Source organism: Lathyrus oleraceus, chromosome 4 (genome assembly GCF_024323335.1).
Source record: "Lathyrus oleraceus cultivar Zhongwan6 chromosome 4, CAAS_Psat_ZW6_1.0, whole genome shotgun sequence".
NCBI lineage: Eukaryota > Viridiplantae > Streptophyta > Magnoliopsida > Fabales > Fabaceae > Lathyrus > Lathyrus oleraceus.
The window spans coordinates 475,319,142-475,380,089 of record NC_066582.1 but is presented as its reverse complement, the minus strand read 5'-3'; the positions used below and the strand labels follow the sequence as shown (position 1 = coordinate 475,380,089).

Sequence of the window (60,948 nt, the reverse complement as noted above, 5' to 3'; positions counted from 1 at the left end):
CCTTAGTGATCTTTATGCTTCCACAGTACCATTTTTAATTGTTAGACATTGTATGAATCTATTTGATTTCTTCATTATTTGTTAGAGAGTGAGATTAGTCCCGCGGTTGCAAACGCGCAAAATCTTCATTCCTTATTCGAAGAGGAGAGATAGGATGATTCATTCAGAATAGTATTGTTGTAGATAGATAAATATTTTGCATTGCTATTTAAGTTTTAGTTCTTATGTATTATTTTATTCGAACCGTTGGGAACTTGTATTTGCTGATTTCGCTTGTGTTTGAGCCGTTTATCCAACTTCGGAGAAACCAGTTTCTTAAAGCAAATCCTCTTGTCCTTCAAGAGGCATACTTTGCTTGAGGACAAGCAAGAATCTAGTTGGGGAGAGTTGTTAGATGCCCAAAAGTGCTTATTTGAGCTATCATATGTGGGCATCTTTCACTCTTTTTCCTGGCTAAAATTGTCAAAACCACATTTGTTTTACATGGAATGCATTACATTGATAAACAAGCTTGGTGCCTTTGATTTGTGTGTTATTGTGCAGGAAAGACATGAACTAATTGAAAATAAAGACACAAGAAAATTGGCAAAGGAACCAAAGAATACAAGCATTTCATCAGCCTGCTCGCTAGGCGAGGCTGTGGCGAAGCATTGGTTCGCTAGGCGAGTTCCTGGCGAAAAGCTCCAGTAAATTGTCAAATTAATTCGCCAGGCGAGCTGAAGGCGAAGGTGGTAGCGAGTTCATTCTGTTTTGGTGAAAAACGCAGCCAGCACTCACTCGCTAGGCGAAGCTCTAGCGAGTCCCCAGCGAGCATTACAGTAGCTAAACCTCTCAACCTCGCTGGGGCGAAGGTTGAAGCGTGTCCTTCGCTAGGCGAACATGACAGTTCAGCAGGCCCTGTTTTCTCTGGGCGCAGGGGCCTTGTGTGCCCATATTAGACCCTCGCTAGGCGAGCCATTCTGCTCGCCTAGCGAACATGACAGCCCAACAGAGGTCTATAAGTAGCAGGTGCCACTTTTGAGCACCATACCTCATTTTTACCAACTTTTTCCACTTTTGTACTTTCTTCTAGATATTTTTGCAGCATTGTTCTTGGGATCTTTATGCCCTAGTTTTCATTTCTCTTCATCTTAGAACCATCTTCTACAAAAAGAAGGTGGATTCCCATCCAACTTCGATTATCCGACTTGGATGTTGATCAACCTTCTTTCCTTACTTGCCGACCAAGCTACCATGAAAATGAGTAGCTAAGTCATCCTTTTGTCAAGGTTAGATGTAGGTGATTACTAGCTTTGTGTGTAAATGTAAGGATCCTCATATGTAAACTCTTTAATGGTAAATATATGATGAAAACTTTGTTTCTATTTAAAACTCTTTGTGTTGGTTTATGATCGAGAGATGTTTACCGACTCTTGACCTAGGTTTTCATCCAAACTTGTTTGTTAGCTAGAGATAGTAATGAATGATTTTGTTCACCATAAGGTTGAACCAAAAAGTTGTCATTTTGATAGATTGTGTTCGAGAGAAACAATGGATAAAAATGGCAAAACTCACAATGTGTGTTCGAGAGAAACATATTGAGAGGACTTTGTGAAATTATTTATCATCTAAAGGAGTTTATAAGATTGTTGACCGAGCAAATACATGCAAAGTGATCATTGAAACCTAACTTTGACAATATTTCTCATTTAATCAAACCATAACTTTTACCGCAATTTATTACTTTTTATGCAAAATAACTTGATTAAAACCAAAACCCTATTGTTACATTGAGCTACGATTAATACAACCATCGAACGGCGGTGATATCTTACAATCCATGTGGATACGATAACAAAAACCCGACACGAAATATACTTTCAACACCCATCACCTCCATTGTACTCAATGGGATCCTTCTCTAGTTCTAGCGTTAGTTATGTTTGCCTAAGTATGTTTTCTTTATCACTTATTAATTGTTAATTAGCTATTTATTTATTTATAACATGTTTTATTATTGAGAAAAGAAAATTGATTAATTAATAAAAGGGGGACCTAAAAATATTTTTGATTATTGTACTCGCTAGAGTGCTGCGACTCTATGCCTACGTATCCTCATGTTAGATGAAGGATCAGAGCATTGTAGTTCTTGTAGAAAATATTTGTTTGTTTTTAGTTTTTATCCCTTAAAAGTTCTCACGCATCGGCTTCAACGCACTAAGGAAGAGGACTCATAGTTTGAGGTGACTTATTCCAATTATTGATCACAAAAATATAATACTTAATTTACTTAAGAATCTCTCTCTCTCTCTCTCTATCTATATATATATATATATATATATATATATATATATATATATATATATATATATATATATATATATATATATATATATATATATATATATATATATTTAAGTATTATATTTTTGTGATGTATCTGCTATACGAGTTTAGAAAGTTTTGATGTTATTTTTCCAATCTTGCTTTATCCATTCCGCTTCTAATTGTAATGTGTTTAAGGTTTTTGAATTGGGGAAGAGAGAAGGTGAACGCGGGTTGCGCCAGACCCGATTCAAGGTGATGGATATTGGGTTTGATCTAGTTGGACTTTGGGTCACCCCTTTGACCCAACTGAATGGAGGGCCGGATCGGGCCAACTTCAACTTCAAAGTTAAGCATAAGCCCAATAATAATCAAAGTTCCGAAAAATAAAACATAACAAACCTGATTTAATAATAAGTTGATTGTTTATTTAAACCCCTAAATTAACTCACCTCCACTAATAATAAATTAATTAACCTATTAATCTGAACTTAATTATCATTTAAAAAACTAATTAATTTTAATAACCTAAATTATTTTATTAATCCAATTAATAAAGTTCAATCTCTAATGTTAACCTATGTTTAACTAATCTAATTTAACCCTTTTACTAATAATAAGATATTGAATCACCAGCAACTAATCTAATTTATCTGATAATGTTAACCTATTTAAATTATTAGTTTGATTGGAATGGGATTTAGAGAGAAAAAGTTAAAATGGTCCTATTTGACTTTTTAGGTCATTGACCAAATAATTTATAGGGTTTACTAGACATGTTAGTGCTAAAAATGGAATGGACATGTGGTCAAAATTTGAGGTACGACACCCCTAATAAACAATTTCCCACTACTTACCTCACATTACATCATATTCATTCTAGAGGGAAAATATTTGGATATTATGGTATTTAATCCTCTCCTACCTCGAGTGTTTGAAAGTCGTTGTTATCTACACCTTTGGGTACGAGAAGATTAAATAGGGACAACTGTCATACCCCAAAATTTATCCTACCCTTCACAATTTTCATCTAGTTCATGGCCCTAATTCATATGCATACATCCATATTTAATCAGCTCATTTGCATCGCATTTTTCAAAGAAGAGGACAAGCATCATGGATTTAAGGTGTGGTTGTTTGTACTTTATGAAAGCTAGGGTTTTCCAAACTCATCTTAGGGTGTGCTCAACCAAATCAAAAACCTTAATTCCTGACTTTTTTTTGCATTTTTAATCCTTATGCTTTGCATTTGGGGTTAAGGATTCATCAATATCACTTGGTCCATCTTGAGGTTCATCTGTTTGAGTAAGTCTCTTTATGGAGTGACCGCCTTGGCCATTGATTTTGCTTGATCAAGTTCATAGGATGATCGTTTTGGTCATTGCATTTGATTGATCTAGATTGAGGTTCATACATTTACTATAGGGCATTGTGGTTCATGTTTCATTGCAAGTGTGCATCCTAGGTGTTATACCCCAATTTTGTCCGAATTCATTTCTTTGTCACAATACGTATATTTTCAAACCATCCTAAAGCTTGAGTTTCGTGAATGTTTCTTATCTGAAAAGATAGTTTGGTATATATACAAGGAAAGGGAAATATGGATTTAAACGCCACTTGAGGTGGAGTATTAAGTTTTAGGCACGATCATGGGTAAATCTTATTATGCCAAGACATCATATCAACAAATCCGTGGGCATAACTATAAAATTGTTGCATTATAAGTAGAAACCATTTATGTGATTGATAATACGTGGCTCTAATGAGGGTCACATTTGGTTCAAGAAAAAACAGTTCTCGCTTTGGAGTTGTCCCTTGTCGAATTAAGCAGTGTAGACATCGATGAACAATTTAAAGCTAACTCACACCTTTTGCACCATGAGTGCATCGCATGGTTGTAAGAAGAGGGAACAAATTCTTTTTTTTTCTCCATGATAGGTTTCATACACAAAACTCGCGTGGTTGGAGATTATTGATTCAAGCTTACAATAACCACCATAAGTTCTGGACTCACAAATATAATTGTTGTAAATATCAATAATACAAGTGTATTACACAAGATGTTACAATAATCCTAGGACTTGAAATTGCAGCATCATCTAAAAATGAATGGAAGAAGAAAGAAGAACAACAGAGAGAATAGAGAAAGAAAAAAGGGTCCATTCATTCATTGTTTGATTGGGAAGGAAGAAATCATCTCTAGGAAAAACAAAACATAACGTTTCTCAAACTAATGGGACCTATGTAACCCCTCTACCGTGTTTTGTAATCTTGGTAATTTTATTATAGTTCAATACAAATGGGTAGTGATAGAGCTATCACCAACCACTTTTATCTTCCCACTCGGTTCTTTCACTTGGGATCAAAGTCTTCATCACCAACATCGTCGTCATCTTCTTCATTGTTGTTCTCTTCACGATCATGATCTTCTGTATAAATCTCGCTACTGGATCTGAATTTCACTCTTACGGATCCACTTTCAAATTTTGCGACTTTTCAGCTTTTTCTAATGGACCCAGCTGCTTCTCGTCCTGCTGTAGTCATCGACAATGGCTCCGGGTATACCAAGATGGGGTTTGCTGGTAATGTTGAACCTTGCTTTATTGTTCCTACCGTTGTTGCAATTAATGAGTCGTTTCTGAATCAATCGAGGAGTTCTTCCAAGGGAAATTGGATTGCACAGCATAATGCTGGTGTTATGGCTGATCTTGATTTCTTTATTGGAGATGATGCACTTTCTAAGGCTCGGTCTAGTAGAACTTATAATCTCACCTACCCGATTAAGCATGGTCAGGTTGAGAATTGGGATGCCATGGAACGATACTGGCAGCAGTGTATATTCAATTATTTGAGGTGTGATCCTGAGGATCACTATTTTCTCTTGACAGAGAGTCCATTGACAGCGCCCGAGAGTCGCGAGTATACTGGAGAAATCATGTTTGAGACTTTTAATGTGCCTGGACTTTACATTGTTGTGAACTCAATGCTTGCTCTGGCTGCTGGCCACACAACGTCTAAGTGTGAGATGACAGGAGTTGTAGTTGATATTGGAGATGGGGCTACACATGTTGTACCAGTTGCGGATGGTTATGTTATTGGAAGTAGCATCAAGTCAGTTCCTATTGCTGGAAAGGATGTTACTCTTTTTGTCCAGCAGCTAATGCGGGAAAGAGGAGAGAAATATACCTCCAGAAGACTCTTTTGAAGTGGCTCGGAAAGTGAAAGAAATGCATTGCTACACCTGCTCTGACATAGTGAAGGAATTTAATAAACATGAACATACCAAGCGCAAGATGAATGTTAACTAGTCACCTAAGGATCGCAGCTACACATGAAGCATTGAGTGAAATCCCATCTTTTGGATCTTTTGCTACTGCAGAAGCGGGTCAGGCACACGAGCTGATATAGCAATACGCATGAGTTGACCTGGTTACTATAACCTCCGCAGAATGGCCAAGAAAACTCCAAAGCACGGAAGCTGATGGGCCAATGTTTTGTACCTGCAAAAACATGAAGCAAGGAAACCAACAGAACATCATTCACCATAAGAAGGCCAGAAATAACAACAAAAACAACGTACTACATTTGGAGTTTCTTTGCCTCAAAAATGAATGAGGACACAAAATGCTCTCAAAGGGAATTAATGGAATTAGAATTCAAAAGCTTAACCCCTTCCTTTAAGCTCGACAGCAGCCTGTTGAAAATGATAGGTTGAAGAATGAGAACAGAGAAGCCACATCAAGTAATGTTCCATTTCCTTTTAGATCAATGGCAGAGGAAGTTTCAAAGACCTTTGATGCAAGAGGTGTGTTCTAAAGGATGAAAACATCAAAACATATGCGATATCGACATCGAGTGATAATTCAAGGCAATTAACACCAACAGTCACTAACACTTGATTTGACTTTGATAACATAGCTCAACAAGACTTATGTTAGCCTATGCTACCTTGACTAACACTAACTGGTTTTATTCTAGAAAACAAACAAATCTAACAGGATTCACAACCATAAGCTATAACACAATTCAGCTTGAGTTCAAGACCGTCCATAGTATTCATTCAAAAAGCTAACTGCAACATATTGGCATAACAAACCTAACTGAATCATTAGCAGAATTTTAAGCACAAAAAAATCTAACAGTCTGCACAGTCCAATTGAAGTAACAAAACTAATTGTTTTTTCCTTGCACATCTACTAACAGTTCATCACCATTTAACTTTAGCATCCATAATAGCAGTTCAATTAACAACAACATAATTAACTTCTAATTGCATCCATCAACAACAAATTATCCATTAACCATCATTGCATTTCTAACCGATCATTAACACATGGCAAATCATCAACAGAAAAAAGAAATTAACAATTAGCAATGCCATAGCATTAACTGTAACAATTAGATTTAGGAATTAATCACAATTAGATTTAATTGTTGGTTTTACTTAACTATTTTGAACCTAAAAATGATCTTCTTAAAAATTGTTTAGGTAAATGCCAAACTGTACAGTATGTTTCAATGTGCACCCTTTATGCAAATACATCGTTATCACTGTTACATCGTGTTTTGTTTCTGTCTTAAAGGTACAAGTATAGGAACAAGAGACTTTTTCAGTGCTTGCAAAAGACTAACACCAAGTTTTTGTCTAAAACAAAATCATGTATCAACAAACCCCAACTTAAGGAGAACTTTTTTGTAGTATTTCCAATCAGGATGAGAAGGTGTTATTGGTGGTAAGCCAAAAGGGTTGTGTTGGATATGTCTCGGAACATCTTCAGCTTTATATACTCCTTCCAAGTACTTGCATAACTCACCATTTGGGTCAAATAAGTTGTCCTCCTCGTCATTTATATCATAAGACTTGGTAAATATTGACAAATGTGCCTTTTCACATTACCAAAAGTATCAATTATTATTCTAATGCAAAATTGTTAATTAAAATATTAAACATCAAATTACTTACAGGATTATAGAGTGCTCTGTATGGCTTGTCATCAATCATCAAAGTATTAGAACGTGAATATATAGAATCATATAGATTCCACACTTTCTGTAACTCTTTCATATAAAGAGGTTTTTCGGCATTCACCATAGGTATAAGTCCAACCTTGAAGAATCATCTTGATTCTTTAAAATCAAAACATAAAACAGGTTAACTACAGTTTTATTTATTACTATTCATTTACAAACAAAAATTAAATAAAGTTTACCCAAACAAATAGAAGTTTTTCTTTGTGATTTCCCATGGCACATTTCAAGGCTCCGTCGATATTATACCTAATAAAATCAAGAATACATTTAATAATAAAAACGATAATAATAATATAAAAAAAACAAGAACAGCTTAAATAAACTAACCCTCTTGCGGAGGACCATACTCCAACTTCAAATCTTTGCAAGCAAAACCCCAAAAACTGTTTTGAATATGGCCTTCTAAACACTGAATCATAAAAATCAATCGTCACAATCAAATAAAGTTAAAGATATAAAAATTCACAAAAGATGAGTTTTTAAAACTATTACAAATAAAATCACGGTAACGGTGCTCGGGTATTCGGTAAATTGTGTATTTATATTCAAGAATTTCTTGAAAGTACACTCTGCAAGAACAATCTCGTTCTGGTTCAAAATAAATAATTTCTTTGTTTTTGGTTGAATTTGAGGAGAAAGATTAGGTTTTGACTCTTCGTAATCATCGTCACCATCCAAAGCCGATTCATTCATTTGGATGAGTTCGCCCGGGTATTCGGTGAGTTTTGAATTTATGTTTAAGATCTTCTTAAAATTACACTCTGCGAATAAGAAACCCGTTCAGTTTCAAAATAAGTAATTTCTTTATTTTGTGTTGAACTTGAGTAGAAAGATTAGGTTTTGGCTCTTCCTAATCACAGTCACCATCCAAAGCCGATTCATTCATTTGGATGAGTTCGTCCGGGTATTCGGTGAGTTGTGAATTTATGTTTAAAAACTTCTTGAAAATACATTCTACGAAGAAGAAACTCGTTCAGTTTCAAAATAAGTAATTTCTTTGTTTTGGGTTGAACTTGAGGAGAAAGATTAGATTTTGGCTCTTCGTAATCACTGTCACCATCCAAAGTCGATTCATTCGTTTGGATGAGTTCGCCTGAATATTCGGTGAGTTGTGAATTTATGTTCAAGAACTTCTTGAAAATTCACTCTGCGAAGAAGAAACCCGTTCAGGTTCAAAATAAGTAATTTCTTTGTTTTGGGTTGAACTTGAGGAGAAAGACTAGGTTTTGCCTCTTCGTAATCACTGTCACCATCCGAAGCCGATTCATTCATTTGGATGAGTTCGCCCGAATATTCGGTGAGTTGTGAATTTATGTTCAAGAACGTCTTGAAAGTACACTCTGCCAAGAAGAAATACGTTCAGATTCAAAATAAGTAATTTCTTTGTTTTGGGTTGAACTTGAGGAGAAATACTAGGTTTTGACTCTTCGTAATCACCGTCACCATCCAAAGCCGATTCATTCATTTGGATGAGTTATCCCGGATATTCGGTGAGTTGTTAATTTATGTTCAAGAACTTCTTGAAAGTACACTCTGCGAAGAAGAAACCCGTTCAAGTTCAAAATAAGTAATTTCTTTGTTTTTGGTTGAACTTGAGGAGAAAGACTAGGTTTCGACTCTTCGTAATCACCGTCACCATCCAAAGTCGATTCATTCGTTTGGATGAGTTCGCCTGGATATTCGGTGAGTTGTGAATTTAAGTGAAAGAACTTCTTGAAAGTACACTCTGCGAAGAAGAAACCCGTTCAGTTTCAAAATAAGTAATTTCTTTGTTTTGGGTTGAACTTGAAGAGAAAGATTAGGTTTTGCCTCTTCGTAATCACCGCCACCATCCAAAGTCGATTCATTCATTTGGATGAGTTCGCCCGGGTATTCGCTGAGTTGTGAATTTATGTTCAAGAACTTCTTGAAAGTACACTCTGCGAAGAAGAAACCCGTTCAGGTTCAAAATAATTAATTTCTTTGTTTTGGGTTGAACTTGAGGAGAAAGACTACGTTTTGGCTCTTCGTAATCACCTTCACCATCCAAAGCCGATTCATTCATTTGGATGAGTTCGCCCGGATATTCGGTGAGTTGTGAATTTATGTTCAAGAACGTCTTGAAAGTACACTCTGCCAAGAAGATACCCATTCAGGTTCAAAATAAGTAATTTCTTTGTTTTGGGTTGAACTTGAGGAGAAAGACTAGGTTTTGGCTCTTCGTAATCACCGCCACCATCCAAAGTCGATTCATTCATTTGGATGAGTTCGCCCGGGTATTCGCTGAGTTGTGAATTTATGTTCAAGAACTTCTTGAAAGTACACTCTGCGGAGAAGAAACCCGTTCAGGTTCAAAATAATTAATTTCTTTGTTTTGGGTTGAACTTGAGGAGAAAGACTAGGTTTTGGCTCTTCGTAATCACCTTCACCATCCAAAGCCGATTCATTCATTTGGATGAGTTCGCCCGGATATTCGGTGAGTTGTGAATTTATGTTCAAGAACGTCTTGAAAGTACACTCTGCCAAGAAGAAACCCGTTCAGGTTCAAAATAAGTAATTTCTTTGTTTTTGGTTGAACTTGAGGAGAAAGACTAGGTTTTGGCTCTTCGTAATCATCGTCACCATCCAAAGCCGATTCATTCATTTGGATGAGTTCGCCCGGGTATTCGGGTATTCGGTGAGTTTTGAATTTATGTTTAAGCACTTCTTAAAATTACACTCTGCGAAGAAGAAACCCGTTCAGTTTCAAAATAAGTAATTTCTTTATTTTGTGTTGAACTTGAGTAGAAAGATTAGGTTTTGGCTCTTCCTAATCACCGTCACCATCCAAAGCCGATTCATTCATTTGGATGAGTTCGTCCGGGTATTCGGTGAGTTGTGAATTTATGTTTAAGAACTTCTTGAAAGTACACTCTACGATAAAGAAACTCGTTCAGTTTCAAAATAAGTAATTTCTTTGTTTTGGGTTGAACTTGAGGAGAAAGATTAGAATTTGGCTCTTCGTAATCACCGTCACCATCCAAAACCGATTCATTCATTTGGATGAGTTCGCCCGAGTATTCGTTGAGTTGGGAATTTATGTTCAAGAACTTCTTGAAAATACACTCTGCGAAGAAGAAACCCGTTCAGGTTCAAAATAAGTAATTTCTTTGTTTTGGGTTGAACTTGAGGAGAAAGACTAGGTTTTGCCTCTTCGTAATCACTGTCACCATCCGAAGTTGATTCATTCATTTGGATGAGTTCGCCCGAATATTCGGTGAGATGTGAATTTATGTTCAAGAACGTCTTGAAAGTACACTCTGCCAAGAAGAAATCCGTTCAGGTTCAAAATAAGTAATTTCTTTGTTTTGGGTTGAACTTGAGGAGAAATACTAGGTTTTGGCTCTTCGTAATCACCGTCACCATCCAAAGCCGATTCATTCATTTGGATGAGTTATCCCGGATATTCGGTGAGTTGTTAATTTATGTTCAAGAACTTCTTGAAAGTACACTCTGCGAAGAAGAAACCCGTTCAGGTTCAAAATAATTAATTTCTTTGTTTTGGGTTGAACTTGAGGAGAAAGACTAGGTTTTGGCTCTTCGTAATCACTGTCACCATCCAAAGCCGATTCATTCATTTGGATGAGTTCGCCCGGATATTGGGTGAGTTGTGAATTTATGTTCAAGAACGTCTTGAAAGTACACTCTGCCAAGAAGAAACCCGTTCAGGTTCAAAATAAGTAATTTCTTTGTTTTTGGTTGAACTTGAGGAGAAAGACTAGATTTTGGCTCTTCGTAATCATCGTCACCATCCAAAGTCGATTCATTCATTTGGATGAGTTCGCCCGGGTATTTGGGTATTCGGTGAGTTTTGAATTTATGTTTAAGAACTTCTTAAAATTACACTCTGCGAAGAAGAAACCCGTTCAAGTTCAAAATAAGTAATTTCTTTATTTTGTGTTGAACTTGAGTAGAAAGATTAGGTTTTGGCTCTTCCTAATCACCGTCACCATCCAAAGCCGATTTATTCTTTTGGATGAGTTCGTCCGGGTATTCGGTGAGTTGTGAATTTATGTTTAAGAACTTCTTGAAAGTACACTCTACGATAAAGAAACTCGTTCAGTTTCAAAATAAGTAATTTCTTTGTTTTGGGTTGAACTTGAGGAGAAAGATTAGATATTGGCTCTTCGTAATCACCGTCATCATCCAAAACCGATTCATTCATTTGGATGAGTTCGCCCGAGTATTCGATGAGTTGGGAATTTATGTTCAAGAACTTCTTGAAAATACACTCTGCGAAGGAGAAACCCGTTCAAGTTCAAAATAAGTAATTTTTTTGTTTTGGGTTGAACTTGAGGGGAAAGACTAGGTTTTGCCTCTTCGTAATCACTGTCACCATCCGAAGCTGATTCATTCATTTGGATGAGTTCGCCCGAATATTCGGTGAGTTGTGAATTTATGTTCAAGAACGTCTTGAAAGTACACTCTGCCAAGAAGAAATCTGTTCAGGTTCAAAATAAGTAATTTCTTTGTTTTGGGTTGAACTTGAGGAGAAATACTAGGTTTTGGCTCTTCGTAATCACCGTCACCATCCAAAGCCGATTCATTCATTTGGATGAGTTATCCCGGATATTCGGTGAGTTGTTAATTTATGTTTAAGAACTTCTTGAAAGTACACTCTGCGAAGAAGAAACCCGTTCAAGTTCAAAATAAGTAATTTCTTTGTTTTGGGTTGAACTTGAGGAGAAAGACTAGGTTTTGGCTCTTCGTAATCACCGTCACCATCCAAAGTCGATTCATTCGTTTGGATGAGTTCGACCGGATATTCGGTGAGTTGTGAATTTATGTTCAAGAACGTCTTGAAAGTACACTCTGCCAAGAAGAAACCCGTTCAGGTTCAAAATAAGTAATTTCTTTGTTTTGGGTTGAACTTGAGGAGAAAGATTAGGTTTTGGCTCTTCGTAATCACCGCCACCATCCAAAGTCGATTCATTCATTTGGATGAGTTCGCCCGGGTATTCGCTGAGTTGTGAATTTATGTTCAAGAACTTCTTGAAAGTACACTCTGCGAAGAAGAAACCCGTTCAGGTTCAAAATAATTAATTTCTTTGTTTTGGGTTGAACTTATGGAGAAAGACTAGGTTTTGGCTCTTCGTAATCACCGTCACCATCCAAAGCCGATTCATTCATTTGGATGAGTTCGCCCGGATATTCGGTGAGTTATGAATTTATGTTCAAGAACGTCTTGAAAGTACACTCTGCCAAGAAGAAACCCGTTCAGGTTCAAAATAAGTAATTTCTTTGTTTTTGGTTGAACTTGAGGAGAAAGACTAGGTTTTGGCTCTTCGTAATCATCGTCACCATCCAAATCCGATTCATTCATTTGGATGAGTACGCCCGGGTATTCCGGTATTCGGTGAGTTTTGAATTTATGTTTAAGAACTTCTTAAATTTACACTCTGCGAAGAAGAAACCCGTTCAGTTTCAAAATAAGTAATTTCTTTATTTTGTGTTGAACTTGAGTAGAAAGATTAGGTTTTGCCTCTTCCTAATCACCGTCACCATCCAAAGCCGATTCATTCATTTGGATGAATTCGTCCGGGTATTCGGTGAGTTGTGAATTTATGTTTAAGAACTTCTTAAAAGTACACTCTACGATAAAGAAACTCGTTCAGTTTCAAAATAAGTAATTTCTTTGTTTTGGGTTGAACTTGAGGAGAAAGATTAGATCTTGGCTCTTCGTAATCACCGTCACCATCCAAAACCGATTCATTCATTTGGATGAGTTCGCCCGAGCATTCGGTGAGTTTGGAATTTATGTTCAAGAACTTCTTGAAAATACACTCTGCGATGAAGAAACCCGTTCAGGTTCAAAATAAGTAATTTCTTTGTTTTGGGTTGAACTTGAGGAGAAAGACTAGGTTTTGCCTCTTCGTAATCATTGTCACCATCCGAATCCGATTCATTCATTTGGATGAGTTTGCCCGGATATTCGGTGAGTAGTGAATTTATGTTCAAGAACGTCTTGAAAGTACACTCTGCCAAGAAGAAATCCGTTCAGGTGCAAAATAAGTAATTTCTTTGTTTTGGGTTGAAATTGAGGAGAAATACTAGGTTTTGTCTCTTCGTAATCACCGTCACCATCCAAAGCCGATTCATTCATTTGGATGAGTTCTCCCGCATATTCAGTGAGTTGTTAATTTATGTTCAAGAACTTCTTGAAAGTACACTCTGCGAAGAAGAAACCCATTCAAGTTCAAAATAAGTAATTTCTTTGTTTTGGGTTGAACTTGAGGAGAAAGACTAGGTTTTGGCTCTTCGTAATCACCGTCACCATCCAAAGTCAATTCATTCGTTTGGATGAGTCTGCCTGGATATTCGGTGAGTTGTGAATTTAAGTTAAAGAACTTCTTGAAAGTACACTCTGCGAAGAAGAAACCCGTTCAGTTTCAAAATAAGTAATTTCTTTGTTTTGGGTTGAACTTGAGGAGAAAGATTAGGTTTTGGCTCTTCGTAATCACCGCCACCATCCAAAGTCGATTCATTCATTTGGATGAGTTCGCCCGGGTATTCTATGAGTTGTGAATTTATGTTCAAGAACTTCTTGAAAGTACACTCTGCGAAGAAGAAATCCGTTCAGGTTCAAAATAATTAATTTCTTTGTTTTGGGTTGAACTTGAGGAGAAAGACTAGGTTTTGGCTCTTCGTAATAACCGTCACCATCCAAAGCCGATTCATTCATTTGGATGAATTCGCCTGGATATTCGGTGAGTTGTGAATTTATGTTCAAGAACGTCTTGAAAGTACACTCTGCCAAGAAGAAACCCGTTCAGGTTCAAAATAAGTAATTTCTTTGTTTTTGGTTGAACTTGAGGAGAAAGACCAGGTTTTGGCTCTTCGTAATCACCGTCACCATCCAAAGCCGATTCATTCATTTGGATGAGTTCGCCTGGATATTCGGTGAGTTGTGAATTTAAGTGAAAGAACTACTTGAAAGTACACTCTGCGAAGAAGAAACCCGTTCAGTTTCAAAATAAGTAATTTCTTTGTTTTGGGTTGAACTTGAAGAGAAATATTAGGTTTTGGCTCTTCCTAATCACCGTCACCATCCAAAGCCGATTCATTCATTTGGATGAATTCGTCCGGGTATTCGCTGAGTTGTGAATTTATGTTCAAGAACTTCTTGAAAGTACACTCTGCGAAGAAGAAACCCGTTCAGGTTCCAAATTATTAATTTCTTTGTTTTGGGTTAAACTTGAGGAGAAAGATTAGATTTTGGCTCTTCGTAATCACCGTCACCATCCAAAACCGATTCATTCATTTGGATGAGTTCGCCCGAGTATTCGGTGAGTTGGTAATTTATGTTCAAGAACTTCTTGAAAATACACTCTGCGAAGAAGAAACCCGTTCAGGTTCAAAATAAGTAATTTCTTAGTTTTGGGTTGAACTTGAGGAGAAAGACTAGGTTTTGCCTCTTCGTAATCACTTTCACCATCCGAAGCCGATTCATTCATTTGGATGAGTTTGCCCGAATATTCGGTGAGTTGTGAATTTATGTTCAAGAACGTCTTGAAAGTACACTCTGCCAAGAAGAAATCCGTTCAGGTTCAAAATAAGTTATTTCTTTGTTTTGGGTTGAACTTGAGGAGAAATACTAGGTTTTGGCTCTTCGTAGTCACCGTCACCATCCAAAGCCGATTCATTCATTTGGATGAGTTATCCCGGATATTCGGTGAGTTGTTAATTTATGTTCAAGGACTTCTTGAAAGTACACTCTGCGAAGAAGAAACCCGTTCAAGTTCAAAATAAGTAATTTCTTTGTTTTGGGTTGAACTTGAGGAGAAAGACTAGGTTTTGACTCTTCGTAATCACCGTCACCACCCAAAGTCGATTCATTCGTTTGGATGAGTTCGCCTGCATATTCGGTGAGTTGTGAATTTAAGTGAAAGAACTTCTTGAAAGTACACTCTGCGAAGAAGAAACCCGTTCAGTTTCAAAATAAGTAATTTCTTTGTTTTGGGTTGAACTTGAAGAGAAATATTAGGTTTTGGCTCTTCGTAATCACCGCCACCATCCAAAGTCGATTCATTCATTTGGATGAGTTCGCCCGGGTATTCGGTGAGTTGTGAATTTATGTTCAAGAACTTCTTGAAAGTACACTCTGCGAAGAAGAAACCCGTTCAGGTTCAAAATAAGTAATTTATATGTTTTGGGTTGAACTTGAGGAGAAAGACTAGGTGTTGGCTCTTCGTAATCACCGTCACCATCCAAAGCCGATTCATTCATTTGGATGAGTTCGCCCGGGTATTCGGTGAGTTGTGAATTTATGTTCAAGAACTTCTTGAAAGTACACTCTGCGAAGAAGAAACCCGTTCAGGTTCAAAATAAGTAAATTCTTTGTTTTGGGTTGAACTTGAGGAGAAAGACTAGGTTTTGGCTCTTCGTAATCACCGTCACCATCCAAAGCCGATTCATTCATTTGGATGAGTTCGCCCGGATATTCGGTGAGTTGTGAATTTATGTTCAAGAACGTCTTGAAAGTACACTCTGCCAAGAAGAAACCCGTTCAGGTTCAAAATAAGTAATTTCTTTGTTTTTGGTTGAACTTGAGGAGAAAGACTAGGTTTTGGCTCTTCGTAATCATCGTCACCATCCAAAGTCGATTCATTCATTTGGATGAGTTCGCCCGGGTATTCGGGTATTCGTTAAGTTTTGAATTTATGTTTAAGAACTTCTTAAAATTACACTCTGCGAAGAAGAAACCCGTTCAGTTTCAAAATAAGTAATTTCTTTATTTTGTGTTGAACTTGAGTAGAAAGATTAGGTTTTGGCTCTTCCTAATCACCGTCACCATCCAAAGCCGATTTATTCATTTGGATGAGTTCGTCCGGGTATTCGGTGAGTTATGAATTTATGTTTAAGAACTTCTTGAAAGTACACTCTACGATAAAGAAACTCGTTCAGTTTCAAAATAAGTAATTTCTTTGTTTTGGGTTGAACTTGAGGAGAAAGATTAGATTTTGGCTCTTCGTAATCACCGTCATCATCCAAAACCGATTCATTCATTTGGATGAGTTCGCCCGAGTATTCGGTGAGTTGGGAATTTATGTTCAAGAACTTCTTGAAAATACACTCTGCGAAGGAGAAACCCGTTCAGGTTCAAAATAAGTAATTTCTTTATTTTGGGTTGAACTTGAGGAGAAAGACTAGGTTTTGCCTCTTCGTAATCACTGTCACCATCCGAAGCTGATTCATTCATTTGGATGAGTTATCCCGGATATTCGGTGAGTTGTTAATTTATGTTCAAGAACTTCTTGAAAGTACACTCTGCGAAGAAGAAACCCGTTCAAGTTCAAAATAAGTAATTTCTTTGTTTTGGGTTGAACTTGAGTAGAAAGACTAGGTTTTGGCTCTTCGTAATCACCGTCACCATCCAAAGTCGATTCATTCGTTTGGATGAGTTCGCCTAGATATTCGGTGAGTTGTGAATTTAAGTTAAAGAACTTCTTGAAAGTACACTCTGCGAAGAAGAAACCCGTTCAGTTTCAAAATAAGTAATTTCTTTGTTTTGGGTTGAACTTGAGGAGAAAGGTTAGGTTTTGGCTCTTCGTAATCACCGCCACCATCCAAAGTCGATTCATTCATTTGGATGAGTTCGCCCGGGTATTCCCTGAGTTGTGAATTTATGTTCAAGAACATCTTGAAAGTACACTCTGCGAAGAAGAAACCTGTTCAGGTTCAAAATAATTAATTTCTTTGTTTTGGGTTGAACTTGAGGAGAAAGACTAGGTTTTGGCTCTTCGTAATCACCGTCACCATCCAAAGCCGATTCATTCATTTGGATGAGTTCGCCCGGATATTCGGTGAGTTGTGAATTTATGTTCAAGAACGTCTTGAAAGTACACTCTGCCAAGAAGAAACCCGTTCAGGTTCAAAATAAGTAATTTCTTTGTTTTTGGTTGAACTTGAGGAGAAAGACTAGGTTTTGCCCCTATTAATCATCGTCACCATCCAAAGCCGATTCATTCATTTGGATGAGTTCGCCCGGGTATTTGGGTATTCGGTGAGTTTTGAATTTATGTTTAAGAACTTCTTAAAATTACACTCTGCGAAGAAGAAACCCGTTCAGTTTCAAAATAAGTAATTTCTTTATTTTGTGTTGAACTTGAGTAGAAAGATTAGGTTTTGGCTCTTCCTAATCACCGTCACCATCCAAAGCCGATTCATTCATTTGGATGAGTTCGTCCGGGTATTCGGTGAGTTGTGAATTTATGTTTAAGAACTTCTTGAAAGTACACTCTACGATAAATAAACTCGTTCAGTTTCAAAATAAGTAATTTCTTTGTTTTGGGTTGAACTTGAGGAGAAAGATTAGATCTTGGCTCTTCGTAATCACCGTCACCATCCAAAACCGATTCATTCATTTGGATGAGTTCGCCCGAGTATTCGGTGAGTTGGGAATTTATGTTCAAGAACTTCTTGAAAATACACTCTGCGAAGAAGAAACCCATTCAGGTTCAAAATAAGTAATTTCTTTGTTTTGGGTTGAACTTGAGGAGAAAGACTAGGTTTTGCCTCTTCGTAATCACTGTCACCATCCGAAGCTGATTCATTCATTTGGATGAGTTTGCCCAGATATTCGGTGAGTTGTGAATTTATGTTCAAGAACGTCTTGAAAGTACACTCTGCCAAGAAGAAATCCGTTCAGGTGCAAAATGAGTAATTTCTTTGTTTTGGGTTGAAATTGAGGAGAAATACTAGGTTTTGTCTCTTCGTAATCACCGTCACCATCCAAAGCCGATTCATTCATTTGGATGAGTTCTCCCGGATATTCGGTGAGTTGTTAATTTATGTTCAAGAACTTCTTGAAAGTACACTCTGCGAAGAAGAAACCCATTCAAGTTCAAAATAAGTAATTTCTTTGTTATGGGTTGAACTTGAGGAGAAAGACTAGGTTTTGGCTCTTCGTAATCACCGTCACCATCCAAAGTCGATTCATTCGTTTGGATGAGTCCGCCTGGATATTCGGTGAGTTGTGATATTAAGTTAAAGAACTTCTTGAAAGTACACTCTGCGAAGAAGAAACCCGTTCAGTTTCAAAATAAGTAATTTCTTTGTTTTGGGTTGAACTTGAGGAGAAAGATTAGGTTTTGGCTCTTCGTAATCACCGCCACCATCCAAAGTCGATTCATTCATTTGGATGAGTTCGCCCGGGTATTCACTGAGTTGTGAATTTATGTTCAAGAACATCTTGAAAGTACACTCTGCGAAGAAGAAACCCGTTCAGGTTCAAAATAATTAATTTCTTTGTTTTGGGTTGAACTTGAGGAGAAAGACTAGGTTTTGGATCTTCGTAATCACCGTCACCATCCAAAGCCGATTCATTCATTTGGATGAATTCGCCCGGATATTCGGTGAGTTGTGAATTTATGTTCAAGAACGTCTTGAAAGTACACTCTGCCAATAAGAAACCCGTTCAGGTTCAAAATAAGTAATTTCTTTGTTTTTGGTTGAACTTGAGGAGAAAGACCAGGTTTTGGCTCTTCGTAATCACTGTCACCATCCAAAGCCGATTCATTCATTTGGATGAGTTCGCCCGAATATTCCATGAGTTGTTAATTTATGTTCAAGAACTTCTTGAAAGTACACTCTGCGAAGAAGAAACTCGTTCAAGTTCAAAATAAGTAATTTCTTTGTTTTGGGTTGAACTTGAGGAGAAAGACTAGGTTTTGCCTCTTCGTAATCACCGTCACCATTCAAAGCCGATTCATTCATTTGGATGAGTTCGCCCGGGTATTCGATGTGGTGTGAATTTATGTTCAAGAATTTCTTGAAAGTACACTCTGCGAAGAAGAAACCCCTTCAGGTTCAAAATAAGTAATTTATACGTTTTGGGTTGAAGTTGAGGAGAAAGACTAGGTGTTGGCTATTCGTAATCACTGTCACCATCCAAAGCAGATTCATTCATTTGGATGAGTTCGCCCGGGTATTCGGTGAGTTGTGAATTTATGTTCAAGAACTTTTTGATAGTACACTCTGCGAAGAAGAAACCCGTTCAGGTTCATAATAAGTAAATTCTTTGTTTTGGGTTGAACTTGAGGAGAAAGACTAGGTTTTGGCTCTTCGTAATCACCATCACCATCCAAAGTCGATTCATTCATTTGGATGAGTTCGCCTGGGAATTCGGTGAGTTTTGAATTTATGTTCAAGAACTTCTTGAAAGTACACTCTGCGAAGAAGAAACCCGTTCAGGTTCAAAATAAGTAATTTCTTTGTTTTGGGTTGAACTTGAGGAGAAAGACTAGGTTTTGGCTCTTCGTAATCACCGTCACCATCCAAAGCCGATTCATTCATTTGGATGAGTTCGCCCGGGTATTCGGTGAGTTATGAATTTATGTTCAAGAACTTCTTGAAAGTACACTCTGCGAAGAAGAAACCCGTTCAGGTTCAAAATAAGTAATTTCTTTGTTTTGGGTTGAACTTGAGGAGAAAGACTAGGTTTTGGCTCTTCGTAATCACCGTCACCATCCATAGCCGATTCATTCATTTGGATGAGTTCGACCGGATATTCGGTGAGTTGTGCATTTATGTTTAAGAACTTCTTGAAAGTACACTCTGCGAAGAAGAAACCCGTTCAGCTTCAAAATAAGTAATTTCTTTGTTTTGGGTTGAACTTGAGGAGAAAGATTAGGTTTTGGCTCTTCGTAATCACCGTCACCATCCAAAGTCGATTCATTCATTTGGATGAGTTCGCCCGGATATTCAATAAGTTGTGAATTTATGTTCAAGAACTTCTTGAAAGTACACTCTGCGAAGAAGAAACCCGTTAAGGTTCAAAATAAGTAATTTCTTTGTTTTGGGTTGAACTTGAGGAGAAAGACTAGGTTTTGGCTATTCGTAATCACCGTCACCATCCAAAGCCGATTCATTTATTTGGATGAGTTCGCCCGGGTATTCGGTGAGTTGTGAATTTATGTTCAAGAACTTCTTGAAAGTACACTCTGCGAAGAAGAAACCCGTTCAGGTTCAAAATAAGTAATTTCTTTGTTTTGGGTTGAACTTGAGGAGAAAGACTAGGTTTTGGCTCTTCGTAATCACCGTCACCATCCAAAGCCGATTCATTCATTTGGATGAGTTCGACCGGATATTCGGTGAGTTATGAATTTATGTTTAAGAACTTCTTGAAAGTACACTCTGCGAAGAAGAAACCCGTTCAGCTTCAAAATAAGTAATTTCTTTGTTTTGGGTTGAACTTGAGGAGAAAGATTAGGTTTTGGCTCTTCGTAATCACCGTCACCATCCAAAGCCGATTCATTTATTTGGATGAGTTCGCCCGGATATTCAATAAGTTGTGAATTTATGTTCAAGAACTTCTTGAAAGTACACTCTGCGAAGAAGAAACCAGTTCAGGTTCAAAATAAGTAAATTCATTGTTTTGGGTTGAACTTAAGGAGAAAGACTAGGTTTTGGCTCTTCGTAATCACCGTCATCATCCAAAGCCGATTCATTCATTTGGATGAGTTATCCCGGATATTCGGTGAGTTGTTAATTTATGTTCAAGAACTTCTTCAAAGTACACTCTGCGAAGAAGAAACCCGTTCAAGTTCAAAATAAGTAATTTCTTTGTTTTGGGTTGAACTTGAGGAGAAAGACTAGGTTTTGGCTCTTCGTAATCACCGTCACCATCCAAAGTCGATTCATTCGTTTGGATGAGTTCGCCTGGATATTCGGTGAGTTGTGAATTTAAGTTAAAGAACTTCTTGAAAGTACACTCTGCGAAGAAGAAACCCGTTCAGTGTCAAAATAAGTAATTTCTTTGTTTTGGGTTGAACTTGAGGAGAAAGATTAGGTTTTGGCTCTTCGTAATCACCGCCACCATCCAAAGTCGATTCATTCATTTGGATGAGTTCGCCCGGGTATTCGCTGAGTTGTGAATTTATGTTCAAGAACTTCTTGAAAGTACACTCTGCGAAGAAGAAACCCGTTCAGGTTCAAAATAATTAATTTCTTTGTTTTGGGTTGAACTTGAGGAGAAAGACTAGGTTTTGGCTCTTCGTAATCACCGTCACCATCCAAAGCCGATTCATTCATTAGGATGAGTTCGCCCGGATATTCGGTGAGTTGTGAATTTATGTTCAAGAACGTCTTGAAAGTACACTCTGCCAAGAAGAAACCCGTTCAGGTTCAAAATAAGTAATTTCTTTGTTTTTGGTTGAACTTGAGGAGAAAGACTAGGTTCTGGCTCTTCATAATCACCGTCACCATCCAAAGCCGATTCATTCATTTGGATGAGTTCGCCCGGGTATTCGGTGAGTTGTGAATTTATGTTCAAGAATTTCTTGAAAGTACACTCTGCGAAGAAGAAACCCGTTCAGGTTTAAAATAAGTAATTTATATGTTTTCGGTTGAACTTGAGGAGAAAGACTAGGTGTTGGCTCTTCGTAATCACCGTTACCATCCAAAGCCGATTCATTCATTTGGATGAGTTCGCCCGGGTATTCGGTGAGTTGTGAATTTATGTTCAAGAACTTCTTGAAAGTACACTCTGCGAAGAAGAAACCCGTTCAGGTTCAAAATAAGTAAATTCTTTGTTTTGGGTTGAACTTGAGGAGAAAGACTAGGTTTTGGCTCTTCGTAATCACCGTCACCATCCAAAGCCGATTCATTCATTTGGATGAGTTCGCCCGGATATTCGGTGAGTTGTGAATTTATGTTCAAGAACGTCTTGAAAGTACACTCTGCCAAGAAGAATCCCGTTCAGGTTCAAAATAAGTAATTTCTTTGTTTTTGGTTGAACTTGAGGAGAAAGACTAGGTTTTGGCTCTTCGTAATCATCGTCACCATCCAAAGCCGATTCATTCATTTGGATGAGTTCGCCCGGGTATTCGGGTATTCGGTGAGTTTTGAATTTATGTTTAAGAACTTCTTAAAATTACACTCTGCGAAGAAGAAACCCGTTCAGTTTCAAAATAAGTAATTTCTTTATTTTGTGTTGAACTTGAGTAGAAAGATTAGGTTTTGGCTCTTCCTAATCACCGTCATCATCCAAAGCCGATTCATTCATTTGGATGAGTTCGTCCGGGTATTCGGTGAGTTGTGAATTTATGTTTAAGAACTTCTTGAAAGTACACTCTACGATAAAGAAACTCGTTCAGTTTCAAAATAAGTAATTTCTTTGTTTTGGGTTGAACTTGAGGAGAAAGATTAGATTTTGCCTCTTCGTAATCACCGTCACCATCCAAAACCGATTCATTCATTTGGATGAGTTCGCCCGAGTATTCGGTGAGTTGGGAATTTATGTTCAAGAACTTCTTGAAAATACACTCTGCGAAGAAGAAACCCCTTCAGGTTCAAAATAAGTAATTTCTTTGTTTTGGGTTGAACTTGAGGAGAAAGACTAGGTTTTGCCTCTACGTAATCACTATCACCATCCGAAGCCGATTCATTCATTTGGATGAGTTTGCCCGGATATTCGGTGAGTTGTGAATTTATGTTCAAGAACGTCTTGAAAGTACACTCTGCCAAGAAGAAATCCGTTCAGGTTCAAAATAAGTAATTTCTTTGTTTTGGGTTGAACTTGAGGAGAAATACTAGGTTTTGTCTCTTTGTAATCACCGTCACCATCCAAAGCCGATTCATTCATTTGGATGAGTTCTCCCAGATATTCGGTGAGTTGTTAATTTATGTTCAAGAACTTCTTGAAAGTACACCCTGCGAAGAAGAAACCCATTCAAGTTCAAAATAAGTAATTTCTTTATTTTGGGTTGAACTTGAGGAGAAAGACTAGGTTTTGGCTCTTCGTAATCACCGTCACCATCCAAAGTCGATTCATTCGTTTGGATGAGTCCGCCTGGATATTAGGTGAGTTGTGAATTTAAGTTAAAGAACTTCTTGAAAGTACACTCTGTGAAGAAGAAACCCGTTCAGTTTCAAAATAAGTAATTTCTTTGTTTTGGGTTGAACTTGAGGAGAAAGATTAGGTTTTGGCTCTTCGTAATCACCGCCACCATCCAAAGTCGATTCATTCATTTGGATGAGTTCGCCCGGGTATTCGGTGAGTTGTGAATTTATGTTCAAGAACTTCTTGAAAGTACACTCTGCGAAGAAGAAACCCGTTCAGGTTCAAAATAATTAATTTCTTTGTTTTGGGTTGAACTTGAGGAGAAAGACTAGGTTTTGGCTCTTCGTAATCACCGTCACCATCCAAAGCCGATTCATTCATTTGGATGAATTCGCCCGGATATTCGGTGAGTTGTGAATTTATGTTCCAAGAACGTCTTGAAAGTACACTCTGCGAAGAAGAAACTCGTTCAAGTTCAAAATAAGTAATTTCTTTGTTTTGGGTTGAACTTGAGGAGAAAGACTAGATTTTGGTTCTTCGTAATCACCGTCACCATCCAAAGCCGATTCATTCATTTGGATGAGTTCGCCCGGGTATTCGGTGAGTTGTGAATTTATGTTCAAGAATTTCTTGAAAGTACACTCTGCGAAGAAGAAACCCGTTCAGGTTCAAAATAAGTAATTTATATGTTTTGGGTTGAACTTGAGGAGAAAGACTAGGTGTTGGCTCTTCGTAATCACTGTCACCATCTGTAGCGGTGTATTCGTCGCTATATGATTTATCGATTAAACCATAAGCAAAGCATACAATGAATTCGAGTCGCCACCGCACTTTTATTTATCCAAAGGACTGGCTAAAAAGCGAACAAAAGCCTAAGAAGTTTTACACATAGAAAACTAATGAAAAGATCAGAGAGTTTGGGTAAGGGGTAAATTACGCAATGGGAAGCTGTTAGGCACCCACTACGTCCTAGGTACTCCTAGGGAGCCCTTTTCACACTTGTTGTATAAAATTGTTATTTGTTATGACATAAGTATTGTGCAAACATGATTGGGGTGATGAGAAAAGAATGTACAAGTTAATTATTTTTGTGTTCGAACGGATGAACCCGTGGCCTACGTACCTTCCATCAAAGGTAAGGATCAAAACGCCGTAGTTCGGCTAAAAGATTTCCAAAAGTTAGTGAGTTCAATTTTAAACAATAGCACTGAGGCTCTTCATTATCAATGGGAGAAAACTCGACCAAGACCAACATCCACCATGCGAGGATAGCTTCGACGTACTAGAGGGGTTAACCCTGTTTTCAGTACGGAAGTCTTATAGTCGACTCACTAAGGATAAGGTGAGGTTTACATCAACCACAATGATAATTGAAACCTATGGCTAATGTGTGAAAAGATTAACAATGGACAAAGCCAAAACAATTGAATGGGTGAAGTTAACTGGACAAAATAAGTAATTTATATGTTTTAGGTTGAACTTGAGGAGAAAGTCAAGGACTTGGGGTCCAGGTTTTTAATTTAAAAGCATGAAGATGTTTGCACAATATTTACTCAAGTTTGAAAGTAAGGTGTGAAAAGGTTTAGGACAAAGAGGGATGAATGGATGAGGATGGATTGTAAAACTTCCTAGGAGGTTCACTTCTTGAAATCATATAGAAGATGATTCAAGTGTGTCCTTTGGAATAGGCAATAAGCAAACAAATGATACCGGATGCCACTCAATGGACTTACTCCAATCTCACAAACAAAAGCGGATACCGGATACCAATAGATGGATTTACACCAATCTCCTAAACAAAGAAACAAGGATGTCGGAAGCCAATAGATGGACTTATTCCAATCTCCTAAAACAAAACGAAACTTGGATACCGGATGCCAATCTGTCTGGGCTTACACCAATATCCAACATATGATCATAGGAAAGCAAAGGCCAACTTGCAGGGACTTACAATTGCATCCTCACATAAATCAAATGCAAATGCATCAAGCAAAGAGAAGATGAGTGGCCAATGAGATGGTCTTATACTCACTTCCATATCATAGGAACAATGGCCAATGGATGGTCCTACAATCGTCCTCAATGGGCAAACAACAAAGATATGTCACAGAGACAAATGAAATGATCATGCACTAATGAGTAATTGATGATGATAAATGCACAAAGCATGCAAGCAGACATGTGTATATGAGGTAAGCAATCAATCAATTAAAGTCATTCAGCACACACTATAACCAAACAATCAGGCTCACACAAAGGGTTAGGCATTGAAGCCAACTGGAATAGGGTTAATGGTGCTCTTAACCTTGCCATTGAGGGGCTAAGGTGAAGCAGATGAAAAGATATGAGGGGTGTGCCTCATTGCTCTTATCCCTGGCCAGGGAGAGCATTTGAATATCAGAAGGTGTGGGAGTTCAGAAAGATGGAACTCTCTCCACAAGTGAGACTCTATAGATCTTGGGTTTTTACTCACTATGCATCAACACATGTGGTGTGAGCAAGGTGAGTGACACACAGAATAGTAGGAGATAGGTTGCATATCTCTTGGGTTCTACCAATTGCCTTATTCGAAGGACTTTTCCTGCTTGGGACAAATGTAAACACACACAAGCATTGCCTCTTAAGGAGGACTTCAGACAGTTGCCTGGCCAAGTAACAGGCCAGGTCTTCCAGACTACATGAAGATAAGAAGTTATACCTCAATGCAAATTGCTATTAAGCAAAGCAAAGCAAGTTCTTAAAGAACTATAAGCAACTAAAGGTACCTGAAACCAGTCAGACAACATCAGTATACAACTCAAAGTTAAATCAAAATGAGATAGAGATCAACAGTCAACAGAATCAGTTAAATGTGCAATGCACAAAGCTCAAAGCATGTGAGCCAAGCAACCTACAAAACAAACAAGTTAGTTCATGATAATCAATCAAGCTCATTCAATTTGTAATGATCTCTTTGAAGCATTTGTTGCTTAACCTGAAACAACAAACTTAAACATGAGCAACATGACCACTAGGACAAGCCTAGGGTCAAAAAGAGATAAGAAAATCAAAACAGCAAGTGACAAGTGTCCAAAATCAAGTTCAAACAATCAAGAAGCAAACCCAAGTGGTTGCACATTCATATCAATCATCATCATCATTTCATGAGCAAATTAGGGCAAAACATGTCATATAGAAGCTCAAAGAAGTCAACAGAATGATTTAGCTCAAAACCAATCTCAAACATTTCAATGAATTCTCAAATAATTCATGATCAAACATCATCCATAACATGATAAGCATATCAAATTTCAGCTCATTTGGATCAAGGGAAGTAGGTCAATGAAAATCAGAAAGGCAAGGCAAGTTCAAGCATGCTCAAAGAAGTCAACCAAACATGCACCAACTTCAGTAAATCATAAAACAGTGGCAATATATGAGAAATTAATGAGACCAAAACCATGACAAAGCTTAAGATGTCTACAAATCACATGTCAAATTTCAAGTTCATCCAATAGTGCATGAGAATTTCACAAATCATATGAGAACATGTGTCACAAAAAGTCAACATGTGACCAAACAGGGGAGAAAATCCCAAACAAATAGGAAATGCCATCAATAATTCCAGAAAAAGTCACATGTAAACCAGACATCCGTAAGTACATTCATGCAAAAATTCAAACCAATTTGAGTTCAAGAAGCATGGTAATAAAAATCATGAAGTTGGACATGAATGGTGTGACACAAATTGTCACACCCTAATTCAAAAAAATCATAACTCCACAACCAACAATGATAAATTCACAAACTCTACACCAAAATTACCATGAATGTGTCTAGTTTAAGCACAAAAAATTTGGGAAGCATTGGATAAGGCATCATCATTTCACAATTGATTTGGCCAGACATACATAAAATGGACACATATGACAAACCCTAGCATAATTTAAAATCCATTCATGCAAAAAATCTGGAAAAAACATGATAAAAAACTAGAGATCAAGATGAACATTTTGCGAAAAATCCCATGAAATTTGGATCAAAAATGAGTGTGCTATGATTTTTGTAAGATGGTGTCACAAAATGAAATAAAAATTGAGAAATAAAATGAATTAATGGAAATATAAACACGGAATGGCATTTTTGTAATATGTTGGACATCTAAATGGAACGCAGCGTTCCACTTAGACTGCGTGTCACTCAGCCATTCGCTTCATGGCCCACAAACTTGGAATTTCATGCAAAGGCTCGGTTCAGCAAATCAAACACGAAATTGGCACGAAAATATTAGGGTTTCGCTTACAGTTCATCATCATCATTCCAGATTTTTCAGCAAGAACACTTGGCAACCAAAATCCACAAACAAGGTATCATTGTGTTCATCTAACAGAGTACATCAACATTCCAACAACCATTTCCATTAAATCATGCTATGAAGGATGAATCATGCAAAAACATATTCACACATCAAATTTCAATTCAACATAACTTCTACCATACTCAACCAAATGCCACGATTTAAGGTTCAACAGAATCAGCATGAAAGGATCTTTCTAATGCATATCATAGTTTTGAAAATGGAGAGATTCGACATCTTACCAAATTTGGAGCACAGTGATGATTCAGGTGTTGTTTGGCTATGATGTGTAGAAACAGATGTTCAATGAAGTTTGTAGTGATGAATGAATGAAGGGTTTCAGCTCAGCAACCTTTGAAAATGCTCCAATCGAAATCTGCCATGGAAGGAAGCTTCAATGGAACAGTGCTTTCCTTTGATTACAGTTGAGATACAGGGCTGGCAAATGCTTCTAAGAGGTTTGTAGGTGATGGCACCAAGCTCAGGACACGAGTTCCTTTGGAGTTTTTTTCAGAAAAAGTTCAAGATGAAGAATTGGTTCTTTGAGAGAGAGTGAAATTTTTTCTGTTTAGAGTGTTGTGGTTGCTAGGGCTTTTCAGCAGAAAATGAAGAATATATACTGTGTTTAAGCTGCTAAGTTTTGGTTAATTTGAGTGGTAATTAAGGTTAGCTTAAAATGAAGTGTTTTTGGTTAATTTGTGGAATTCACTTAAGATTGCATGGGCATGGCTACAGCTGCGAAAATGGGCCTTGAGCAACCTCTAAATATCATTTCTGAACTTTGGCAAGTGGTAAAATGCATAGCAAAGGCTTAATTTGAAAACTCAATTTTCACCTCACTTATTTAATTCAAGTCACTTGGAAAAAGGCCATTTTGATTGGTAAATTTTTGGTGAATTATGATGGAAGATTTGGATAGAGCACATCAAATATGACTTGTAGCAAAAAAACCTCACTCAATTTGGCCAAATGGTTTGGAAGTTATGGCCTTTTGAAGTTCAAAAAGTTTTGAGAATGATTTGATCATAACTTGCCAACCACACATGAGAAATGAGTGTTCTTGGACTTTTTGAAAATGGGAGAACAAGATATTCAACTTTCATGTTGGACAAAAATTCATTTGAAGCTTGTATGATGATGTAATGTTGAGGAGAAGAAGTTTCCATTTTTGGCAAAGTCCAATTATAGGTCAACTTTCTATTTTTGGAAATTTCTTGTCTGACTTTATTTTCTTCACTGGGGATGTTTGACATGTTGTATGAGGCTTATAGGGACATGAATGAGACCTCTCAGACCAATTCCCACCATCAAATCACTGATTAAATGCACAGTTGACCAAGGTTGACTTCAGTTGACTTTGCTAGGGTTTTGCTTGACTGAACCATGTTCTGATGAATTCGAAGCCCCCTACCACTTGATATCTTGATCCAAAATGATGTCACAACTCATATGAACTCTTGATGAATGATCATGGTGCCCAAATTCTGCAAGAATGGCCACCATCTAACTCAATGACTGACTTTGACTGATTTGACCTAATTTGCTTCATCTGCAAGCAACATGGTTAGATGACAATATTTTTGTACTTTTGGTCAATAGACAGATGAAAAGCAATGATATACAAATGCAATACATGCTTGGTGATCAAGAACCACACTCACAAGATACCCACCCACTAGGAGGGAGACAAAGGTATGCAATGATCCTTGAGGCAATGATATGGTATGATATGGGCCATGAAGGATCTTAGGGACAAAATTGGGGTCTTACAGATGCCCCTATTTAAGGTCATTCTAGCCGGAGAAGTGAAGTTTAGAAATCTTCATCTCGACGCGGTAGAATGGGCTTAAATAACAGTAATGAGACAAATTTTGGTCCCTAAGAGACCTCATGATGCAAATGTATGCATGCAAAAGACACAAATTCTGTGGGGAAAATGATTCACACAGAAGAAAAGACGATCCATCGGAGTAATACACTCACCAGGAACAGAGACTCTAACAAGACTCTTGTTGGGGATAGTAAAAGCAAAAGAATGCGTGAACAGGACACGACTTCAAGTTGGGGAAAAACAAAACTGACACAGCGTGAACAAGACACGACTCTGATTAGGGAAACAAAAATCAGACTGGAGGCCTCACTGGGGAGTGAAGGACTCGCACTGGGGAAAAGAAAATTCCAAAGGAGAATAAATCCATTGGAGAGACACAAGCTGACTCTTGGGAAGAAGCAAAAGGAAATTCCACTGAGGAAGCACCAAAGAATGAGGTGTTACCGGTATAAGGGTAACAAACTCCGGAAGAATGAATATCTAAGACCGGTATAAGGGTGAGAGATATCAATCAACCAAACATCTGAGAAAGACCTGAAAAAGGTACATAAACTCAGGAAAATCTGACTCCACAAGGGACCGAGGTCATAATAGGGAGCAGAAAGGAAGGAACACCAAGGATATCGGGTTGTAGGTATGTAACAGGTGACCGACCAAAGACGTGAATTGGTGTGTGTTCCAAAACACTCATCATCCTGAAGAGAGCGAAAGCAAACTTGTTTATAGGATGGATATTTGATTCTATAAAGAATGCAAATCTTACTCAGTTGGGGAAACAAACAAAGTGTTCGACAAAAGAGTGCATGAGATATATTATCTATAGCCGTCAAAACGTAGATAATGTACTCACATGGAAAATTATCCTGAACCGGGTTGTAGGTTGTTTATAGGATAAAATCCGAAATCGTGAATTGGTTTGTGTTCCAAAACACTCATCATCCTGAAGAAAGCTAGAACAGCAGACTTGTTTATAGGACGGACGTTCGATTCCACAAGGAATACGAAACTTACTCTGCGGAGAAAACAATCAAAAGATTGACCCAAGAGTGAACGAGATATAATATCCATTGCCGTCAGAACGTGGATAGAATACTCACATGGAAGATTATCCTGAACCGGGTTGTAGGTTGTTTATAGGATAAAATCCGAAGACGTGAATTGGTTTGTGTTCCAAAACACTCATCATCCTGAAGAAAGCTAGAACAGCAGACTTGTTTATAGGACGGATATTCGATTCCACAAGGAATACGAATCTTACTCGATTGGGGAAGATCAACAAAGGACTCCAACCAAAGAGCGCATGAGACATATTGTTCATTACTGGCAAACCGTGAATAATATACTCGAAAGGAAGAGATACCAGAGGTACCGAAGTATATAATAGGTGACTAACCAAAAAGAGAGACAATCGATACCAAGCATACGGGTAAACGGAAGACAATCTCAAAGGATAAATTGCAAGCATCCGGCAATTATCCGACAACAAAGAAATATTCGATTCCGCAAAGGGAAAAAGCGAATCTTACTCGACCAGGGAAACACGAAAGGCTTCGACTGAAGAGTACATGAGATATATTATTCATAGCCGTCAAAACGTGAATAATAACCTCGCATGGAAAATTATCCTGAACCGGGTTGTAGGTTGTTTATAGGATAAAATCCGAAAAGAAAGGCATCGGGATACCAAACTAGGTATATAATGATGAGCAATCAAAGGGAGCAACAGACATTACCAACGAGAGGGTAAATGAAAGAAGGCTCGCTGGGAATGCATTGATGAAAATCAATGATCCGGGTAACACAATCACTGACAAAAGGTGAAAGGACCCGTTGGGGATAAAATTGTTAGCATACGGCCATTATCCACAAAAGACCTGCTAGGGATATAAGTGCTTATCTGAGCAACTTATCCAAGCGAGAGGAAGATCAACATCAAGTATTGAATGAAGATAACCACAAAGAGGGGATTGTCATCGGTTGGGATGAACAACAAAATTAACTCTGCAAGTGGAGAAAACAGGGTTTATGACTACCGGTTCGTAGGTAGGAAAACCGCAAAGATAGGACTTATGACTGCTGGTTTGTAGGCAGAGGGCCAAACTCTGGTGGGGATAACCACAAAATTAGGGTTTACATCTACCGAATACGGGGTAGAAAACCAACAACTCCGCGTGGGGATAGAACAAATCACAAATCCGCACGGGAAACCAAAATAGGGCTTATAACAAACCACAAACTGCTGGAGAGCAGGAAAATATAGGATTTACAACTACCGACTGTTAGGTAGAAAACCAAAACTACTTCGCTGGGGAACAACCCACTGGGAAGCACAAGACTTTTGACAAATAGCCAGTTCGGGAATAATCCGAAAAGACAGACTGAATCACGACATGTCCTAATGAGGATGTAACTCAAATAGGAGAATCCGTCCCAATATATGCGTTGGGAGGAAACGGAAGAAACCGTCATCCACGAGGATATATCTCAGTGGGGAACTGCAGAAGGACAGACAACAGACACTTTCTGCTTACGGGGTTGACTCTATATGGAGAGATTTAGACACCTGACATCTGCTAGGGGAGATCCATTAGGGATCTGCATCACCCGTTGCAGGAGACACAACAATCAAAAGATATATGGCAAACAATGCAACATGAATATCTGAATGTTTATGAATATGCATGAATATGCATGATTTTATGTTTAATGAATGCTGACAAAACAGACAATTCTAACACGAACAGGTCCAGGAATCAAACGCCCGGTATTATACTTCCAGGGGAAAACCAACTGGAAAGCCAATCTGCTGGAGATCTATATGCTGAGAAACAAAGATCTGCGGGTATTGCTGAGGAAGCAGAGAATCAGAGATATCAGGAAACCAAATCTCTGAGTGACGGATCAGTAAACAAACCGATCAGGGCACAGAAGGTCACAACAGGCAAAACTGCCACCAAGACGAATCTGTTGGAGAACAAGAGAAAACCTAAGATATCCGCAGGGGATCCCAGTGTCAACTGAGAAACAAAAGGTGCATTGCACAAGCACAAACTGCTGTAGAAGCAACTCCACGTAATTCCGCTGGGGAACAGCCCACTGAGGGAGAATGTACCACACAAGTAGATTCTGCAACAAGCCACTCTACTTGGGGAGAATACACAAAGCAAACTGATCGCAACAAGTAGGTTCTGCAATATAAGCCACTCTACTGGGGATCACAAGCAGTCAGGAAATCAATCCGTTCTCTGAATGCTAGAGCCATCATCCGACCATACTGGGGATTAAAGGAGTATTCAACAGGCGAAACTGCCACAACAAACGTTCTGCAGACTATGCTGAGGAAAAGATGGTTGAAATACTGGGATGTCAACCCAATCAACCACTGAATAAGAAAATAAATCCTGCTCTGCTGAGGAGAACAAACACTCTGATAGAGAGACAGCAACAACTCTACGGACGACTTCGCCGGGGAAGAGGTAAAGTACCGGGTATCAAACCGCCGACTTACCGAGTCTTTTAAAAGGGAAACGGCCGTGCTGAGGAAACAGACAACTCTGCTGGCACCTGCACTGGGGAGAGTGACAATAACTCTGCTTGCGAATGTGCTGAGGAGGCAAATAAAGTCTGGGGATGTCGACCCACTGGAGAAAGTGACGGGGCGCCAGTGATGACAAACCAATCAATCGCTGAAACTCACAAGGGAACATCCATGCTAGGGAAGATTGCTGCTGGAGAAAACGAAGTCTTCAACAACACTCTGCTTGCGACTATACTGGGGAACAACCCAACAATAACTCTGAAGAAAGAAGATACAACCAAACCAGGAATATGAACAAATGCCTTACCTGTTGGAAATCATGCCACCCTCGGGAGAGCACTGAGATATTCTTGAGTATCCTTTCAATATTGTGAATGTTCACTTTGTTTAAAACAATATTTTTGAAAATTTTATTTGTTTAAAACAATGACATTTTATCAATTTAAAACATGCAAAACATTTGTTGAATTGAAACAAATAAGAGTGCAAATAATTGGATAAAAGCTCAAATTGATTTGATGGACTGGTAGCCTGCAAATGGCAAGACTCCATAGATCTGTACAAATTTGAAATCAGTGATATATATTGGAAGAGGGCTACATTGAACATAATGATCCTTTCTCTACCAATTTGAATCTCGATGTATCCGAAGCTTCGGTTGACGACGAGTCGAGAATCTTCTGACGAAATGACGACTAGTGAACAGAAAGTCTTGTCAAGATGCAGTCACTTGCCAAATCCCTAATTTTTGCCTAGATTGCCCCAGGGTGAGGTACTCAATCTAGTGGGATGCAAATATTCTTTTTTTTCATGTCTCTAACTTTTGCCTGGATCGCCCTTTCGGGTTCTCCACCGAGACGCTCATTTTTGCCTAAGCCGCCCTTTCGGGTTTTCAACTTAGCGAGCTATTCTGTTTTTCATTTGCATATACTTTTTTTCTAGGCAAAGTATCTCTTGACTGCATCTGAATTCACAGGACGAGTGAAATCCTCCCCATCCATTGTTGTAAGCATCAAAGCACCGCCTGAAAAGGCTCTCTTAACAACATATGGACCCTCGTAGTTTGGAGTCCACTTGCCCCTGGAATCGGGCGCGAAAGACAAAACTTTCTTGAGCACGAGGTCACCTTCTCGGAACACGCGAGGCTTGACCTTCTTATCGAATGCTTTCTTCATTCTCTGCTGATATAACTGACCATGACACATGGCAGTTAATCGCTTCTCTTCAATCAAATTCAGTTGGTCATAACGACTCTGAATCCATTCAGCATCAGTCAACTTGGCTTCCATCAAGACTCTCATTGATGGGATCTCCACCTCTACTGGGAGAACAGCTTCCATGCCATAAACAAGGGAGAAAGGGGTTGCCTCTGTTGAAGTGCGTACAGATGTACGATATCCATGCAAAGCAAATGGCAGCATCTCATGCCAATCTTTGTACGTGACAGACATCTTCTGGATAATCTTCTTGATATTTTTGTTAGCAGCTTCAATAGCCCCATTCATCTTAGGTCTGTAGGGAGAGGAATTATGGTGTGCAATCTGGAATTCAGCGCACAACTCATCCATCATCTTGTTATTCAGATTAGATCCATTATCAGTAATGATCCTCTCTGGCACACCATAACGGCAAATCAGCTGGTTCTTGATAAACTTCACAACCACCTGCCTGGTTACATTCGCATACGAAGCGGCTTCAACCCATTTGGTGAAGTAATCAATTGCTACGAGAATAAACCTGTGTCCGTTGGACGCTTTCGGCTCAATCATGCCGATCATGTCGATTCCCCACATAGAGAAAGGCCATGGTGATGAAATCACATTCAGAAGTGTCGGAGGAATATGAATCTTATCCGCATAAATTTGACACTTGTGACATTTCTTCACATACTTGCAACAGTCAGACTCCATTGTCAGCCAATAGTAGCCTGCTCTCAACATCTTCTTAGCCATGGCATGTCCATTGGAATGAGTATCAAATGAACCCTCATGGACCTCAGTCATCAATAGGTTTGCTTCGTGTCTATCCACGCATCTGAGCAAAACCATATCAAAATTTCTTTTATACAGCACTTCACCACTGAGGTAGAAACTGCCTGACAACCTTCTCAAAGTTTTCCTATCTTTCACAGATGCCCCAGGTGGGTAGACCTGGTTCTGGAGGAAATTCTTGATATCAAAATACCAAGGCTTGTCATCTTTCACTTCTTCAATTGCAAATACGTGAGCTGGTCTGTCCAAACGCATCACAGTAATATTGGGGACATCATTCCACCATTTGACCACAATCATGGAAGCAAGCGTAGCAAGAGCATCTGCCATCCGATTATCCTCTCGAGGAATGTGATAAAATTCAACTTCTGTGAAGAATGTTGAAATCCTTCTTGCATAATCTCTATATGGGATAAGGCCAGGTTGATTCGTCTCCCATTCTCCCTTGATCTGATTAACAACCAGGGCCGAATCACCATATACATCAAGATATTTGATTCTCAAATCAATGCATTCTTCAAGTCCCATAATACAGGCTTCATACTCCGCCATATTATTCGTGCATTTGAAAGTTAGCCTTGCTGTAAACGGAATGTGTGAACCTTGAGGAGTAATGATCACTGCTCTAATTCCATTTCCATATTGATTAACAGCGCCATCAAACACCATCGTCCATCTGGAACCAGGTTCCGGACCTTCATCAAGTGTAGGCTCATCACAATCTTTCATCTTCAAATACAAAATTTCCTCGTCAGGGAAGTCATACTGAACAGACTGATGATCTTCGATCGGCTGGTGCGCTAAATGGTCAGCCAAGATACTACCTTTGATAGCTTTTTGAGCTCGATACTCAATATCATACTCAGACAACAGCATCTGCCAACGGGCAATCCTCCCAGTTAAAGCAGGCTTCTCGAAGATATACTTAATTGGATCCATTCTGGATATAAACCAAGTTGTATGATTTATCATGTACTGGCGCAAACGCTTAGCAGCCCAAGCTAAAGCACAGCACGTCTTCTCAAGCATAGAGTACCGAGACTCACAATCAGTAAACTTCTTACTGAGGTAGTATATAGCAAATTCTTTCTTCCCTGATTCATCTTGTTGACCGAGTACACAACCCATCGAGTCTTCAAGAACTGTCAAGTACATGATCAGAGGTCTTCCTTCTACAGGCGGAGACAATATCGGAGGTTCAGACAGATAATCTTTGATACTGTCGAAAGCTTTCTGGCAATCCTCGGTCCAATCGTGAGATTGATCTTTCCGGAGGAGCTTGAATATCGGCGCACATGTGGCAGTCATGTGGGATATAAATCTGGAAATGTAGTTCAAGCGGCCAAGAAAACCTCGGACTTGCTTCTCAGTTTTGGGTGTGGGCATCCCTTGTATTGCTTTGACCTTTGCAGGATCAACCTCAATACCTCTTTCACTCACCACAAAACCCAATAATTTGCCGGAACGGACTCCAAATGTACATTTGTTCGGATTCAGGCGAAGTCTGAACTTCCTCAAACGCTGAAAAAGCTTCAACAAATGCTCAATATGTTCAACTTCCGTTCGGGACTTAGCAATCATATCATCAACATAGACTTCTATCTCCTTGTGCATCATATCATGAAACAAGGTAATCATAGCTCGTTGATACGTGGCTCCGGCGTTCTTCAAACCGAAGGGCATCACTCGATAACAGAATGTTTCCCAAGGTGTGATGAATGTTGTCTTCTCCATATCCTCTGGTGCCATCTTGATTTGATTATATCCGGAAAATCCGTCCATAAAGGAAAAGACCTTGAATTTGGATGTATTGTCTACCAACATGTCAATGTGTGGTAGAGGAAAATCGTCTTTCGGGCTAGCCTTATTCAAATCTCTATAATCAACGCACATACGGACTTTTCCGTCCTTCTTAGGAACAGGCACAATATTGGCCACCCATTGAGGATATGTAGAAGTCACCAGAAACCCCGCATCAATTTGCTTCTGAACTTCCTCTTTGATCTTCACTGCCATATCTGGATGAGTTCTTCTGAGCTTCTGCTTCACAGGCACGCACTCAGGCTTTAAAGGCAGGAAATGTTGCACAATATCTGTATCTAAACCTGGCATGTCTTCATAGGACCAAGCAAAGATATCTGAATATTCTCGTAGCAAGCTGATCAAATCTTCCTTGATAGACCCTTCAAGAAGTGCCCCAATCTTCACCAGACGAACACATTCTTCAGACCCCAAGTTGACTGTTTCCAAGTCTTCGAGATGCGGCTGAATGATCTTCTCTTCGTGCTCAAGGAGACGGGTAATCTCATCAGGAATCTCTTCAACGTCATCTTCCTCTGCCTCAAATACAGGGGATTCAAAATTGGGAGATGGCGTTGGATCATTATGTTCAATGGGTTTTAGGATCAACCTGCATAATGATTTTGGTTAATGAAAAACTTTAGCATTTAAACAAGCAAATCATTTATGCAGATGAAAAATGTTTGCTTTTATTCTTGTTTTTATGGGTTTTTTGCGATCACTGATTTCATGCAAAAAAAGCAAAAAGTGAAAACAAAGGAAAAACAAATGTTTAACAATGCATTAATTGAATGAAAATATCATTGTATATATGCTTTGCCAACAATGTCATCACTTCTCCTTTTGGCATGGGAGAAGGGTTTTAAACAAAGTGAACAATTACTCTGATCTATGGATGACCGTAGGAACATCTACAGCGACCCAATTGTGGCAGACACCACCAGGAATAACAAAATTGTTCACATCTTCTGCGTCTTCTTCCAAGATAGCAGCAGCTTCCTCTTCAGGTTGATCATCATGGATGAATCCTCCACTTGTGAACAAACCTTGCTCATTACATGCCCCAGAACAGTAGCCAATGCCAGCCCGGGATCTATTGTCTTCAAGTTCAAGCACTTTCCCTAATCCAGCAACTGCACCACATTCAATGGCCAGCTTTGCATCACGGTAGGAAGTGAATGAAGGAGACTTCTTCTCGATTGGTTCATCAATAGATAAAGCTTGGAACTGAGTTCCAACTTCATCCTCTGCGTCAATATACGAGAAAGAAGACAGATGACTAACCAGGAGAGCCTTTTCTCCCCCTACCACAACCAGTTTCTTGTTCTTGACAAATTTCAGCTTCTGGTGTAGGGTGGATGTCACGGCGCCTGCCTCGTGAATCCATGGTCTGCCTAAGAGACAGCTATAAGATGGGTGGATATCCATTACCTGGAAGGTAACTTGGAAATCACTTGGTCCAATTTTGATTGGGAGATCAACTTCCCCAATCACGGTCTTGCGCGACCCATCAAATGCTTTCACAACGACCCCACTCTGCCTCATAGGAGGACCTTGATATGACAGTCTGGAGAGTGTGGTCTTTGGCAATACATTTAAAGAAGATCCAGTGTCCACCAGCACATTGGACATTGCATCAGATTTGCAATTCATTGAGATGTGTAAAGCCATGTTGTGGTCTCTTCCCTCCTCAGGGAGATCATTGTCACAAAAGCTCAAAGTGTTGCAAGCGGTAATGTTTGCAACAATACTATCAAATTGCTCAAGGGTGACGTCGTGATCAACATACGCCAGATCTAAGACTTTCTGCAGAGCCTCCCTATGGGGTTCTGAATTCAACAGCAGAGATAGAATGGAAATCTTGGATGGCGTTTGTAGAAGCTGGTCCACAATGTTGTACTCACTCTTTCTGATGAGCCTCAGCATCTCATCAGATTCTTCATCTACAATGCCACTTGGGCCAACTGAAGAAACAAGAGTTTTTTGTACGGAGGAGGATGGTTTGGAAACATCACGTGCCGGATTCTGAATATTAACAGCGGTCCCAACCGGACGCTCAATAGTATCAGAAGCAACAGGAGCCTTGGCAGGTGCAGAAAACACACGACCACTTCGGGTCAACCCACTTACATCAGCGACAGTGGTTACGGAAGTGGAAGGTAAAGGTACTTCGACCCCATCTTGCACAGCAACAGGGTTATATCTGAATGGTACAGCTTTATCAGATGAATAAGGCACAGGGCCAGCAGGTTTAATGATCAAGGAAGGGGAAGCCTTCGGCTTGTTGCTATTGTAACGAATAACAACAGGCTCGGGTAACTTGAACACTGGTGAGATGATGTTTACTTCAGGCTCAGCTTTATCAACATTGCGATTTTGCAGAATCTCAATGGTACCTTCATTCAATAGCTTTTGAAGCTCTCTGCGTACTTGGTCGCAACCCAAGCGGTTAACCGAACAGACGCGACACTTGTCGTGGTTATGCTCCAAGTAGCTGTACTGACACAGCAAACGGTGTAATTCAACCAACGACTACCGGATGTGGCTCACATATCTGACCTTGTACTTCCCAAGGCATTCCTGAATCATATTGACCGATTTCCCATGCGCAGGCAATGGGTTCTTGGTGACATTTGGACCTGAATCTTCAAAACTCAGAATACCACATCTCACAAGGTCCTGAACCTTGGTCTTCAGCTGAAAACAATTCTCTATATCGTGGCCCGGAGCGCCAGAATGATAGACACAGTGCAAGTCAGGCTTATACCACCACTGAGGGTTGATCGGTATAGCCGGAGGATCTCTTGGAGTAATCAGCTTCCGCTCTATTAGAGAGGGATATAACTCTGCGTAAGACATGGGAATCGGATCAAAACTGATCTTCTTCCTATCATAACTCACATTCGCCTGATTACTTGTGCTACCACGAGGCTGGTAAGCCTGTTGCTGTGGACGAGACTATTGTTGTTGGTACTGAGGTTGCTGATATTGTTGCTAATGCTGATACTGTTGATGTTGGTATTGCTGATGTTGCTGAACATTGTCTTTGAAGACAGGTGCTATATGAGCCACCTGGTGCTGATGACCGGCACGATGTGCGGGCTTCCTCTGAACAGAGGGTCTTCTATGCTTGGGCTGGGATTGCACAGCATGTGTTTCCCTTTCTTTCCTCTTAAACGCCCCATATCGTTTAGAAGAAGAGCTCTCATCCTTCGCCAATCGTCCTTCACGGACACCTTCTTCGAGACGCATCCCCATGTTCACCATCTCGGTGAAATCAGAGGGAGCGCTTGCCACCATTCGCTCATAATAGAATGAGCCAAGAGTCTTCAGAAAGATCTTGGTCATTTCTTTCTCTTCTAGCGGTGGAGTGATTTGAGCTGCCAGCTCTCGCCATCTCTGGGCGTACTCCTTAAACGTTTCCTTGTCCTTCTGCGACATGGACCTGAGTTGATCTCGGTCAGGTGCCATATCGATGTTGTACTTGTATTGCTTGACGAAAGCTTCGCCAAGGTCGTTGAAGGATCTGATATTGGCACTGTCCAAGCTCATGTACCATCTGAGCGCGGCACCGGATAGACTGTCTTGAAAATAATGAATCAAAAGCTGATCATTATCAGTCTGGGTTGACATCTTTCTGGCGTACATGACCAGGTGAGCGAGTGGACAGGTGTTCCCTTTGTACTTTTCAAAGTCAGGCACTTTGAATTTGATCGGAATCTTCACACCGGGAACGAGACAGAGCTCGGCAGCAGACTTGCCGAAGAGATCTTTACCTCGAAGGGTCTTCAATTCCTTTCTCAGCTCAAGGAATTAGTCGTTCATGGCGTCCATCTTTTCATAAACGTCCGGGCCCTCAGACGGCTCAGAGTGATAGATGGTGTCGTCTACCCTTGGCATGGTATGCACGACAGGAGGAGCAGCGACAGGGACCGGGCTAGATGCCGGCATATGAGCAAATGTTGGCGCAGGCCGATCAGGCATGAAACCTGGAGGCATTCCCCAAGGGAACCCGGCTGGCATAGCATTGGGCACTTGAGCACTAGCTGGCACAGTCGAAGTGGAGACTTCTGAAATGACCGTCCTCTGAGCAGGCGTTGCAGGCGGTTGAGCAGGTTGATTTTGAGCAGCGAGGAGTTGCTCCATCAAAGCGCCAAGTCTGGCGACCTCTTCCTTCAATTCTCGGTTCTCTTGTTCTAGTTGCTCCATGACTCTTGCAGAATTGACTCGCGTATAATACCGGTGAGTCAGCTTGTCTTCAAAATAAATGAAGAGCAAAGGGTTAGGACAAGAAGACCAGAAACAAGGGGTACCTGCTTATGCAAAAATGATGAATGAAATGCTTGTGCAAATGCTTTGTTTTCAAGGAACCCTTAGGGTATTATTTGCAATATTTTGAACAATTAAAGCATTTTAATTACTCATGGAAAATATTTCATTCAATATATCGAGACAAAGAAGTACAGCATTTTTGATTATTACAAAGAGAAAAGGCAAATGACATCCTATGGATCCCTAGAAGCTCGGGATGCTGGAAGACGAGAAGTACACAGCTTCTTGATCTCTCTCTCATAGGCAGCTTCCATATCTGCTTTCTCCTTTGCAAGTCGATCATACCTCCTCTTCCAGAATTTAGAAGACTGAGGAAGCAGAGAAGTCCAAGCGTCGTTCGGATCGTCGATCACTCGGTGCTCCAGGAACTCAATCATAGCGTCCTTCTCCTTGAGCTGCTGAAGCAATTCTTCTCTTTCGCGGATCCAAGCACGCGAAAGGTCTTCTTTTCTCAACTCCTCTACACGTTGGGTAGGGAGGGTTGAAGGCCCAGCCACATCCAACGGTGTAGGTCTCGGATGATCATACGACATCAAGTAGACGACAACTCTCTGTCTGACCCAAGAGGTGTATGGCTCCAAAGCAATGCAATTCTTTGGACCCAACTCGTTCCTACTCTTCTTGTGAATACTGCGCCAAGCACGGACAAATCTGGCTTTCAGGCCTTGGGGATCTTTACCCTCCTGGAAGAATACGCCCTCTAACAGAATGTTATTAGGTTTATCCTTCAGGGGGAACCCAAGCTGACATCGTGCGAGAATGGGATTGTAGCTGATCCCACCACATGTGCCAAGAAGAGGCACATTAGGGAATTCACCACAATAGTCAATGATCTGAACAGTATCATACACGCGATCATACCAAGTGATATCATCATTGGTGAGAGACATAAGTCTCTGAGACCACCGTAGACATCTCTTGTTCTCCTTGAAAGCAACTGTCTGCGGCAAGTGCGAAATAAACCACTTGTACAGCAGAGGTAGACAACAGACAATAACTCCTGCACCCTTTGTGTTCCTCAAATGCAAAGAGACATAGGCATCGCCCAACAAAGTCGGAACGGGATTAAGAATTGAGAAGATCCTAATGGCGTTCATGTCCACGAACTTGTCGAAGTTGGGAAACAACACTAATCCATAGATGAGCAGTACGAATAGAGCCTCAAAAGCATCCTCACTCATGGCCTTCCCATAGAAGGTAGCTTGGGCAATGAGGAACTCGGAAGGAAAACCCTGAATTCCGCCTTTGGTAGTCAGATTAGCTCTAATCAGATCTTCATCTATGTGCAACAGACTTGCAATCTCTCGAGCGGTCGGAATACTCTCTAGGCCACTGAACGGCACTTGATCCAGAATCGGGATCCCAATAAGATGAGAATACTCCTCCAAGGTCGGCAATAGCTGGAAGTCCGGAAATGAGAAGCAACGATACAGGGGGTCATAAAACTGAGCTAGAGTACTCATCAGCCTTTCGTCAACCTGAGTAGTCAGCAGAGGTAGAAGCTTTCCATATCGAGCTTTGAAACCCAAGGGATCTAATACATAAGATGTCAGATTCCTTAACTCTTTTACATCGGGCTGTTTGAAGCTGTACTTCTTTATATGCCTTTTTGGTCTTTCCATGTCTGAAAATTTTGCAAATAAACCCTTTTAAGTTCCTTGAAAATTTTCTTTTTCTGATGACATGAATGCGGATGAATGCGTGAATGCATGAATGCAACAATCACACTCAAGGATCAAACAAAGCACACCAAACAAAGGTCGTGGGAAAGCTCATTGTATCCCTAATATCAATCATCCATTTTGGTGGATTTAGGTTTTCACCTTATCGACACCCAAGTTCCATTGATATTAACGGTACATGAACCGGTTCTAACATCCTTAATATCAACCATCCGTTTTGGGGGATTTTGGTTTTATACCTGATCAATACCCAGGTTCCATTGATATTAAGGTTGTCTGAACGACTCAACCACGAATCACGGGTTTGCTGAGAGTCACGAGCATGGAGTTTCGGTTAAGAACCACCCAAAGGGAGTGTACTAGGGTTTAAACCTGCCAGACATGTTCTACCAGAGGTTCCCATAATCATCGTTCCATCTTTCGAATATTATCGGAGGAACGAATACTCGTATTCCAAAAATATTCTCAAGAGAAACTCTTATGAGTGTAGTATCGCGTGACAATCGCATCAGAACTTACATCTGAACGACCTCCGCACTACGTTCCTAAAAAATAGGCCAAGATGGGTTTGGTAAACTACGGTCCTTGGCTTCTGCGGCACATGATTGAAAGAATAATGCCTAACCACAAATAACTTGTGTGACATTATTAATCCAACATGACCTCCACCAAGTGAATGGACTCGCAAGTCAACTGGCTAAGGAATACTCCACACCAGTCAACAAGACTATGCCATTCTCCTATCCTAGAGTGCACTCGAGTTCGGGTATAGAACTCATCTCACAGATCACCAAAGCAAACAACAATTGTATATCAAGCAATTCAAGCATTACAATCAATACAGTTATCCCAAATCGTACAAAAATATGTCATATAACAAATAACAATATAGCACACAACAAGGGTGAAAAGTAGGCAATACCACCAAGGATCGATGTGTATCCCCAGCAGAGTCGCCACTTTTCTGTAGCGGTGTATTCGTCGCTATATGATTTATCGATTAAACCATAAGCAAAGCATACAATGAATTCGAGTCGCCACCGCACTTTTATTTATCCAAAGGACTGGCTACAAAGCGAACAAAAGCCTAAGAAGTTTTACACATAGAAAACTAATGAAAAGATCAGAGAGTCTGGGTAAGGGGTAAATTACGCAATGGGAAGGTGTTAGGCACCCACTACGTCCTAGGTACTCCTAGGGAGCCCTTTTCACACTTGTTGTATAAAATTGTTATTTGTTATGACATAAGTATTGTGCAAACATGATTGGGGTGATGAGAAAAGAATGTACAAGTTAATTATTTTTGTGTTCGAACGGATGAACCCGTTGCCTACGTACCTTCCATCAAAGGTAAGGATCAAAACGCCGTAGTTCGACTAAAAGATTTCCAAAAGTTAGTGAGTTCAATTTTAAACAATAGCACTGAGGCTCTTCATTATCAATGGGAGAAAACTCGACCAAGACCAACATCCACCATGCGAGGATAGCTTCGACGTACTAGAGGGGTTAACCCTGTTTTCAGTACGGAAGTCTTATAGTCGACTCACTAAGGATAAGGTGAGGTTTACATCAACCACAATGATAATTGAAACCTATGGCTAATGTGTGAAAAGATTAACAATGGACAAAACCAAAACAATTGAATGGGTGAAGTTAACTGATTGTGATTATGAAAGTAGGGTCAAAGTATGATTAAGATTGATTCAAAAGAAGTATTATGAAATGGAGTTTGAAAAAGTCAAGGACTTGGGGTCCAGGTTTTTAATTTAAAAGCATGAAGATGTTTGCACAATATTTATCTCAAGTTTGAAAGTAAGGTGTGAAAAGGTTTAGGACAAAGAGGGATGAATGGATGAGGATGGATTGTAAAACTTCCTAGGAGGTTCACTTCTTGAAATCATATAGAAGATGATTCAAGTGTGTCCTTTGGAATAGGCAATAAGCAAACAAATGATACCGGATGCCACTCAATGGACTTACTCCAATCTCACAAACAAAAGCGGATACCGGATACCAATAGATGGATTTACACCAATCTCTTAAACAAAGAAACAAGGATGTCGGAAGCCAATAGATGGACTTATTCCAATCTCCTAAAACAAAACGAAACTTGGATACCGGATGCCAATCTGTCTGGGCTTACACCAATATCCAACATATGATCATAGGAAAGCAAAGGCCAACTTGCAGGGACTTACAATTGCATCCTCACATAAATCAAATGCAAATGCATCAAGCAAAGAGAAGATGAGTGGCCAATGAGATGGTCTTATACTCACTTCCATATCATAGGAACAATGGCCAATGGATGGTCCTACAATCGTCCTCAATGGGCAAACAACAAAGATATGTCACAGAGACAAATGAAATGATCATGCACTAATGAGTAATTGATGATGATAAATGCACAAAGCATGCAAGCAGACATGTGTATATGAGGTAAGCAATCAATCAATTAAAGTCATTCAGCACACACTATAACCAAACAATCAGGCTCACACAAAGGGTTAGGCATTGAAGCCAACTGGAATAGGGTTAATGGTGCTCTTAACCTTGCCATTGAGGGGCTAAGGTGAAGCAGATGAAAAGATATGAGGGGTGTGCCTCATTGCTCTTATCCCTGGTCAGGGAGAGCATTTGAATATCAGAAGGTGTGGGAGTTCAGAAAGATGGAACTCTCTCCACAAGTGAGACTCTATAGATCTTGGGTTTTTACTCACTATGCATCAACACATGTGGTGTGAGCAAGGTGAGTGACACATAAAATAGTAGGAGATAGGTTGCATATCTCTTGGGTTCTACCAATTGCCTTATTCGAAGGACTTTTCCTGCTTGGGACAAATGTAAACACACACAAGCATTGCCTCTTAAGGAGGACTTCAGACAGTTGCCTGGCCAAGTAACAGGCCAGGTCTTCCAGACTACATGAAGATAAGAAGTTATACCTCAATGCAAATTGCTATTAAGCAAAGCAAAGCAAGTTCTTAAAGAACTATAAGCAACTAAAGGTACCTGAAACCAGTCAGACAACATCAGTATACAACTCAAAGTTAAATCAAAATGAGATAGAGATCAACAGTCAACACAATCAGTTAAATGTGCAATGCACAAAGCTCAAAGCATGTGAGCTAAGCAACCTACAAAACAAACAAGTTAGTTCATGATAATCAATCGAGCTCATTCAATTTGTAATGATCTCTTTGAAGCATTTGTTGCTTAACCTGAAACAACAAACTTAAACATGAGCAACATGACCACTAGGACAAGCCTAGGGTCAAAAAGAGATACGAAAATCAAAACAGCAAGTGACAGGTGTCCAAAATCAAGTTCAAACAATCAAGAAGCAAACCCAAGTGGTTGCACATTCATATCAATCATCATCATCATTTCATGAGCAAATTAGGGCAAAACATGTCATATAGAAGCTCAAAGAAGTCAACAGAATGATTTAGCTCAAAACCAATCTCAAACATTTCAATAAATTCTCAAATAATTCATGATCAAACATCATCCATAACATGATAAGCATATCAAATTTTAGCTCATTTGGATCAAGGGAAGTAGGTCAATGAAAATCAGAAAGGCAAGGAAAGTTCAAGCATGCTCAAAGAAGTCAACCAAACATGCACCAACTTCAATAAATCATAAAACAGTGGCAACATATGAGAAATTAATGAGACCAAAACCATGACAAAGCTTAAGATGTCTACTAATCACATGTCGAATTTCAAGTTCATCCAATAATGCATGAGAATTTCACAAATCATATGAGAACATGTGTCACAAAAAGTCAACATGTGACCAAACAGGGGAGAAAATCCCAAACAAATAGGAAATGCCATCAATAATTCCAGAAAAAATCACATGTAAACAAGACATCCGTAAGTACATTCATGCAAAAATTCAAACCAATTTGAGTTCAAGAAGCATGGTAATAAAAATCATGAAGTTGGACATGAATGGTGTGACACAAATTGTCACACCCTAATTCAAAAAAATCATAACTCCACAACCAGCAATGATAAATTCACAAACTCTACACCAAAATCACCATGAATGTGTCTAGTTTAAGCACAAAAAATTTGGGAAGCATTGGATAAGGCATCATCATTTCACAATTGATTTGGCCAGACATACATAAAATGGACACATATGACAAACCCTAGCATAATTTAAAATCCATTCATGCAAAAAATCTGGAAAAAACATGATAAAAAACTAGAGATCAAGATGAACATTTTGCGAAAAATCCCATGAAACTTGGATAAAAAATGAGTGTGCTATGATTTTTGTAAGATGGTGTCACAAAATGAAATAAAAATTGAGAAATAAAATGAATTAATGGAAATATAAACACGGAATGGCATTTTTGCAATATGTTGGACATCTAAATGGAACGCAGCGTTCCACTTAGACTGCGTGTCACTCAGCCATTCGCTTCATGGCCCACAAACTTGGAATTTCATGCAAAGGCTCGGTTCAGCAAATCAAACACGAAATTGGCACGAAAATATTAGGGTTTCGCTTACAGTTCATCATCATCATTCCAGATTTTTCAGCAAGAACACTTGGCAACCAAAATCCACAAACAAGGTATCATTATGTTCATCTAACAGAGTACATCAACATTCCAACAACCATTTCCATTAAATCATGCTATCAAGGATGAATCATGCAAAAACATATTCACACATCAAATTTCAATTCAACATAACTTCTACCATACTCAACCAAATGCCACGATTTAAGGTTCAACAGAATCAGCATGAAAGGATCTTTCTAATGCATATCATAGTTTTGAAAATGGAGAGATTCGACATCTTACCAAATTTGGAGCACAGTGATGATTCAGGTGTTGTTTGGCTATGATGTGTAGAAACAGATGTTCAATGAAGTTTGTAGTGATGAATGAAAGAAGGGTTTCAGCTCAGCAACCTTTGAAAATGCTCCAATCGAAATCTGCCATGGAAGGAAGCTTCAATGGAACAGTGCTTTCCTTTGATTACAGTTGAGATACAGGGCTGGCAAATGCTTCCAAGAGGTTTGTAGGTGATGGCACCAAGCTCAGGACACGAGTTCCTTTGGAGTTTTTTTCAGAAAAAGTTCAAGATGAAGAATTGGTTCTTTGAGAGAGAGTGAGATTTTTTCTGTTTAGAGTGTTGTGGCTGCTAGGGCTTTTCAGCAGAAAATGAAGAATATATACTGTGTTTAAGCTGCTAAGTTTTGGTTAATTTGAGTGGTAATTAAGGTTAGCTTAAAATGAAGTGTTTTTGGTTAATTTGTGGAATTCACTTAAGATTGCATGGGCATGGCTACAGCTGCGAAAATGGGCCTTGAGCAACCTCTAAATATCATTTCTGAACTTTGGCAAGTGGTAAAATGCATAGCAAAGGCTTAATTTGAAAACTCAATTTTCACCTCACTTATTTAATTCAAGTCACTTGGAAAAAGGCCATTTTGATTGGTAAATTTTTGGTGAATTGTGATGGAAGATTTGGATAGAGCACATCAAATATGACATGTAGCAAAAAACCTCACTCAATTTGGCCAAATGGTTTGGAAGTTATGGCCTTTTGAAGTTCAAAATTTTTGGAGAATGATTTGATCATAACTTGCCAACCACACATTAGAAATGAGTGTTCTTGGACTTTTTGAAAATGGGAGAACAAGATCTTCAACTTTCATGTTGGACAAAAATTCATTTGAAGCTTGTATGATGATGTAATGTTGAGGAGAAAAAGTTTCCATTTTTGGCAAAGTCCAATTATAGGTTAACTTTCTATTTTTGGAAATTTCTTGTCTGACTTTATTTTCTTCACTGGGGATGTTTGACATGTTGTATGAGGCTTATAGGGACATGAATGAGACCTCTCAGACCAATTCCCACCATCAAATCACTGATTAAATGCACAGTTGACCAAGGTTGACTTCAGTTGACTTTGCTAGGGTTTTGCTTGACTGAACCATGTTCTGATGAATTCCAAGCCCCCTACCACTTGATATCTTGATCCAAAATGATGTCACAACTCATATGAACTCTTGATGAATGATCATGGTGCCCAAATTCTGCAAGAATGGCCACCATCTAACTCAATGACTGACTTTGACTGATTTGACCTAATTTGCTTAATCTGCAAGCAACATGGTTAGATGACAATATTTTTGTACTTTTGGTCAATAGACAGATGAAAAGCAATGATATAGAAATGCAATACATGCTTGGTGATCAAGAACCAAACACACAAGATACCCACCCACCAGGAGGGAGACAAAGGTATGCAATGATCCTTGAGGCAATGATATGGTATGATATGGGCCATGAAGGATCTTAGGGACAAAATTGGGGTCTTACACCATCCAAAGCAGATTCATTCATTTGGATGAGTTCGCCCGGGTATTCGGTGAGTTGTGAATTTATGTTCAAGAACTTCTTGAAAGTACACTCTGCGAAGAAGAAACCCGTTCAGGTTCAAAATAAGTAAATTCTTTGTTTTGGGTTGAACTTGAGGAGAAAGACTAGGTTTTGGCTCTTCGTAATCACCATCACCATCCAAAGTCGATTCATTCATTTGGATGAGTTCGCCTGGGAATTCGGTGAGTTTTGAATTTATGTTCAAGAACTTCTTGAAAGTACACTCTGCGAAGAAGAAACCCGTTCAGGTTCAAAATAAGTAATTTCTTTGTTTTGGGTTGAACTTGAGGAGAAAGACTAGGTTTTGGCTCTTCGTAATCACCGTCACCATCCAAAGCCGATTCATTCATTTGGATGAGTTCGCCCGGGTATTCGGTGAGTTATGAATTTATGTTCAAGAACTTCTTGAAAGTACACTCTGCGAAGAAGAAACCCGTTCAGGTTCAAAATAAGTAATTTCTTTGTTTTGGGTTGAACTTGAGGAGAAAGACTAGGTTTTGGCTCTTCGTAATCACCGTCACCATCCAAAGCCGATTCATTCATTTGGATGAGTTCGCCCGGGTATTCGGTGAGTTATGAATTTATGTTCAAGAACTTCTTGAAAGTACACTCTGCGAAGAAGAAACCCGTTCAGGTTCAAAATAAGTAATTTCTTTCTTTTGGGTTGAACTTGAAGAGAAAGACTAGGTTTTGGCTCTTCGTAATCACCGTCACCATCCAAAGCCGATTCATTCATTTGGATGAGTTCGACCGGATATTCGGTGAGTTGTGAATTTATGTTTAAGAACTTCTTGAAAGTACACTCTGCGAAGAAGAAACCCGTTCAGCTTCAAAATAAGTAATTTCTTTGTTTTGGATTGAACTTGAGGAGAAAGATTAGGTTTTGGCTCTTCGTAATCACCGTCACCATCCAAAGTCGATTCATTCATTTGGATGAGTTCGCCCGGATATTCAATAAGTTGTGAATTTATGTTCAAGAACTTCTTGAAAGTACACTCTGCAAAGAAGAAACCCGTTAAGGTTCAAAATAAGTAATTTCTTTGTTTCGGGTTGAACTTGAGGAGAAAGACTAGGTTTTGGCTCTTCGTAATCACCGTCACCATCCAAAGCCGATTCATTCATTTGGATGAGTTAGCCCGGGTATTCGGTGAGTTTTGAATTTATGTTCAAGGATTTCTTGAAAGTACACTCTGCGAAGAAGAAACCCGTTCAGGTTCAAAATAAGTAATTTATATGTTTTGGGTTGAACTTGAGGAGAAAGACTAGGTTTTGGCTCTTCGTAATCACCGTCACCATCCAAAGCCGATTCATTCATTTGGATGAGTTCGCCCGGGTATTCGGTGAGTTGTGAATTTATGTTCAAGAACTTCTTGAAAGTACACTCTGCGAAGAAGAAACCCGTTCAGGTTCAAAAAAAGTAAATTCTTTATTTTGGGTTGAACTTGAGGAGAAAGACTAGGTTTTGGCTCTTCGTAATCACCGTCAACATCCAAAGCCAATTCATTCATTTGGATGAGTTCGCCCGGATATTCGGTGAGTTGTGAATTTATGTTCAAGAACTTCTTGAAAGTACACTCTGCGAAGAAGAAACCCGTTCAGGTTCAAAATAAGTAATTTCTTTGTTTTGGGTTGAACTTGAGGAGAAAGACTAGGTTTTGGCTCTTCGTAATCACCGTCACCATCCAAAGCCGATTCATTCATTTGGATGAGTTCGCCCGGGTATTCGGTGAGTTATGAATTTATGTTCAAGAACTTCTTGAAAGTACACTCTTCGAAGAAGAAACCCGTTCAGGTTCTAAATAAGTAATTTCTTTGTTTTGTGTTGAACTTGAGGAGAAAGACTAGGTTTTGGCTCTTCGTAATCACCGTCACCATCCAAAGCCGATTCATTCATTTGGATGAGTTCGACCGGATATTCGGTGAGTTGTGAATTTATGTTTAAGAACTTCTTAAAAGTACACTCTGCGAAGAAGAAACCCGTTCAGCTTCAAAATAAGTAATTTCTTTGTTTTGGGTTGAACTTGAGGAGAAAGATTAGGTTTTGGCTCTTCGTAATCACCGTCACCATCCAAAGCCGATTCATTCATTTGGATGAGTTCGCCCGGATATTCAATAAGTTGTGAATTTATGTTCAAGAACTTCTTGAAAGTACACTCTGCGAAGAAGAAACCCGTTAAGGTTCAAAATAAGTAATTTCTTTGTTTTGGGTTGAACTTGAGGAGAAAGACTAGGTTTTGGCTCTTCGTAATCACCGTCACCATCCAAAGCCGATTCATTCATTTGGATGAGTTCGCGCGGGTATTCGTTGAGTTGTGAATTTATGTTCAAGAACTTCTTGAAAGTACACTCTGCGAAGAAGAAACCAGTTCAGGTTCAAAATAAGTAAATTCTTTGTTTTGGGTTGAACTTGAGGAGAAAGACTAGGTTTTGGCTCTTCGTAATCACCATCACCATCCAAAGTCGATTCATTCATTTGGATGAGTTCGCCCGGGAATTCGGTGAGTTATGAATTTATGTTCAAGAACTTCTTGAAAGTACACTCTGCGAAGAAGAAACCCGTTCAGGTTCAAAATAAGTAATTTCTTTGTTTTGGGTTGAACTTGAGGAGAAAGACTAGGTTTTGGCTCTTCGTAATCACCGTCACCATCCAAGGCCGATTCATTCACTTGGATGAGTTTGCCCGGATATTCAATAAGTTGTGAATTTATGTTCAAGAACTTCTTGAAAGTATATTCTGCGAAGATGAAACCCGTTAAGGTTCAAAATAAGTAATTTCTTTGTTTTGGGTTGAACTTGAGGAGAAACACTAGGTTTTGGCTCTTCGTAATCACCGTCACCATCCAAAGCCGATTCATTCATTTGGATGAGTTCGCCCGGATATTCGGTGAGTTGTGAATTTATAATCAAGAACGTCTTAAAAGTACGCTCTGCCAAGAAGAAACCCGTTCAGGTTCAAAATAAGTAATTTCTTTTTTTTGGGTTGAACTTGAGGAGAAAGACTAGGTTTTGGCTCTTCGTAATCACCGTCACCATCCAAAGCCGATTCATTCATTTGAATTAGTTTGCCTGGATATTCGGTGAGTGGTTAATTTATGTTCAAGGACTTCTTGAAAGTACACTCTACGAAGAAGAAACGCGTTCAAGTTCAAAATAAGTAATTTCTTTGTTTTGGGTTGAACTTGAGGAGAAAGACTAGGTTTTGGCTCTTCGTAATCACCGTCACCATCCAAAGCCAATTCATTCGTTTGGATGAGTTCGCCCGGGTATTCGGTGAGTTGTGAATTTATGTTAAAGAACTTCTTGAAAGTACACTCTGCGAAGAAGAAACCCGTTCAGTTTCAAAATAAGTAATTTCTTTGTTTTGGGTTGAACTTGAGGAGAAAGATTAGGTTTTGGCTCTTCGTAATCACAGTCACCATCCAAAGTCGATTCATTCATTTGGATGAGTTTTCGCCTGGGTATTCGGTGAGTTGTAAATTTATGTTCAAGAACTTCTTGAAACTACACTCTGCAAAGAAGAAACCCGTTCAGGTTCAAAACAAGTAATTTCTTTGTTTTGGGTTGAACTTGAGGAGAAAGACTAGGTATTTGCTCTTCGTAATCAGTGCCACCATCCAAATCCGATTCATTCATTTGGATGAGTTCGCCCAGATATTCGGTGAGTTGTGAATTTATGTTCAAGAACGTCTTGAAAGTACACTCTGCCAAGAAGAAACCCGTTCAGGTTCAAAATAAGTAATTTCTTTGTTTTGGTTGAACTTGAGGAGAAAGACTAGGTTTTGGCTCTTCGTAATCACCGTCACCATCCAAAGCCGATTCATTCATTTGGATGAGTTCGCCCGGATATTCAGTAAGTTGTGAATTTATGTTCAAGAACTTCTTGAAAGTACATTCTGCGAAAAAGAAACCCGTTAAGGTTCAAAATAAGTAATTTCTTTGTTTTGGGTTGAACTTGAGGAGAAAGACTAGGTTTTGGCTCTTCGTAATCACCGTCACCATCCAAAGCCGATTCATTCATTTGGATGAGTTCGACCGGATATTCGGTGAGTTGTGAATTTATGTTTAAGAACTTCTTAAAAGTACACTCTGCGAAGAAGAAACCCGTTCAGCTTCAAAATAAGTAATTTCTTTGTTTTGGGTTGAACTTGAGGAGAAAGATTAGGTTTTGGCTCTTCGTAATCACCGTCACCATCCAAAGCCGATTCATTCATTTGGATGAGTTCGCCCGGATATTCAATAAGTTGTGAATTTATGTTCAAGAACTTCTTGAAAGTACACTCTGCGAAGAAGAAACCCGTTAAGGTTCAAAATAAGTAATTTCTTTGTTTTGGGTTGAACTTGAGGAGAAAGACTAGGTTTTGGCTCTTCGTAATCACCGTCACCATCCAAAGCCGATTCATTCATTTGGATGAGTTCGCGCGGGTATTCGTTGAGTTGTGAATTTATGTTCAAGAACTTCTTGAAAGTACACTCTGCGAAGAAGAAACCAGTTCAGGTTCAAAATAAGTAAATTCTTTGTTTTGGGTTGAACTTGAGGAGAAAGACTAGGTTTTGGCTCTTCGTAATCACCATCACCATCCAAAGTCGATTCATTCATTTGGATGAGTTCGCCCGGGAATTCGGTGAGTTATGAATTTATGTTCAAGAACTTCTTGAAAGTACACTCTGCGAAGAAGAAACCCGTTCAGGTTCAAAATAAGTAATTTCTTTGTTTTGGGTTGAACTTGAGGAGAAAGACTAGGTTTTGGCTCTTCGTAATCACCGTCACCATCCAAAGCCGATTCATTCATTTGGATGAGTTTGCCCGGATATTCAATAAGTTGTGAATTTATGTTCAAGAACTTCTTGAAAGTACATTCTGCGAAGATGAAACCCGTTAAGGTTCAAAATAAGTAATTTCTTTGTTTTGGGTTGAACTTGAGGAGAAACACTAGGTTTTGGCTCTTCGTAATCACCGTCACCATCCAAAGGCGATTCATTCATTTGGATGAGTTCGCCCGGATATTCGGTGAGTTGTGAATTTATAATCAAGAACGTCTTAAAAGTACGCTCTGCCAAGAAGAAACCCGTTCAGGTTCAAAATAAGTAATTTCTTTTTTTTGGGTTGAACTTGAGGAGAAAGACTAGGTTTTGGCTCTTCGTAATCACCGTCACCATCCAAAGCCGATTCATTCATTTGAATTAGTTCGCCTGGATATTCGGTGAGTTGTTAATTTATGTTCAAGAACTTCTTGAAAGTACACTCTACGAAGAAGAAACGAGTTCAAGTTCAAAATAAGTAATTTCTTTGTTTTGGGTTGAACTTGAGGAGAAAGACTAGGTTTTGGCTCTTCGTAATCACCGTCACCATCCAAAGCCAATTCATTCGTTTGGATGAGTTCGCCCGGGTATTCGGTGAGTTGTGAATTTATGTTAAAGAACTTCTTGAAAGTACACTCTGCGAAGAAGAAACCCGTTCAGTTTCAAAATAAGTAATTTCTTTGTTTTGGGTTGAACTTGAGGAGAAAGATTAGGTTTTGGCTCTTCGTAATCACAGTCACCATCCAAAGCCGATTCATTCATTTGGATGAGTTTTCGCCTGGGTATTCGGTGAGTTGTAAATTTATGTTCAAGAACTTCTTGAAACTACACTCTGCAAAGAAGAAACCCGTTCAGGTTCAAAACAAGTAATTTCTTTGTTTTGGGTTGAACTTGAGGAGAAAGACTAGGTATTTGCTCTTCGTAATCAGTGCCACCATCCAAATCCGATTCATTCATTTGGATGAGTTCGCCCAGATATTCGGTGAGTTGTGAATTTATGTTCAAGAACGTCTTGAAAGTACACTCTGCCAAGAACAAACCCGTTCAGGTTCAAAATAAGTAATTTCTTTGTTTTTGGTTGAACTTGAGGAGAAAGACTAGGTTTTGGCTCTTCGTAATCACCGTCACCATCCAAAGCCGATTCATTCATTTGGATGAGTTCGCCCGGATATTCAGTAAGTTGTGAATTTATGTTCAAGAACTTCTTGAAAGTACACTCTGCGAAGAAGAAACCCGTTAAGGTTCAAAATAAGTAATTTCTTTGTTTTGGGTTGAACTTGAGGAGAAAGACTAGGTTTTGGCTCTTCGTAATCACCGTCACCATCCAAAGCCGATTCATTCATTTGGATGAGTTCGCCCGGGTATTCGGTGAGTTGTGAATTTATGTTCAAGAACTTCTTGAAAGTACACTCTGCGAAGAAGAAACCCGTTCAGGTTCAAAATAAGTAAATTCTTTGTTTTGGGTTGAACTTGAGGAGAAAGACTAGGTTTTGGCTCTTCGTAATCACCGTCACCATCCAAAGTCGATTCATTCATTTGGATGAGTTCGCCCGGGAATTCGGTGAGTTGTGAATTTATGTTCAAGAACTTCTTGAAAGTACACTTTGCGAAGAAGAAACCCGTTCAGGTTCAAAATAAGTAATTTCTTTGTTTTGGGTTGAACTTGAGGAGAAAGACTAGGTTTTGGCTCTTCGTAATCACCGTCACCATCCAAAGCCGATTCATTCATTTGGATGAGTTTGCCCCGATATTCAATAAGTTGTGAATTTATGTTCAAGAACTTCTTGAAAGTACATTCTGCGAAGAAGAAACCCGTTAAGGTTCAAAATAAGTAATTTCTTTGTTTTGGGTTGAACTTGAGGAGAAACACTAGGTTTTGGCTCTTCGTAATCACCGTCACCATCCAAATCCGATTCATTCATTTGGATGAGTTTTCGCCTGGGTATTCGGTGAGTTGTAAATTTATGTTCAAGAACTTCTTGAAACTACACTCTGCAAAGAAGAAACCCGTTCAGGTTCAAAATAAGTAATTTCTTTGTTTTGGGTTGAACTTGAGGAGAAAGACTAGGTATTTGATCTTCGTAATCAGTGCCACCATCCAAAGCCGATTCATTCATTTGGATGAGTTCTCCCAGATATTCGGTGAGTTGTGAATTTATGTTCAAGAACGTCTTGAAAGTACACTCTGCCAAGAAGAAACCCGTTCAGGTTCAAAATAAGTAATTTCTTTGTTTTGGTTGAACTTGAGGAGAAAGACTAGGTTTTGGCTCTTCGTAATCACCGTCACCATCCAAAGCCGATTCATTCATTTGGATGAGTTCGCCCGGATATTCAGTAAGTTGTGAATTTATGTTAAAGAACTTCTTGAAAGTACACTCTGCGAAGAAGAAACCCGTTCAGGTTCAAAATAAGTAATTTCTTTGTTTTGGGTTGAACTTGAGGAGAAAGACTAGGTTTTGGCTCTTCGTAATCACCGTCACCATCCAAAGCCGATTCATTCATTTGGATGAGTTCGCCCGGGTATTCGGTGAGTTGTGAATTTATGTTCAAGAACTTCTTGAAAGTACACTCTGCCAAGAAGAAACCCGTTCAGGTTCAAAATAAGTAAATTCTTTGTTTTGGGTTGAACTTGAGGAGAAAGACTAGGTTTTGGCTCTTCGTAATCACCATCACCATCCAAAGTCGATTCATTCATTTGGATGAGTTCGCCCGGGAATTCGGTGAGTTGTGAATTTATGTTCCAGAACTTCTTGAAAGTACACTCTGCGAAGAAGAAACCCGTTCAGGTTCAAAATAAGTAATTTCTTTGTTTTGGGTTGAACTTGAGGAGAAAGACTAGGTTTTGGCTCTTCGTAATCACCGTCACCATCCAAAGCCGATTAATTTGGATGAGTTTTTCCGGATATTCAATAAGTTGCGAATTTATGTTCAAGAACTTCTTGAAAGTACACTCTGCGAAGAAGAAACCCGTTCAGGTTCAAAATAAGTAATTTCTTTGTTTTGGGTTGAACTTGAGGAGAAAGACTAGGTTTTGGCTCTTCGTAATCACCGTCACCATCCAAAGCCGATTCATTCATTTGGATGAGTTCGCCCGGATATTCGTTGAGTTGTGAATTTATGTTCAAGAACTTCTTGAAAGTACACTCTGCGAAGAAGAAACCCGTTCAGGTTCAAAATAAGTAATTTCTTTGTTTTGGGTTGAACTTGAGGAGAAAGACTAGGTTTTGGCTCTCCGTAATCACCGTCACCATCCAAAGCCGATTCATTCATTTGGATGAGTTCGCCCGGATATTCGGTGAGTTGTTAATTTATGTTCAAGAACTTCTTGAAAGTACACTCTGCGAAGAAGAAACCCGTTCAAGTTCAAAATAAGTAATTTCTTTGTTTTGGGTTGAACTTGAGGAGAAAGACTAGGTTTTGGCTCTTCGTAATCACCGTCACCATCCAAAGCCGATTCATTCATTTGGATGAGTTCGCCCGGGTATTCGGTGAGTTGTGAATTTATGTTCAAGAACTTCTTGAAAGTACACTCTGCGAAGAAGAAACCCGTTCAGTTTCAAAATAAGTAATTTCTTTGTTTTGGGTTGAACTTGAGGAGAAAGACTAGGTTTTGGCTCTTCGTAATCACCGTCACCATCCAAAGCCGATTCATTCATTTGGATGAGTTCGCCCGGGTATTCGGTGAGTTGTGAATTTATGTTCAAGAACTTCTTGAAAGTACACTCTGCAAAGAAGAAACCCGTTCAGGTTCAAAATAAGTAATTTCTTTGTTTTGGGTTGAACTTGAGGAGAAAGACTAGGTATTTGCTCTTCGTAATCAGTGCCACCATCCAAATCCGATTCATTCATTTGGATGAGTTCGCCCGGATATTCAGTGAGTTGTGAATTTATGTTCAAGAACTTCTTGAAAGTACACTCTGCGAAGAAGAAACCCGTTCAGGTTCAAAATAAGTAATTTCTTTGTTTTGGGTTGAACTTGAGGAGAAAGACTAGGTTTTGGCTCTTCGTAATCACCGTCACCATCCAAAGCCGATTCATTCATTTGGATGAGTTCGCCCGGGTATTCGGTGAGTTGTGAATTTATGTTCAAGAACTTCTTGAAAGTACACTCTGCGAAGAAGAAACCCGTTCAGGTTCAAAATAAGTAATTTCTTTGTTTTGGGTTGAACTTGAGGAGAAAGACTAGGTTTTGGCTCTTCGTAATCACCGTCACCATCCAAAGTCGATTCATTCATTTGGATGAGTTCGCCCGGGAATTCGGTGAGTTGTGAATTTATGTTCAAGAACTTCTTGAAAGTACACTCTGCGAAGAAGAAACCCGTTCAGGTTCAAAATAAGTAATTTCTTTGTTTTGGGTTGAACTTGAGGAGAAACACTAGGTTTTGGCTCTTCGTAATCACCATCACCATCCAAAGTCGATTCATTCATTTGGATGAGTTCGCCTGGGAATTCGGTGAGTTTTGAATTTATGTTCAAGAACTTCTTGAAAGTACACTCTGCGAAGAAGAAACCCGTTCAGGTTCAAAATAAGTAATTTCTTTGTTTTGGGTTGAACTTGAGGAGAAAGACTAGGTTTTGGCTCTTCGTAATCACCGTCACCATCCAAAGCCGATTCATTCATTTGGATGAGTTCGCCCCGGTATTCGGTGAGTTGTGAATTTATGTTCAAGAACTTCTTGAAAGTACACTCTGCGAAGAAGAAACCCGTTCAGGTTCAAAATAAGTAATTTCTTTGTTTTGGGTTGAACTTGAGGAGAAAGACTAGGTTTTGGCTCTTCGTAATCACCGTCACCATCCAAAGCCGATTCATTCATTTGGATGAGTTCGCCCGATATTCGTGAGTTGTGAATTTATGTTCAAGAACTTCTTGAAAGTACACTCTGCGAAGAAGAAACCCGTTCAGGTTCAAAATAAGTAATTTCTTTGTTTTGGGTTGAACTTGAGGAGAAAGACTAGGTTTTGGCTCTTCGTAATCACCGTCACCATCCAAAGCCGATTCATTCATTTGGATGAGTTCGCCCGGATATTCGGTGAGTTGTGAATTTATGTTCAAGAACTTCTTGAAAGTACACTCTGCCAAGAAGAAACCCGTTCAGGTTCAAAATAAGTAATTTCTTTGTTTTGGGTTGAACTTGAGGAGAAAGACTAGGTTTTGGCTCTTCGTAATCACCGTCACCATCCAAAGCCGATTCATTCATTTGGATGAGTTCGCCTGGATATTCGGTGAGTTGTTAATTTATGTTCAAGAACTTCTTGAAAGTACACTCTGCGAAGAAGAAACCCGTTCAGGTTCAAAATAAGTAATTTCTTTGTTTTGGGTTGAACTTGAGGAGAAAGACTAGGTTTTGGCTCTTCGTAATCACCGTCACCATCCAAAGCCGATTCATTCATTTGGATGAGTTCGCCCGGTATTCGTTGAGTTGTGAATTTATGTTCAAGAACTTCTTGAAAGTACACTCTGCGAAGAAGAAACCCGTTCAGTTTCAAAATAAGTAATTTCTTTGTTTTGGGTTGAACTTGAGGAGAAAGACTAGGTTTTGGCTCTTCGTAATCACCGTCACCATCCAAAGCCGATTCATTCATTTGGATGAGTTTCGCCGGGTATTCGGTGAGTTGTGAATTTATGTTCAAGAACTTCTTGAAAGTACACTCTGCGAAGAAGAAACCCGTTCAGGTTCAAAATAAGTAATTTCTTTGTTTTGGGTTGAACTTGAGGAGAAAGACTAGGTTTTGCTCTTCGTAATCACCGTCACCATCCAAAGCCGATTCATTCATTTGGATGAGTTCGCCCGGATATTCCGTGAGTTGTGAATTTATGTTCAAGAACTTCTTGAAAGTACACTCTGCGAAGAAGAAACCCGTTCAGGTTCAAAATAAGTAATTTCTTTGTTTTGGGTTGAACTTGAGGAGAAAGACTAGGTTTTGGCTCTTCGTAATCACCGTCACCATCCAAAGCCGATTCATTCATTTGGATGAGTTCGCCCGGATATTCGGTGAGTTGTGAATTTATGTTCAAGAACTTCTTGAAAGTACACTCTGCGAAGAAGAAACCCGTTCAGGTTCAAAATAAGTAATTTCTTTGTTTTGGGTTGAACTTGAGGAGAAAGACTAGGTTTTGGCTCTTCGTAATCACCGTCACCATCCAAAGCCGATTCATTCATTTGGATGAGTTCGCCCGGTATTCGGTGAGTTGTGAATTTATGTTCAAGAACTTCTTGAAAGTACACTCTGCGAAGAAGAAACCCGTTCAGGTTCAAAATAAGTAATTTCTTTGTTTTGGGTTGAACTTGAGGAGAAAGACTAGGTTTTGGCTCTTCGTAATCACCGTCACCATCCAAAGCCGATTCATTCATTTGGATGAGTTCGCCCGGGATATTCGGTGAGTTGTGAATTTATGTTCAAGAACTTCTTGAAAGTACACTCTGCGAAGAAGAAACCCGTTCAGGTTCAAAATAAGTAATTTCTTTGTTTTGGGTTGAACTTGAGGAGAAAGACTAGGTTTTGGCTCTTCGTAATCACCGTCACCATCCAAAGCCGATTCATTCATTTGGATGAGTTCGCCCGGATATTCGGTGAGTTGTGAATTTATGTTCAAGAACTTCTTGAAAGTACACTCTGCGAAGAAGAAACCCGTTCAGGTTCAAAATAAGTAATTTCTTTGTTTTGGGTTGAACTTGAGGAGAAAGACTAGGTTTTGGCTCTTCGTAATCACCGTCACCATCCAAAGCCGATTCATTCATTTGGATGAGTTCGCCCGGATATTCGGTGAGTTGTGAATTTATGTTCAAGAACTTCTTGAAAGTACACTCTGCGAAGAAGAAACCCGTTCAGGTTCAAAATAAGTAATTTCTTTGTTTTGGTTGAACTTGAGGAGAAAGACTAGGTTTTGGCTCTTCGTAATCACCGTCACCATCCAAAGCCGATTCATTCATTTGGATGAGTTCGCCCGGATATTCGGTGAGTTGTTAATTTATGTTCAAGAACTTCTTGAAAGTACACTCTGCGAAGAAGAAACCCGTTCAAGTTCAAAATAAGTAATTTCTTTGTTTTGGGTTGAACTTGAGGAGAAAGACTAGGTTTTGGCTCTTCGTA

At 39.2% G+C, this 60,948-nt stretch overlaps 1 protein-coding gene and 1 pseudogene across 1 annotated transcript; one reads left to right on the top strand and one right to left on the bottom strand.

Annotated features, from left to right (window-relative positions):
- The first annotated feature begins 4,291 nt into the window (after nt 1-4,291).
- LOC127076269 (actin-related protein 3-like) lies at nt 4,292-5,804 on the top strand (annotated as a pseudogene).
- A 1,156-nt stretch (nt 5,805-6,960) lies between these two features.
- On the bottom strand, nt 6,961-11,518 carry LOC127138036 (uncharacterized). The gene is made up of 6 exons (XM_051064441.1): nt 11,391-11,518; nt 7,828-7,904; nt 7,663-7,744; nt 7,515-7,581; nt 7,268-7,411; nt 6,961-7,188 (listed from the first exon to the last, which is right to left on the bottom strand). The coding sequence occupies exons 1-6, from the start codon at nt 11,516-11,518 to the stop codon at nt 6,961-6,963; spliced, it is 726 nt and encodes a 241-aa protein (XP_050920398.1).
- Between the last annotated feature and the right edge of the window lie 49,430 nt (nt 11,519-60,948).

What these genes read in the sequence shown, in the direction of transcription:
- LOC127138036 (XM_051064441.1), bottom strand. Translation starts at nt 11,518, where the DNA reads ATGAATGAATCGGTTTTGGATGATGACGGTGATTACGAAGAGCCAATA. An exon ending in GAGTTTCTTTATCGTAGAGT is followed by an intron (nt 7,905 to 11,390) that starts GTACTTTCAAGA and finishes TTGTTCTTGCAG; the next exon opens with AGTGTACTTTCAAGAAATTC. An exon ending in CCGTTACCGTGATTTTATTT is followed by an intron (nt 7,745 to 7,827) that starts GTAATAGTTTTA and finishes TTTATGATTCAG; the next exon opens with TGTTTAGAAGGCCATATTCA.